The sequence below is a fragment of the Lampetra fluviatilis genome, chromosome 1 (genome assembly GCF_964198595.1).
Source record: "Lampetra fluviatilis chromosome 1, kcLamFluv1.1, whole genome shotgun sequence".
In the NCBI taxonomy this organism is placed as follows: domain Eukaryota; kingdom Metazoa; phylum Chordata; class Hyperoartia; order Petromyzontiformes; family Petromyzontidae; genus Lampetra; species Lampetra fluviatilis.
This window is the reverse complement of record NC_136275.1, coordinates 5,203,703-5,275,791: the sequence shown is the minus strand read 5'-3', so window position 1 is coordinate 5,275,791 and position 72,089 is coordinate 5,203,703. Positions and strand designations below refer to the sequence as shown.

Here is a 72,089-nt window from a genome sequence, read left to right as displayed (position 1 = left end):
CCGTTGGACCAACGTTGATCCCAATTAAGTTGCACGTTCCATGGGCAGTTGCGCAACTGCCCACAACTGGTTATAGGCATCAACATAAGGAGCGATTCAGTTGCATGCAACGGAAATACAGCAGCAGAACACTTAATTATAGCCCAGTCGCAGGTGGCTCTTCACGCAGCGCTATCGCAGGGTGACTCACACCTGCCCTTACTTTAAAACATAGCCAAACTCACGCGTAATGATTACACCGACCTTTCAGTTCATGTAGAACAACCTCGATATGCAGAATATACATCCGTCTGTTAATCAACCATTGTAGACTGCTTGCGAATGTGTTATCCGGAGCTTTGAGATGCTGATATACACTTATATATATTTTTTCGCCCAATGAAGGTAAATCTTATTTATTAACATTTTTTTACCCATTTGTAGACCAGTGTTGCGTAGGGATGGCTCCCACTGGGGGCTCGCCTTAGTTCAGACTGTCGCAGAGCAAAGCAATGGTTGACATGATATGCTGTAGAGGCATTTAAACGCCAACAAATACGAATCGTCATACTGTACTGTTCAATCGTTAAACTGTCTTAGTCCTCTCGGCTCTTCTGGGCAAACTCTGCTTCCTGGATTTTGATTGGTCACAATGCCTTTACCTCTGCGATTAAAAATGCAGTATATATTTGGTGCACCAGCACAAACAATAATAATAACACAAACTCAACACGGGCGTCAATAGCACTATGTCCTTCAAAGCAAAATATATAATATGCGACGTTTCGGGCAATTGGCCTTCTTCATAGCACGGCTTGCACCACGTGCTCAGGTACTCCATTTGGCACCGTCCAGCGCTGTGATAGCGCCAAACCGAAATCCAGAGAGCAAAAATGGCAAGGCTCCAAGTCGTACCACAAAGTACGACAAAGGGGCGGGGGGCCGCTCCCCACTCGCGCTCTCCCCCAACGCCCCCCCCCCACTCGGCCCTCTCGCGCATCACCACCCACGGGCCGGACTCCCAGAGCCCACTCCCTGCCCCTCCCTATGCGCTGGCTGGCACGTGGGCTGCGGCCAATCAAAACGCGCACTAGTCGATGGAGTGCGCGAGAGTGGGGGGCGGTTGTGAGTTTGGGGTGTGGCCGGGGGGGTCGCTTTGTGAGACTTTGCCATACGGTGCGTCCTCGCTTAACGCGTGTTCACACAACGTGCGTTCGCAATGACGCGGTTCTTCCATTAGGGAGCACTTTTCGCACAACACGAAACGCGTACCGTTACAACAAAGAATGCTTACCCCGTTATAATGTGGTTTCTAAACGATCGACGACAAACTACTTTTATGAGTTGCGTGGTTGAGCGCTACAGTATGCGTAATGATATAACGCGGCAGCGTTGCCTCTGTTATTTGTCCCACCATGTTACTGTGTGTGTACATCGTATCTCGCCAAACGTTATCGTTACATCGTTGATGGTGAAATTGTTTTTCGCTAAATGCATGTTTCACTTAACACGGCACTTTTCAGGAACACATCTACCATGTTAAACGAGGGCTTCCGGTACTTTGCGGTAATTAGTAGGACCAACAGGGCAACTCTAGTGGAAAACGAATTTCTTTGGAACTGCTTTTTGTATTCAGTTTGTTGTCCTTCCCGCACATCTCTGATTAGCACGGTTGGCTACGTACGGTGCAAAAGAAGTTCAACATACATAGTGAAAGCTGAGTGGCAGAGGACGATCGACGAATAGATGGGCCGATAGAGCAGAGCAGACCCGAAAATACGGGGAAATTACATGGTTGGACACTTCAGCAACAGATGAGTCTATGTTGATCGCCAACACGTGACCGCTGTCGGATGGTAGTGGATATATCGTCCTCGGTGAAGGGGCTAGATGGGAAATGCGAGACGGCTGTAGGCAGCAACATGACAAACATTGCGTATAGCAGCATCCTTATTGCAGCCCTCACGCACAAAGCCCACGTATTCTCACTTCACATGAATGTCCACGCGGAGAGGTAGAGGTAAATGAGTTACCGCTTTGCGTGACTCGCCCCCACCATGTGAACGCGGATTTTTCACCACTGGTCCAAGGCTGTACATGGGAGATGAGCACCGCCTCAATTACTACGTGAGCTGGAAACAGTGACTGTACACGTGCATAAAACGGCATCGTTTATCTGGCTTCAACTTCCATTCTAACATGCGCTGCAAGCAGACTTCTGGGAAATCAAGTGACCCGTATCTTTCGTGGTGAACAGGGTTGCTCGGGAAATCCTAATTCTCATTGCCACTCGTAAGAGCTGTTTAACTAAACGTCTATCAGAGTGATGGACATTTTGTCCGTTGTTGGTATATCGGATCATCTTCAGAGGATTGATAAAATATGGTACAGCCCTGTGGAAAATCGACATCGGTTCCCCTTGTGATAGAGCATCATAATAGGAATGTGGAGTTTCCACTACTGGCTCATGCATGGATTTTGAATAAAGAACCATTCTTGAGCCACTTTACTGCATACTACATAGCTATACATGCACACGCTTATGAAGATCGTTCATCTGATAATTCACCCAGGTGGTGAATCCCAAACAAAGACATGGCACTCTTCATTTAACGCAGGTACTTTGAATTGCTAATCTTTCAGGAGCTGCCGTTGCTGCCACTCGTGGGTTCCGTGGCAGTGAGAATGTCGCAGTCAAAACAACGTCGCTTTTAAGAGGCACAGATGGCTCATGGCCTACTAAGGATGCCAGCCCGCACCCGAGCTAAAACTCGTATATACACAAGGGAAAACCCATGCTTGGGTCATCCGTCCCCTGCTTATGTGAGTGCCAGAGCTGAAGTGTTCAAATAGCAGCTTACCCCCTTGCAGACGTGTGGCTATGATGATACAGCAATGCCTCTGCTGTGCAGCACAGACGGAACTGGGTGGCTCTCTCGGGGCTCAATCCCTGTTGGAGGCAACTAGCTGACTACGCTCAATTGCTTTGACCTGAATTTCTTGATTCGAATCCAGGTTTCAGCCATCTCCGATTAGACCATATTTTCACGTGTAATGAGTTGATGTTTCAGCACGCTCGCCAGTGACTGCACAAAATATAGGATGGACATTTGTTTTTAATTCAGCAGTGACACAGTGGCTGGTAAACTGAACCATGAAAGTGGCCACCTGAATTCGATTCCCAGCCACGGCTAATATCAGTGGTGAAACTAGTCCCCCCCCACCCACTTCACTAACCTGCACTGACCAGGTTGGTCAAGTATGGTGCAACGACTTATATGACCAACATGACCCTTGATCCAGGCCTGTAAACTATTACTCCAGCTTTGAGAATTACATTAAACAAACACAGGTTACAGATAATGTGTCGGCTGAGAGAAGACTGTTGAAGTGACCACGGTACAATACAATTCACGCTACATTTTCTATACTGCATCTGTATAGCAGCTGTGAGACACACGACGCTGTACAGAACATACTGTACAGACATATAGTGGGACATGCATCACTGAGAAAAATGAGGCACATTCACGCTGTATATAACTTTTTTTATTTACCAGGTAAGGCCCACTGAACTATTTCGCTCTTTTTCACAAGCGACCTGGCCACAAACGATAGCTCAATTGAGTGGCTTGTCACGTGGAAGTGTATTGTAGCCAAATACTCTAAACACATGTTTATAAATGTGGAGGGGAAGCATTCTCTTTCGAAGCTAAATCAGATTTTTTTTTGTAAAAAAAAAAACTGTCTCCGATCAACCATGGACAACAACGTTCGTCTTACCTTGCACTACTCTCAATCGAGGGAAAACACCATTTGAAGATGTTATTACTAATTCTGCAATTAAAAGATCTCGAAAAGTTAATCTCCGGTATTAATTTCTCTAAACTTAACACGTTCCTTCGGAGTGGGCAGGTAGGAACTTGGTTGGGCAGCGCATTCATGCGATCCGTGTCACGCGGTACAAGCTGCGTGGGGCGGCGCGTCACGTGGTGCTGAGCCGCCTGAAGCGCTCTATGAAATACAAATCGAGGGCGTGGCTATGCACGGCAGACAGACAAATAATCCCTGGTGGGCAGTGTGGAACTGTTGTTCCTACCTGTATTATGTGAACTCTTATCGACGACAACTTTGATTGCAGTGCTGTTCATTGCTGACCCTATGACATGTTGGTCTTCCGGATCTGTGCTCAGCAACCATAACGAATGAAAACAAGCCACGCATATTCCTTCGAGTAAAATTGTCCACTGGCAAAATATCACCTCGTGGAGATGCCGGGGATTGAACCCGGGACCTCACATGCTACGCGTGCGCTCTACCACTGAGCTACATCCCCATGGTGGTTCTATCTGGGCGCAGTTCCACCTCGGTACGGGGTGAAACTTCGTCATCAGCTTCCTCTCCCTCGTCACCCCACTCACTCTGCTGTTGGCCCTGGGCCCTGAACCCGTCGAGTCTGCACAGAGTCCAAGCAAAATTTATTTTTTTGAAACAAAAATAAATAACAAGAATACATGTGGATGGATCCTATAATGTTTTCCAAATATATTAATTCTTGGAAATATTGATTGGTCCACACCAGAGACAGCTTTCTTTTGAGCCTCGTCTCAAAACGGTGTTAGACCAGAGGACGCCAAAAGGCGTACAGCACAAAGACAAGCATTGATTGTGGACCAATCAGTTTCAAAGACAATGCATATATTATCAGTATTTGCATTCTGACCACAAGTATTGTGGTTAATACAGACATGATTCCTTGTAAAATGTTTAAGTTTGGTGTTTTAACATCTTTACACCTGTTTTGTTGCCAGAAAAAAGGGGAAAACCTATTCTCAGCACACATGGATTTTCAGATATTGAGGAATCAACTTTGGTAAAACAAAGTACGTGAAACTAAACAGGACATCCATTTAATATCCTAGTGTCAGGCAAAAAAGCACAATACATTTCTGTAGTATGCCCTAACATGTCAATCAACTCCAATATTTGAGAGGCATCAGTGTCACTTGTCTTTGCCTCACTCTGCTATATATCAAAGTCAAAAGTTCGTGTATCCTAGCTCAATAGAGCAGTGGGTTAATGGTCATCTCCATTTATGTCAGTGGTGGACATTTCCTTTTATGGCTCCCATCTCTTTATAGGACATCCACTGTAGAATTTTCACAAAGTGGCGCTCGTAATATTCAGTAACAATGCTTATGAAGGTAAAATAACAAGCCAAGCACTCTAACCACTGTGCTACCCTTTGGGAAGCTGTTATTGGCCCGAAAAACACTGCAGCAGAATGCTGTGTCGGCAGTAATTAAACCCACACATACTTGGTCAAAAGCCAGGATAGCAGCTCATAATCTTGACAGTCGCCTTCCATTCTCACCATGGGCAATGTGGATTAATAAAGCTTGTCACCAATACGCCATCAAACACAATGTACAATGCAGGCATGCATCATTAAGAGTTGTATTACGCTGTCATTCATAAATAAGAAAATACACTGAATTGACTTACGTGTGTGTAATGGAGTGAGCCAGCAATTTTCCTATTTGGTAATGGAGCTGAAACATTCTTTCCACCAAGCAAATATGTCTAGCATCCACTATTATTGATTTGAAGCTATGTGACTTTACCGAAAGAACCAAAGAGTATCCACTATTATTTAATGGTGCGTTCAAGGTGAATGCTGTAATTCGTATTTTTTGTTGACACCCACTGGGCATCATATGCTTGAACAATGTGTCCAGTAATTTTTTTACACAAAATAACACTTGGAGTTGATAGGGCCCCATAGGCCCGATACATAATTAATGTTCTCTAAACAGTTTACTTTGGGTATACATTGTATATCACCAGTGTATCAACACTGAACACCAGGACTGAAACGAATGTGTAGGTGTATTATTTATGGTCTGGCTTGGCAGATGAATCGGATGCTTGACTCACCAGTGGAAGGTTACAAGTTAAAATGCTGGCCAGGGGAAATCTCAGCCAAACATCCCTCCAGGGTTTTTAAAGATGATTACCACTTTATGGGAAATCACAAGTGATTGACCTTTGGAAAGACTGGTGCTGCACAGCGAATGAGAAATTTCTGCCAGTGATTGATGTTTACATTCAGAGGAGATGAACTCCATCCAATGCCCATTTGAACAGGGAGACATTTCAACTTTAATAAATACGTTTCCTCAGTTAAGTACTGGTTGCACCATCTTTGGCAATACAAATACACTCACAGTAACACACAGGCGGGCTATTAAAAAACGACACCCATTAACATTAATCGGGATGACTATCAAGCAATAAACTCACATCAGTTTTTAATCCTGTGGTAACAATATTCAGCAATGGCTATCAGTGGAAAAGAACATCAAAGCACTTAACTATGAAGCTATATAATTCGTTTCTCTGAAATGCATGAGTATGAATGCATCCAATTATACATTCAAATAATTTCTGTCAACAAATCTACATATTGATAATACGGTATGGTCGTCATCAAAGCTTTATGTATGTGTAATGACTCTCGGACACTATCCTACAGTACTTAGCTATGACTAGCATACAATACGGAGCTAGAATAACAACAGATACTTGGGCTAGGATAACTACAGATGCTTTGGCTAGGACAGCACCCAAGCAACTACCGCATGGAGACAGCGACGACACGGAGACAGCGACGGCCCGAAGACGACGGCGGCGTTGAACCAGTCCATCCCAATCCTAGGGCAGCCCCGAGCTCTCTCAGACTCTGCCTTTTATTCCCCCCTGGTGTGGCCTCGCCCCGCCCCCGGCCACGCCCCGCCCCCGGCCACGCCCCGCCCCCGGCCACGCCCCGCCCCCGGCCACGCCCTCATGGTTCCCTCCTGTAATTATCCCTCGTGACCACCTGGCCACGCACTGTCCCTATCCCTTCATTATCTCCACCCACGCACCGTCTCTCTCTTTCCGCACTGTCCCTACTTATGTAATAAAAACAATGCGAGAACATTTAGTATGCCATGAGAGAATATATTTTTTATATAGGTGACTCACATGACGTCGGAGCGGGTCAGTGACTCACGTAAAGGAGCGTGGAGGGCCTGGATGATTTGTGGGAAGCAAAGTGTTATAAATGAGCCAGAGGCGTACCTCGGTCTGAATTATGCTGAGCTGTGTCGAGTTGTGTCCCCATGAATCGTTAGTATGCGTGGCCTCATCCTCTCCGATTCAGTTTTTCCCACCTCTCGCTGCACACTCCTACCACCCCTGGCTCTCTAGCCACTATGGCCGAGTGAGTGACCAAGGGAGAACACAGCTTCATTATCACAGTGAGCCTACGCATCATACGGAGCACATAAAACAACATGTACATCACACCCAGAACCAATACTATTTTGGCTTCGCGGCATTTCTCCATAGCTGCACCAGCCATTTGAAACTCTCTCCCACTGTTACGGCTCTCATCTGGGTCACGTTGACATACAAGGGACTTTGAGCTCTGGTTCCACGCCTCTGATTTCTCGATGAAACATTGCGTCTGATTTGAGAAATATGCGTGTACGTGTTATAAATTGTTTATTGTTATTACACTATGTAACACAATTTTTGTTCCTGGGTAGTAAGTGTTATTTCCTAATTGCTTATGCTAAAAGGTATAGAAAATGGCTAGTATTCCCCACAATCTTTGTTATTGTGACCAGGACAGTGATATTTAGAAATTTACCTACTTTCAATGAGAAAACAGGTGAATTTGTGTCTTTTCGTTCACATAAAGTCAGAAAAAAACAAAATATGCATCAAAATTCACATGTATTTAAACTAAAGTAATACAAAAGTTACTACAAAAGATTTGGAAGTGAGTGTTTTTCGAAATTTATGATTATACTTTAAATCACTTTCATGAATCAGCCCCCAAATGTAGTCTCCCATCGTGTTCTCGCTATACTGTCCTTGGTAGCAGCGTTCAAAGTCCAGTATATCCTGGTGGAAGCGCTCGCATTGCTTCTCCGAGTACGCTCCCATGTTCTCCTTGAATGTATCAATATTTTATCAAGGATATGGACTTTGAGGGACATCCTACAGCCCATTTTGCGTAGTTCTTCACCAGTCTCAACCAGCTCTACATAGTTTTCGACCTTGTGATTGCCCAGGAAGCCACGAACCACTGCAACAAAGCTGTCCCAAGCTGCTTTCTCCTTAATAGTGAGCTTCTTGGGGAATGCATTGCACTCCAGGATCTTTTTTATTTGTAGTCTGACAAAAACTCCGGCTTTGACCTTTGCCTCAGACAGCTTAGGAAAGCTGTCTTGAAGGTACTTGAAGGCTGCCGACTCCTTATCTACAGCTCTGACAAATTGTTTCATAAGGCCCAATTTGATGTGCAGTGTTGGCATCAGCACCTTCCGGGGGTCCACCAGTGGCTACCACTTGATGTTGTTCCTCCCCACAGAGAACTCGGTCCGCTGTGGCCAGTCCCGCCTGTGGCAGTGCACCTTAGTGTCCCCGCTGTCCAAAAGGCAAAGATAGCAGGGAAACTTGGTAAAACCGCCTTGGAGACCCATCAGGAATGCCACCATTTTTAAGTTTCCGATGACCTCCCAACCGTACTCATCATACTTCAAGGCATCCAGCAAGGTCTTGATGCTGTTGTAATCCTCTTTGAGGTGCACTGAATGAGCCAGGGAAAGAGACGGGTACTTGTTACCATTATCGAGCAGCACGGCTTTGAGGCTCCTGGATGAGCTGTCAATGAAGAGGCGCTACTTATTCTGGATACAGGCGATTCCGATTGCCTCGAACAGACTGGTCACATTGTTGCAGAAGCAAAGCCCATCTTGACGGGTGAAAAAGCTGCAAAAAGGTTGGTGACGCTTCCTCTGATCTGCGACTTGTACACTTTCATCCAACAAGTTCGACTGTTTGAACCTAGACGTCAAAAGCTCGGAATTGGACTTGGTGAGACCAAGATCTCTGATCAAGTCGTTGAGGTATTTTTGGTTGGGGTAGTATGAGTTTCTCTGCTCAGCTCCACCTCTGAAATTGTCATCTGGATCTACAACGTCTTCCTCGCTCTCTGACTTGCTGCTCTCTTCTAAAGACAGCTGCTCTCTCTCCGGAGGAGTGGGTACGGGGATCTCATGGTAGTGTGGCACCGGGGCGATGGATGAAGGAAGGTCCGAATACGTGATAGCAGGTGCATTCTTGCCAGTCCGACGTTTGGAAGGGTCCACCATGCAGAAGTGGCAGTTGCTTGAGTGGTCAGTGGGTTCCCTCCAAATTCTTGGGCTAGCGAACCTTATGGCTCTCTTTCACCCTCTCTACCATCCTACAAAAATATATTTTTCAATAACATTGAACATTGTAAAACATTAAAAAAATTAAAACTTAAAAAATATATATTTTAACAAATTTCTTCCATAAAATTCCAAGCAACAATTGTCCATCTTACCTTCCTGAGTTTTTTTGCATTGATCGCAGGTAAAATGAGGTGCCCAGGGTTTGTCTTGATCCCCGAAAGACATGCCGAAATATGCCTTGTTGGCCTCACACATCGTAGCAGATGCTTCCACAGAATACTTTCTTGCTCTTGTCTTGATAAATTGGCCGCAGACATCGCAAAATGCGTCTGCCGGATGCTTGCAGCCTCATGATGCCATCTCAGAAAAATGCAGATATGTATCCACTTAGGAAGCTGGAACTAAACTCCTGTATTTATACTACTATTTATATTACTGGAAAGTTCTAGAATGTTCTAGAAGTTACTCCAAGTTTACTCAACACTGAATCAATCTGGAATGTTCTGGAAAATAGGTAAATTTCAAAATATCAATGTCCTGGTCACAAAAGCAAAGATTTTGGGGAATAATAGCCATTTTCTGTACTTTTGGGGCATAAGCAATTAGGAAATAACACTTACTACCCAGGAACCAAAAATAAATTTGTTACACAGTTATCAGCAGCAGCATTGCTCAACCCATTACTGGATGAAGGCCTCCCCAAGCTGTCGACACCGTTTACGATCCTGCAATGTAACAATCCACCCAGCACCTGCGCATGAACTGATTTCATCGCTCCATCTGCTCGTTGGACGTGCTCTTGGCAGCTGCCACTCCATTATTATTCTTGACCATCGGTCATCGCCCCCTCTCGCGATGGTGTACTGCTCAAACCCCCTTTACTTTTCTTAATGGTTTCAATAATGTAATTAACCTGCGTATGTTCTCTCATCCACATTTTTTACCTTCACTGGGCAGGAATCTGGTGAAGTGGAGGTGGTGAAGTGAAATGTAGGAAAAAAGGGACATTTCAAATGGTCAGCTGAGCTATATAGGAAATGCCCGTGATCTGTCCCAGCAGTGATGTCACTTCATTCTACGGCAGGATGTTAGGTTCTGTTGATGTAAGGAGTTCTGGATTGTGTTGAGCTCTGCATAATGGAATACATAACTTGTTAAAATGTAAGCGGTCCCAAATACTGTAGTAATGTAAGTATTTTAAATTAAAGAACAACGTTAATGTTTCCAGCCTTTTTGTGGACACACGATTCACTCAGCAATCAATAAATGCAAAAATATAATGCATTACGAAGATGGTGTGCATTTTTATTCAACGTTCACACCGTGGGATGTCGTTGAGGATTTATTTGAAACAGTATAGTGGCTAGTGTAATAACTAGCACAGATTAACACTTGAAATGAGCACAGAGCTTTATTTATGAGGGAAATATAAGGAATAAAAATACTATAAGTTTAGTTTACGAAGAATATACATGCAAATAATATTCCATATTGGGGCGCCGCGGTGGCGAGATGTTAACTACCTCCCCTGGTATACAGGAGGCTGTGGGTTTTCATCCCCACCCCGACGCCTGTATATGTGAAGTTTGTATGCGCTCCCTGTGGTCGTGTGGATTTTTCTTCGGGTCCTCCAGTTTTCCTCTCCACATTTATAAACATGCTTTTAGAGTATTTGGCTCCTATACATTTCCACATGATAAGCCAATTTGTTGAGCCATAATTTGTGGCCAGGTCGCTTCTGAAAGAGAGCCATATTGCTCAGTGGGAATTACCTGGTAATATAAAAAAAATGCTTTAAAGTTTAGTAAGTTGCCTGCGCAGCGTGGAGTAGTAGAGCTCCGTCTAGCGGAGCCCCTTCTGCTAGCAGTTGTGTGACCAATAAATATCATTATACGAAAACATATGGTTTCAGTTATGTAACCTTTTTGCAATATTGTATTATATGTGTAGGTTAATAAACGTTCTCACTAATACCCGCCATCTGCCACTAAGTGACGGTGACGTCACCACGGCGCATGTGTCAGGCTAGGTGCACTTTGAGGTTATCACGTGAAGTGTCTAAGGCTCACTGACAGGTTTCAGGACAGACCCAGGGGTGCCATGGGTTGGCTGACTGAGATGACTGGTAGAGGCACCACCTGTACCCCCTACTGTGCCAACTTGCTGTATTTTAGCCGCCCGGCACTCTGCTCGGTGTTGTGAGCGTCGCTCCTCTGCCCTACGTTGTTGCTGGAGGACGATTGCCTCCAACTGCCCAGTAGTGTCCTTCACGAGACTTCTCCATAGAGGCCGATCTTGACACCGCTGGTACTAGTCGTCGGCAAGTCCAATCAGCTCCACATCCTCCCGTACCCTATCAGTCCATCTCGTCTAGCCCGTGTCGTGCCCGATTAGCCCCCTCTATGCAGCCAAACAGAAGCTGTTTGGGCATGTGGTGGCTGGGCATGCGGGCTACATGACTCAGCCAACACAGCCTTGCCTGGAGCTCATTGATGGGAATGTGTCCATATCTTTGACAGATTTGTGAACTCCTCACACAATCCAGCCTGGTTAAACCCAGGATGCATCGGAGGCATGCCAGCCTGAATATTTCTAACCGGCGCAGATGTTCCAATAGAGGGGTCCATGTTTGACAAAAGCAATAGCTTCAAGCACACTAAAACTCTCTGCTTGGTTTAAATATGTGGATGACACATAGGTGGTCTGGTCACACGACAAAGATACACTTAACGAATTTCTAAATCATCTCAACTAGCAAAACCCATCCATCCAGTTCATCGTGGAAGTGGAATTTGACAGAACTCTCCCATTTCTGGATATTCTGCTCGAGCGTGGCCGAAATTGTAAAATAACACACGGCGTTTACCGAAAGAAAACGCACACTAATGCCCATCTGAATGCATAGTCACACAATTACCTCGCACAGAAATCCTCTCTCATCAAGATGCTCATACATCCGACTCAGAAAATGTCAGATGATAATAGTCTGAGAAGTGAAATTAAACACGTTAAAGCAGTGCTGCAATTGAATTGTTACAATGATGCACAAATCAACAGGGCACTGAATGCGAAAACCAAATCAAATAACACTAGAGTTGAAACTGACCAAGTAATTACAACGCTTAAAATACCGTAAATTGTGGGAGTAACTGATACACTAGCCAGATTTTTAGAAAAACAAAACATCCGAGTCAGATTTGGAATGGTACATAAAATACAAAAACTAATATCTGGTACTAAATATGTATTACCGAAGCTGTCAACAGAAGGTGTGTACCGGATTAATTGCACTTATGGAAAATGCTATGTTGGGCAGACAGGACAAATGATCAGCACGACACTAAAAGAACACCAAAGGAATATTAAATACTCCCAAATACAACTGTCAGCAGTGGCATAACACACGTGCTAATAAGGACACTCAATTGATTTTGATAAAGTTTTGTGCAAAACTAGTTCCTACTGACCAATACTAATTAGAGAGTATATCAAAAGTGAGAGAAATACATTTTAAATTAACCGTCCGGATAGCTACAGGCTTAGTGCTTCTTGGAAGCAAATCATCAAATGATACTTTGTATTAAATGCATGCCTATACAGGTCACCATACATCAATGGGGATTACCTCTACACAGAAAATAACAGGTACTGCTATTTTAGTGCACACAAGCGTCAGGAGGTACGAGACAATGTGCATGCATAATATGAATGCATAATCAGTTTAACAGCCCTGGCCTTATAATTGTATCATAGGCCTTGACCAGGTCAATAAAGCAGAGATCTAGGTCTTGTTGGATTCACTACACCTCTGCTTTAGCAAACTCAGACATACAAGTCCACATGTAATGAACAAATTGAGATATCTTGACTTAAAGCTTTCGTGACTGCAGGAATTCCTATTCATAGGTTCAAACCTATCTATGTGACTTTACGGAAAGACCCAAAGAAAATAGAAATGGAGATACTTAACGCAGGGCGTATGACTGCAGAAGTAACAGCTTTATCCTATTTTTCGTCACGCTGTCACCACGCATGTTGTTGATAAAAGAAAAATACATTTTATGACATTTCTTTGACAGCAAGATGCTGAATTACCCCTTGACACCTGCCTAGTCTGCCTGGAGGGGCATGCAACTCATCAGTAGAGGTCTGATATGTGGCAGTTCAAGGCAACTGAAATGTATCATTCTGTCAACAATTTCATTGGTGATGACAGTGTGATGGAGGTGTAACATTAACCGACAGGGAATTCCAAGTTGAAGGTGTTGATTTGAGATATAATCTTAATCATTGGGGAAATCACCATCTCCATCATGTCATAGGTAGCACAGTGAGACTTGGCACTGAAAAGGCACAGGGCGTACATTAAAGAATAACTGAATGGACGCATTGGGGAGGGAATTGCATCAAAGTGGAGAGAACATGTTTACATCTTGGCACACACCATTGTACAATGATTTTTTTTCCAAGAAGTACATCAACAATTAGTTTCATTCACTTTAAAACATTTATTTCGTTTAAAAAATAAATGAACATTCAGGACTAGTTTTGCTTGAGATGTTAAGCCATTTTCCTGGCAAAAATGTAAGAGGATACCAGAGAACCCAGAGAAAACATACATCTATGAGGGTATAAACATAAAACAAATATGTACAGATAAGTTAGATACAGTACTCTTTTCTGTTGGCTACGTACAGTGCGAAAAGAGTTCAACATACATATGTACCACTCTTACGAATACACTAAATAATTTTTTTATCATGATGATTACTGGATAGTCGAATGGTTGGCGCATGTGCTACTAAGCCAGTTTGCATATGGTTGACATTTTATTCCCTGAAGCTGCTCAGTAATTTGTATCAGATTGCCAATTCGTCTTATTATCTACACGGTGCACCACATTAAATGATTCACAAGACATTTCCATTGTTTTATTTATATCAATGTTTCACAATGATATAATCTCGTAATACGTGGTATGGGAAACCCATCATGTTGTGAATTTGCAAAAACAGCGCAAATAAGTGCTTTAAAAAAGCAAGTGTAAAAATCTAACTTTTTCACGTGGTTAACTCCATGACACCCTTCCTCGGCATGGCAATTGCAGTAATCTTGTACGAGCCAAAGACCACGAATAAATAAATCACTCAGTAAACACATATGAACACTGCATTTACTAATGATATGTAATTCACTTTTGAAAACTGTACACTTATCTGTATTTATATCAATGTAAACTTTGATAAGGATCAGGAGAAGGCAGTAAGCATTGTATGAAAAAACCACGAGCTTTCATCGGGGCAGACTAAGAAAAGTTGTTATTGGTTTTGACATGTTCATCGAGGCAATATTTGAAACCACATTTTAATTTGTCAAAAACCTTTACGTGTCTAACCTGGCTGTTTTTTCATGTAAATGTTTTAGTAATATTTAAACATGATCAGGATATGCCTACAATTTATACTTGCTCACTGTGAGCATATTTGCAATTAAGGCATGGTGTGAGAGTTTAAAATGAAGTGATGTTGTTATTCTTGCCAGAGCTGTCACCACTGTTTTACAGGGTGAGAAAATCCACCTGCTAAGCGATAATTACAAAGTTTGCCAGACGTGCACAGGTTTAACGACCTGGCCACTCCTATATAACTCTGCATAACAGGTCTGCAGATTTAACCGGGATGCCGTTGTAACCCGTGACGCCGTCCCTCCCTGTACGCAGCATTAAGTGAGTGAATGTCGTTGCCACTGCTCAAAGGTGACACAGGTTGACACCTTCAAACCAGTGGGAATGCTGCTTCACTACTCAGTGTAAGAGTGGCTCAATATATTTGGTTTGTAGAAATAATTATTGAAAGTTTCTGTGGTCGATCACATTGAATAAAAGGACGGGTCTAACGCCCAATCAACATTGCACGTTGGTAAACAAGCCAATATTAATGACTTAAAGCTGAAACTGATATAGGCACAAACATCCTAGAAAACCACAACCAATGCTTTGATTGAACAAACCCCTCTTTGTTAGAAAAGACAACCCAAAAGCAAGTGTACATCCTTGTGTTGGATATATTCACACTGAGCCATTTTCTCTCATGTGGAAGGTGACATTTACTTTCAAAGTTTTTTCTTCTTCCTATTTTCAAATCTGGCTCCTGACTTGATTGACAATAAATGGAACATTTTTGACGGTATATATATCGCATTAAGTGATCCCATAAAACACTGCACATCACAATTTCAATATTGAGTTGTAACTAAGACTTTTGCCTGAAAGTACAGTACATGAAAGGAGAGTCCAGTATCAGTGTCAAAATACGGTAACAGTTCGCAATTATAACGCTATGTCAATCCATTGCCAGATGACGACCTCCCCATGCCCTGTTGCTCATGCGGGTTGTTTGATCATACTTCACGGTGCTGGTCAGTGCGGGACCAATTTAGATATTCAGGTTGTCAGGTTTATAGTGTGGTATTCAGGTTGTCAGGTTTATAGTGTGGTGCGTGAACCACACGGCTCTGCGGTATCACGGGTTCAATATGATGTGCAAACTTTCTAAGTAGCAGTTCTTTTAGCACATTTTGGATGGCCTGACCAATGTACCTAACTATTTGTTAGTCTACAAAAGAATGGTTCACCCTTTCTTCAGCAATGATTTTTTTTTTACTCATTGGTTTGATGAAACAGCATTCGAGAAAGCTACGAAGAATAAAATTACATTTACACCAATCCCAGGTTGGATCAGTGACAAAGTGGTTCGCGAACGATATCATGAACCTAACTTTGATTTCTGAATACAGCTAAAATAATTGGAGAGAGATATTTGAACTGGTTCTGGTGTATCCCTTCAAACCACACTGAGCAGAGTGGTGTAGTGTGATCAAACAGAGGACCCAATTGTGAACTGTATAATGTGAGACGGTGTAGTGAGGCATTCTACCAGCAGTGGATTGGCAATGGACTGTATATTATTATATGTTGTGCGAGTGCACCAGGGGTTAGAGAGAAGTATTGTATCTGTCAATATTGTTTGTGCAGGCCCTGCCTTAGGCCCTGCCTTAGGCCCTGCCTTAGGCCCTGCCTTAGGCCCTGCCTTAGGCCCTGCCTTAGGCCCTGCCTTAGGCCCTGCCTTAGGCCCTGCCTTAGGCCCTGCCTTAGGCCCTGCCTTAGGCCCTGCCTTAGGCCCTGCCTTAGGCCCTGCCTTAGGCCCTGCCTTAGGCCCTACCTTAGGCCCTGCCTTAGGCCCTGCCTTAGGCCCTGCCTTAGGCCCTGCCTTAGGCCCTGCCTTAGGCCCTGCCTTAGGCCCTGCCTTAGGCCCTGCCTTAGGCCCTGCCTTAGGCCCTGCCTTAGGCCCTGCCTTAGGCCCTGCCTTAGGCCCTCGAACTTTGACGTGGGTTGTGTTCAATATGAGGGAGTAAAAAGTCAGTGTTGCTGAAATGAGCAATGTCGTAGTGATCGTCTCCATTGACAGTCCTTAGCTGATGGTGGAAATTCCATATTCACAAGATAAGAGCCAGTCTAAATTTAGGAGGACTATTGTTCATCTTCTTACAAAGTTGTACTCTGTTTATTCATATCAGAGAAATTGTATGCTGTCAACCTACAACCAAGATTTGTACTCGTAACCTAATTGAACGCTATTACCATATTTTCTTCTAATACTCTGGGACCCTGTAATCATATTTTTTTTGTCTGACCATTTGTGCGAATTAATCTCCAACAGTGGATGTGTACGATTTCATAATGTACTGAAGATTTAATACTTTGAATCAAGAAACCTCCATGCTCTCTTGTAGTGCATTGAGGTTACATTATAAACTAATCTGTCAATGTGCATCAGGGTCAAAATATATTTCTTTCCCACCAACATAAATTGCCCCCAAAGTAAATGTTTCCAAATGTTTCTACCATAACAGCTTTAAAATAAATTGTTGCCTTCCTACAAAATGCATGACTTTAATACCCAAATCCACAACTCACACCCTCTCCTAACATCATACCTAATATGTTTTCTTCGGTGCAAAAATTCTGAAAATGCAATTCGCTAAAATATCCCGAAAAGAAAACCACGTTTACTGTAAAACTGGACTTTTTAGAATCAGAGGAGGTATCTCTTGATAGGTAAAATATATGATTGGGTCTTCAAATCTGGCTTCTGTCATTAGAGGAGTAACATTTGTATCTGCACTACAATATTCACTTTATTTAGCATTGGAAATATAAGCGTATACATTACATTTAGGCTAATCCAAATGTAGAGCTGAATTAAGCATATTCCTCTCGTCAGGGCACATTATGAAGATTAACTTTTTTTTACATTCACAATCACATACGCTGCAAGTGAAAATGTACCTTTATATATTGCATGTTATTCGCTCCAGAGCATGCCCTTGTACTGTAGCCACCAGATGTATAGGCATTGATTGTGTGCTTACGTGGCCGGTCATGTGATGAGCATTCATTCCACCCCAGAGGCTATCTGTCCAGTGGTATCTCTCTGAGCGAAAGCACATACGCACTGAGATGAGCATGGCTGTGGTGGTAAGGCGGCAGTGACACATAGGTGGCCATGCACCGGATGATGCTGGATAAGCACGTTAGATTTACACGGCTGCAGGTGGATATGTAGGGGGCAAAGGGTCGCTTTAACAATGAGCACTGCGGTGAATAGTCTGAGCAGAAGCTCCGACGCAGAGGTCAAGTGCACATGGATGAAGTGCTTGAGGCTACATTAGGAAGAATTATTCCTGTTCAACGGGGGAACCTTAGTCACAGTGGTTAGAGGTATTTAGACAATGACCAAATGTATCCCTCCTATATTGAAAGTGTAAAGTTTTTTTGTAATGCGTGGTGGTCTGTTCGTCTGTTTTTATGTATCTGTAGTTTATATTTATACAAAAATGCATAAATGTTGACAACTTTCATTTAATTGGAACCTGTCTTACCCTCGGAAGTTTGACAGGACAATTTGAATTGGGTGGATTACTTTTTTACAGAAGCGCATACTATATCCTCAGGAAGGTTACAGAATTAAAGTGTGAATGACATTCTGTAATATGACATGGAACAGTCAGTTTATCTAAAAAAAAACTGCACAATATATGCACATGAACGCAATGAATAGCCCGATTTGTAGAAAACGTGATTCATCGTCAAGTGAACTTTTTTTATTTTTTATAAAGGGCAGACTTGCTGATAGCACAAATGATGCTAGGTGTAGTACTTGCAGTCTGGTAACATACTTTAACTATATATTTTTTCAGGTACCATAAACATATAATAACCACTAAAAGAAGAATTTGGGAGTAGTGACATAACGGTTTCTTTACCACACCATCAATCCAGGCAAGCCAAGATAGAATCCCGGCCATGGGGAAGAACAGTGATATTCAAATAAGCCCTGGGCTCCCCTTCATGACCCATATTGATGAGCATGCTGAGGATGTGACATAAATGTACCACCTTTGAGAGTCAGGGATATTGTTCAATCAGTACTTAATGAAGAAGATATGTTAATTTGCTCACTTATTAAAAGTGAAATATTGTACTCTGCAGCGTGGTGGGCTTCGTTATAATGTAGGTTTGTTAACTCCTTAAATTATCTTGAAATTATATTTCTCAGATGTCAAATGTCACCGACCCTATTTCAGATGTTGTTTTGTAAATCTTCAAACAAAATAAAATAAAACAATGGTAAATTCGACAATCGTTGGCAGTCCATCTCTGTGCATTATTCAGGAGATTCGTCAGCTGGAAAACAGCCCTTATTAAGAGCCACAAAGTTTAGCTGAGAGGCAGAGATTATTCTGGGTTCACAGAAATCCAAACTTGAGGTACGATCGTTCAGTGTAACACTGAGTTAGCACCGCCGCTTCTGCCAGACACATTGTTTTCTCAGATCTTTCAAAAGTTTAAAGCATGGAGAGTTCTGAAGCCAAAACGTTATAGAATACAGTAAATCTCCAGCCATCAAAACCTCAGCTACCGAACGACGATATTCTAGATAAATGATTTATCAATCCACTGTAAGGTGAGATTGATGATTGTTGCATTGCTAGACCATGAGATGGCGACAGCTTGAGGAGGCCTTCCTTCAGCAGCAGATATGCCATGGCTGAATGTGACGACATGTCACATCATGTGGAATATTAATGAATGTCGCAAATATCCTACATTCACGAGGGCACACGCGCATAGCCACAAATGGTATGACACACTCACATTCCCCAGGGCACGCATCCAGACAGAGGTAATTATCAGCCAATAACATAAGAGGTTTTGTAACAGTTTCTCATTGAGGATCATGCTATGACCTAAACAAATATTCTAACTGAAAGTAACGTGTTATTTATGTGCTAAAATATGCACTGTAAATATAGTGTCAGACACATATGAGCACAACTACAGGATAAACAGCATAACACATGTCCAAAACAGATACACAGACACACACACAAAGGCAGGGGGGACATCTCGTATAAGAAATACAGATAAAGGAATGCCACATATTTTTTTTATATCACTCACCTTTTTTTACTGATATAAGATTTGAGATTCATGGGGGTGTTGTAAACGTCTGCCAAAATGTACCACGTGGTCTCCATCCTTTTCGATGTGTTTATATCCATGTGGAACCAGGGGTCTGCATCGGCATCACATACCCTTTTGCAAAGAGCATCCCGTTTAGCAGTGTTACTTTCTAAATGTCGCTCGCATATGAAATTCTTCAAATCGTCAAACAGACGGAAATCTGATGGTGCTTTTTCTGCGCTGTGTGGTGGGTGGTGCGACACAGTCCAGCAGCCAAGCCGTGCAATAGCCTCTAATGTTCCCTTGCTCATGTATGGTCTAGCAATATAATTTAGAGGACTTCTGCCATATGACAAACGTTCATGATATTCATGGCATTGCCATGACTATAACAAAAAAAATCATATCAGTTTAATAAAAAAAAATTGGGATAAAAGAGATTAAACATTGCTTTTGAGATGTCCCTTATATGTATTTTTACAGAGTACTGCACCCCACGGGTGCACAGTCCTGAACCGAAAGGTTAGTGGTGTCTCTTAACAATATGAAATGGAAGTGTCAAGCTGACATGTGTCTGCCTTAATATTATTCACATTTTATTTAAAAACATGGTTATTCTACAGGTAGGAGGAGTTACAGTTTAGTCAGAGAATCCATGGTGCACATAGCTACGTTCATGATATTCATATATATAAACAGTTTGCATTCATGATCTTTTGTTTAAGAAACAGTAAAATTATGCAAATAAATATGGATGGCTCACACCGTGTTCATCTTTACCAAATGTATTTTATTCCAGAAATTATCAGAATTTTAATTGGCCAACCATCCCACGCAAGACCCTTCCGAAAGAGTCTCAAGGCTCAGTGATGCTTTCTTGGGCAAATTAATAATCAGCATGATTGTTGTTCATTGTCAGTACATCGTTGTTTGTGGTTTCATGATACCTACGCCATGGGTTATCTGTTTATCTGTCCCCGCTTGTGTATCCATTTGTGTACTGACTGCAGCCCTTTCTATCTAATCCACAAAGTTTCACTTGTTCACGTGTGTAATGCAATGTGCACAAATCCATACTTAGCACTCACTACAAAGTCAATGCTAAGGTGCTATTAATGCTGTGCACTGCAGTACAGAATATTTTTTATTAAGGTCATGGTCACAATTTTGAAGGTTAATATACTGTATAAAAAGTTCAGTATTGTATATTGTGCACATTTTGAAATGTTTAGTTGCAGGTAATGTTTTGTGCAGCACACGTCATCACAACACACAGACTCTTTATATAAACTGTCACGGCAAATGCTGTAAGCAAGTGCCTTTGAAGGCCAACATGGGAAATGAGGAGTTCTGTGGCCAGTACCATACCCATCTGCTTTCGTTTCCTCAATACTTACGCTCACACACTGCAAATAAATATATTATTTTCCATGCTGAGGCAACCTAGGAGAGTCCCAGGACAGGTTTAGATACTATTTGATGTCCCTGGCCAGGAGTTAAACCTGGAGCGCTAGGATGTAGTGCAGTCCACAATATCTATGACAGTACATCATAAGCATAATAAAAATGAAAATGTATTGGATGTAATACACGGACATTTATCACATACTAGCGGTAAGTACCCGGCGTTGCCCGGGTGAAAAAGACAGACACACACATCGACTTACACACACTTTCTATGTACAGGAGTTTAGTGGAAGAAGCAAGGAACATAAATGTTATTTGTCCGCACACAAACATTATGATTGTAATATTTGCAAGGTGATTATAAAAAAATTGTTTTCCATGAACATGATTAGACACCAAAAAAATGAATGCAGAGCAAATTAATAATACATTATTAGTTGTGAGCACACAAACGAAAATATGTGAATGTTTTCAAGGTGATTATAAAAATACCAGGTTTCTGTGTACAAGAGTTGAGCAAAAGAAGCAAGGAATATAAAAAAAATAGTTGTCTGCACGCAAACATTATTAATGTACATTCATTGTGTCTTTGGGTAAAGTCACGTAGATAGAAAAATAATGAAAAGTGTAAAAAATATCACACAATACCATACAACAAAAACCGCCATTCGGCACTAAGTCGTGGTGACGTCACCACGACGCTTGTGGCAGGCTATGTGCACCTTGAGGCCACGTGTAGTGTCTTACGCCCGCTGGCAGGAGGTGACGGGGCAGACAGATGCCACCGGTCGACTGACTGAGACGACTGGCTGATGCACCCCCTACTGTGCCAAATTGCTGTGCTTTAGCCACTTGGCGGTTCGCTCGTTGTTGTGAGCGTCGCTCCTCCGCCCTCCGTTGTTGTTGGAGGATGACTGCCTCCAACTGGCCAGTAGAGTCCTTCACGAGCCTCCTCCACAGAGGCCGATCTTGAGACCACTGGTACCAGTCATCGGCAAGTCCACTCAGCTCCACATCCTCCTGCAGCACATCAATCAATCTCTTCTCTAGCCCGTGCTACGCCCGTTAAGCCCCCACGATCCGGCCGAACAAAATTTGTTTAGGCATGCGGTGGCTGGGCATGCGGGCTACATGGGCCAGCCAACGCAGCCTTGCCTGCCGGAGGAGCTCACCGATGGGATTTTGTCCACATCTTTAAATGATTTGTGAGCTCCTCACACAATCCAGCCTGGTTAGACCCAGGATGGATCGTAGGCAGGCCAGCCTAAATGTTTGTAACCGGTGAAGATGTTCCATTAGGGGGGGGGGGGGGTCCACGTTTCGCATGCGTAGAGAAGGGAGGGAATGACTGGCCGAGAAGACCTGAAGTTTTGTGCGGAGCAACAGACCAGGTAGATTCCACACAGCGTTACGCAACCGATGAAAAAACAATGCCGCTCGACTGATTCGGAAAGAGACCTCTGCTGTTAAACCGGAGCCGGTCATGAGCACACTACCCAGGTATGGCAAACTCTCCACTCTCTCCACAACCGCCCGTCACCAATTGGGAGTTGTGGGGGTGGAGTGCCCGATGGTACAAAATACCCAGTACATGCATAAAAGACATCCTCTCAGATTGTAGGCAAACATTCTTTACACACATACAGTATACTCAATTGGGGCAAGTTTTTATTCGCGAGCACGTGCTAAGGTCAGCATTGAACGTGATTAGATGGCGGACCAGCACACATCCAACCTGCTTTTGTCTCCCTCGTATACCGAGTTCTTATTTACTGCTGAGTTGACCTAAGGCAAGACCGTGACCATTTAAGATTTCAATTTCTCATGATATGCATATCAAAGTCAAAGTGGTTTCCAACTCGATTGGCTCTGCGACAGCACTCCTGTCCTGCTTACAGGCCTGAGCTAGTAGTGAAATTTCGACATTCTTTTTGTTGGCAGGGGTGAGGGTCTTACATACGACAGCAACTGTTGACCTCCAAACAAAGTGAATGAGTGGCTGAACGGGATTTAAACTCAGAACCTTACAGTGTTAAACCATGCACAGTATCACTGTGCCACCCAGCCAATGTACATGGCTGAGTTTTAACCCAGGTTGCTGGGATTGTATTGCACTGTTACAATCAAACATACACAACACACATTTTATGGCAATCACAGAGGCATTCATTTATAACAAAATAATTGCGTTGTTGTGGAGAATATACGTATTTATTTTGCTGCTGATTTAGGTTTTTTTTCTCCACAACAGTCATGCTGATTGTTTTATATCATATATAATTTGTATTGAACGAGGACCAATATCTAGAAACTATGGCCGTGCACTAGTCTTGGTTCAGGTGGACCTGGCCCTGCTGGTGAGACATTGAATGCTGAAGCCAGTCCAGAATTTGCTTGCATTGAACCAGTGCTGCTGAGGTCCTGCAGTCCCGGACGGCCTAGTGGCTGAGGGGATGTGTAGAAAAAATATTTAAACTTTTTTACATGGAGAGATAACTATATGAGGGAGGACCATTGTATGGTTATATAATTATTTATCTTGTTACATATACTGTGAGGGAAAAAAGCATTTTATCCCCTGCTGATTTTGTACGTTTGCACACTGACAAAGAAATGATCAGTCTATAATTTTAATGGTAGGTTTATTTGAACAGTGAGAGACAGAATAACAACAACAAAATCCAGAAAACGCATGTGAAAAATGTTATAAATTGATTTCCATTTTAATGAGGAAAATAAGTATTTGACCCCCTCTCAATCAGAAAGATGTCTGGCTCCCAGGTGTCTTTTATACAGGTAATGAGCTGAGATTAGGAGCACACTCTTAAAGGGCGTGCTCCTAATCTCAGCTTGTTACCTGTATAAAAGACACCTGTTCACAGAAGCAATCAATCAGATTCCAAACTCTCCACCATGGCCAAGACCAAAGAGCTCTCCAAGGATGTCAGGGACAAGATTGTAGACCTACACAAGGCTGGAATGGGCTACAAGACCATCGCCAAGTAGCTTGGTGAGAAGGTGACAACAGTTGGTGCGATTATTCGCAAATGGAAGAAACACAAAATAACTGTCAATCTCCCTCGGCCTGGGGCTCCATGCAAGATCTCACCTTGTGGAGTTGCAATGATCATGAGAACGGTGAGGAATCAGCCCAGAACTACACGGGAGGATCTTGTCAATTATCTCAAGGCAGCTGGGACCATAGTCACCAAGAAAACAGTTGGTAACACACTACGCTGTGACGGACTGAAATCCTGCAGCGTCCGCAAGGTCCCCCTGCTCAAGAAAGCACATATACATGCCTGTCTGAAGTTTCCTAATGAACATCTGAATGATTCAGAGGACAACTGGGTGAAAGTGTTGTGGTCAAATGATACCTAAATGGAGCTCTTTGGCATCAACTTAACTCGCCGTGTTTGGAGGAGGAGGAATGCTGCCTATTATCCCAAGAACACCATCCCCACCGTCAAACATGGAGGTGGAAACATTATGCTTTGGGGGTGTTTTTCTGCTAAGGGGACAGGACAACTTCACCGCATCAAAGGGATGATGGACGGGGCCATATACCGTCAAATATTTAGTGAGAACCTCCTTCCCTCAGCCAGGGCATTGAAAATGGGTCGTGGATGGGTATTCCAGCATGACAATGACCCAAAACACAGGGCCAAGGCAACAAAGGAGTGGCTCAAGAAGAAGCACATTAATGTCCTGGAGTGGCCTAGCCAGTCTCCAGACCTTAATCCCATAGAAAATCTGTGGAGGGAGCTGAAGGTTCGAATTGCCAAACGTCAGCCTCGAAACCTTAATGACTTGGAGAAGATCTGCAAAGAGGAGTGGGACAAAATCCCTCCTGAGATGTGTGCAAACCTGGTGGCCAACTACAAGAAACGTTTTTATTCTTTGGTTCTTTTCGGTTAAGTCACGTCTAAAAATAAAATAATAACTCAAAATAAAATAACACATTACGACGTTTCGATTGTGTTGCAATCGAAACGTCGTAATGTGTTATTTTATTTTGAGTTATTATTTTATTTTTAGACGTGACTTAACCGAAAAGAACCAAAGAATAATTCCTGCAGTCACGAAAGCTCCTAAATTAAGATACAAGAAACGTCTGACCTCTGTGATTGCCAACAAGGGTTTTGCCACCAAGTACTAAGTCATGTTTTGCAGAGGGGTCAAATACTTATTTCCCTCATTAAAATGCAAATCAATTTATAACATTTTTGACATGCGTTTTTCTGGATTTTTTTGCTGTTATTCTGTCTCTCACTGTTCAAATATACCTACCATTAAAATGATCGACTGATCATTTCTTTGTCAGTGGGCAAACGTACAAAATCAGCAGGGGATCAAATACTTTTTTCCCTCACTGTATATGCAACTTACACACACGTGCATGTTTCAGCCTGAGACATGACGATTAATGACTTAATTGCAAAGCAATGACAACTTTAGCAGACGTTATTGTTAAAGCTCGCCTTGTATGAAAGGTCCCCCCGTTGTTTTACCAATGAGAAAATTATCCACCCGGGTACATGGGATGGGATGTACTTGAGTACGAGTTTGACCAGAACCTCCCTTCCTCCCACTTCTGCCCTCACCGCAAAATCCATGAATACATGTCTCATTTATGGACATGGCTTGTACTAAGGCTGAGTGTGCCATTGCACATACCACCCCTTTAAATCCAATGATCCTCCTGGTGTATATGAGGGACCTTGCCCTTGTCTGCCCCTCCATGTTTAATAACAGCTCGATAGACGCCCCCAGATGCATGGCTTCTCGTCCTAACGAATTCACTTTGCGGGGGGATGTTAGAGTTCAAATCAATGAGAGTCATTTTAATCGAGCGGCGAACGCGAGACCCAGCACGGATGTTTATTCCATATGCAATGACGTGATGTACTGCACGATAAATTTAAACCCCGCGCAAAAGAACATACCCATACTTTAAGGGCAAGGTCTTTTTGTCCATTGTGGTCATACTGTAGAGAGGTTCGCTGACCCCTTCCTTGGGAATGTACAATTTCCACTGGATAAAAAATGGCTAATGTATGAGCAGGGAGACAATGATTTTAGTCTTGTCTTGGTCAATTTGTTAAAAGTTTTCAAAATTGTGGGTATTAATATTATTATGTGTGCATAGGGTGCGGTAATACAGCGGTTTTAATTAATGTGATATGATCACGGTGACCTAGGTTAGATTCATAGCAATTAAGCACAGCTACCAGTAGAAAATATAACTTGAATATGGCCTGGGTCTCCTGGTTAGTGTAGTCAATTTGTGGCTGGGAGTGGTGCTCATCACACCACTTCCTTGTATGCTGTGCCACGTTAATAGGATCCTGTTGACAGCACTTTCCCCAAGAGTCTTTGAAGCTAAATTGATTAATCTCTGTCTTTGTGTCTGCATGTGTGAACGTGTCTTTGTGTGTATGAGCGTGCATTTGTCCAGATAACATTTTGCGAAATCGGGATGTATAGAAAACAGGATAGCCTAAGAGGACCTGGAACTGAGTGGAGTTGCCAGCATTTGCTACCATCAGTATCAGTATTGGCCTGTGTGTGTGCAGGAGCCAAATCATAGGAGATAATAAACATTTGACAGTCGCCACGCTGCAGCAACAATTGAAGGCAAGAGGTGGAGAGGTGACATTCACGACAATGAGCGGATTGTCAAGCAGATAAAACAGTTGGCGCACTGGAGACTGTCATTCACCCCGGAACGTGTATCCATAACACCTAGATCTGTTTTGTGACCTCCAACCAATTATTTGAACTCACAAACTTTACAATGGTAAGTTAGGGACTGCCCAGTGTCGGCTCGTGACATTTCCACTCGGTGGGGCTTTTGTGAGTGACCTCTGAAAAAGATGGTGTTCTAATTAAGAAAAACCTCGTCGTGTTATTGGCCTTCCCGTGAAAGTGATATAACCGTCTTATCTACCAACGGTAGGCATTTATAAACAACTAACGGAAAGTACCCATGCAGCATTGCGCGGGGGAAAAATATATTTCAAAACTTCTCTTAAAAACATAACATATACATACACAAATACTAAGCTATTGTGAAAGCCCAGCGTGCCGTTTGTCTGTCCATTTGTCCGTCAACAAAATTGTAAGAGGCTTGCAGAAGTCCAAAAAGTTATAGAAAGTGGGCATATATACCTCAACACCCTACATACAATAGAGTGAGTAGTATCTAGTGACCCTATAGTAGTATCTCACTATACAGTAGTATCTGACTATATAGTAGTATCTGCTGACTCTGTAGTTGTAGCTACTAACTGTACAGTAGTGTCTACTGAGCCCAGTAGTAGCTACTGACTCTATAGTAGTATCTATGGACTGTAGTAGTAACTACTGACCGTGGTAGTATCTACTGACCCTACAGTAGTATCTACCGACTCTATAGTAGTAACTACTAACTCTATAGTAGTATCTGCTGACTCTATAGTAGTATCCACTGACTATAGTAGTAACTACTAGCTCTATAGCAGTATCTACTGACTATAGTAGAATCTACCGACTCGATAGCAGTATCTACTATCACTACAGTAGTATATACTGACTTTTGTACTATCTACTATCACTACAGTAATATATACGGACTGTAATAGTAGCTGCTATCACTACAGTAGTATATACTGACTGTAATAGTAGCTGCTATCACTACAGTAGTATATACTGACTGTAATAGTAGCTGCTATCACTACAGTAGTAGATACTGACTGTAGCAGTAACTGGTATCACTACAATAGCAGATACTGACTGTAGCAGTAGCTGCTATCACTACAGTAGTATATACTGACTTTAGTAGTATCTACTATCACTACACTAGTATATACTGACTTTAGTAGTATATACTATCACTACAGTAGTAGATACTGACTGTAGTACTATCTGCTATCACTACAGTAGTAGATACAGACTGTAGCAATAGCTGCTATCACTACAGTAGTATATACTGACTGTAGTAGTATCTACTATCACCACAGTAGTAGATACTGACTGTAGCAGTAGCTGCTATCACTACTGTAGTATATACTGACTGCAGCAGTAGCTGCTATCACTACAGTTGTACCCACAGACTGTAGTAGTATCTACTATCACTACAGTGGTATGTACCGGCTGTAGTAGTATTTACTATCACTATAGTAGTATGTACTGGCTGTAGTAGTAGCTACTATCACTACAGTGGTGTGTACTGGCTGTAGAAGTATCTACCTACTCTACAGTAGTAACTACTTACTCTATAGTCGTATATACCGACTCTATAATAGTATATATTGACTCTATAGCAGTTAACTACGAACTTCACAGAGTGCCGTGGTGAGGCCTAGTCACGTGCAGAGCCCCCGGCCTCGCCTAGATTGTCCAGCCAGCCGAGATGGCCCTTTGCAGGCTGCGGCTGGGCTGCTACCCCCCCCCCACCATCCCCTCACCCGCTCTACAGTAATAGTATCTAAGGACTATAGTAGTAGTATCTACCAACCCTATAGTAGTACGTTCACACATTGTGGTGAGGGGGAAAGCACACTATGAAGAATGTACCTTCGCCAGTAATTACAACCTAGAGGCATAGATTGTACACTTCTATATAAGGAACGAAACAGGTGTACTTCTCCACAAATCCGGCTGTCGCCTGATGAAGCTAGTTGTAATTTCTGGCGAAACGTTGTACTCAGATTGTAAATGTTGTGGCTTGGCTCTCCAACAGACCCGTGTACTATACTAGTGACGAGTTGGCATGTTCTGTTTACGTGACAACCCTTACTAGTTGGCTGTGTCAGGTGGTGGCGGGTTTTAACGACACATTTATATATTTAAGCGATCGAACCCAAGAAAACATCTATCATGAAATCAGACTGTGTTGTTGCAGAGGTTTATAATATAAACTTAAAATACTCTCTTCATTAGGCAATTCACATTGAAATAATCATTATATTTCTTTAAAAATTACACAACAGACAATTAATATAAAAGTATTTTAATTAGAAAAAATATTTTCTCGTCTCCAACTGCTTGGTGGGGTGGTGCTCCAACGCCCCTAGTGGATGAACCGTGCCTGGGATTGCCATACTGCCACCCGACCAGCTTGGAAAATAGTAGTTATCCTGTTTTTATTTTTACATTAAAAATTCCAACAGGAGGAAAGGATGATATCATTCTTAATTTCAATTGCCAATATGCTGCCACATTTCAGCGTGATAACCCATTCTTGGAGGTGTCTTATTCAGTTTTGTTTGAAGCAATTATGTTAGTGCACACTACGGTTTTCTCTCACTGCAAGTCATCTGGTTGCTGTTAGCCACCATAATGTCGCTGCCATCTCATATAGCCTAAACTAATTAATGATGTGCTCATTCCCACTGAGCCTCGTCTGTGCAATTAAGTACATGCATATTTCTTCACGTGATGGCTAATTCCAGAGAGGGAGAGAGACCTGTGGCTGTCTTTATATGTGTAGAGGTGATCGCCACTCACCATTCAGTAACCTGCAGTACCACTGAGTGTCAATGGTAAATTCATAAAAGTGTCATGTCCTCCTCTCCCCCCCCACCCCAATGTGTGCACTTACTACTATAGGGTCGGTAGATACTATTATTAGAGCGCTTAGATACTATTATTGTAGCACGAACGGGGGGATGGTGGTGGGCGGGGGTTGCGGCCCAGCCCCCAGTCTGCCAAGGTGCCGCCTCGGCCGCGCAACCTAGGCGAGGCCGGAGGCTCCGCATGAGACTAGGCCTTACCACGCCACTTTGTCAGGTGAGCAGGGGCGGTTTCTTCATTAGGGCGATTGGGCGACGCACCACCAATCTCAGCCGTTACTGTGCCTCTGGATATAGTCCAATCAGCATCATGTCACGTTCTGTGGAGTACCGCCTCTATTTGGGCGATTTCACTCCGGCTGAGAATCGCCCCGTGTGGTCCCATAGACTTACATTCAAAGATGTTTTTTTTCGAAAGGCGGGCGCTGCAATGCATTCTCTATGGCTTCCGGGAGGGCTCGCACTAACGTGCTTACGTCATCATACGTAAGCACGTTTCAGTCAACAATGTTATTTGTCGCCACCTAGTGGAATCTTCAATAAAAGAAACTAAGTGGATTGTAATAATAGTGAGATAGACACAAACAAGATGTATTGTAAGAGTCACTTTATTTTTCATTAATATTAAAGAAGTGAAGTTGCCTTTACATGCTTAAGCTGTTAATTTATCCATTGCATGGGTGGACCTTATCCTTATCAATCATCCAGACATTTGCCCCCCTGAGAGATTTTGCAGGAGCCGCCACTGCAGGTGAGTACTTTGTGTCAAAGAGTCGATATATACTGCGATAGAGTCAGCATGTACTACTGTAGTGATAGAAGGTACCACCACAGTCAGTATGCAGTGCTGTAATCATTGCAGGTGCCACCACAGTATGCACTGCTGTAATCATAGCAGGTACCACCACAGTTAGTATGCACTGCTGTTATAGCAGGTATCACCACAGTCAATATACACTGCTGTAATCATAGCAGGTATCACCACAGTCAGTATGCAATGCTGTAATCATAGCAAGTTCCACCACAGTCAGTATGCACTGCTGTAGTCATAGCAGGTTACCACCACAGTAAGTATGCAATGCTGTAATCATAGCAGGATACCACCACAGTCAGTATGCACTGCTGTAGTGAAAGCAGGTTCCACCACAGTCGGTATGCACTGCTGTAGTTAAAGCAGGATGCCACCACAGTTAGTATGCAATGCTGTTGTGAAAGCAGGTACCACTACAGTCAGTATGCACTGCTGTAGTGAAAGCAGGTAACCACCACAGTCAGTATGTGTAAGTCAATGTGTGTGTGTGTACAACAACGAGCGGAGCGCCGGGTGGCTAAAGCACAGCAAGTCGGCACAGTAGGGGGCACAGCTGGTGCATCAGCCAGTCATCTCGGTCATCTCGGTCAGTCGACCCGTGGCACCTGGGTCTGCCCCGTGACCTCCTGCCAGCGGGCGTTCGACACTTCACGTGGCCTCAGGGTGCACATGGCCTGGCACAAGCGTCGTGGTGACGTCACCGCCACTTAGTGGCGAATGGCGGTTGTTGTTGAGGGTCAGTCCATGTGTGTGTGTCAGTCTATGTGTGTGTGTGTGAATCACTCTGTGTGTACATTAATATGTCTGCGTGTCAGTCGATATGTGTGTGTGTGGCTCTATGTGCGTGTGAGTCGATGTGTGTTTGTGTGTCTATGTGTGTCAGTCGACGTGTTTGTACGTCGATGTGTATATGTGTGTGAGTCCACGTGTGTGTGTGAGTTAGTCCACGTGTGTGCAAGTCCATATGTGTGTGTATATCTAAAGTCGATGTCTGTGTGTGTGAGTCCATGTGTATGTGTGTGTGCGTCGATGTTTGTCTGTTTAAGTCCATGTGTGTGCGTGGGTCCATGTGTGTCTGTAAGCCCATGTGTGTATGTCTTAGTCGATATGTGTGTAAGTCCATATGTGTCTAGGTCGATGTGTTTGTGAGTCTATGTATGTGTGTGTGTGAGTCGATGTGTGTGCGTCAGTCGCTGTACGTGTGTCCGTCGATATGTGTGTGTAACGCCATGTGTGTGTATCTAAAGTCGATGTCTGTGCGTGTCAGTCCGTGTGTGTGTGTAAGTCGATGTGTTTGTGTGTGTGGATCAATGTCTGTAAGTGTGTGTAAGTCGATGTGTGTGTCTGTCTTTTCCGCTAGACTATAAACCATTTTTGCATCTGGGAGCTCATTTACATACTGGGATGCTGGAAGCATTTGTTTTTAGTAGCAGGACACAAACGCAGCCCTTTCAAGAGGAGACTTAAATAAAATAAAACGGCTCGTAAATGTATCTGGCGCTGATGAAGTAAGTACCGGCGTCCCTCGCATAACTCGCGACATGCGTTCCTGAAAAAAATTAGCAAGTCGAATCGTGCTATATGAACCCTATTTTCCCACAGATATGCATGTTACCAAAGAAAAAAATAAGTATTTAATTTTTAGACCTGGATTACATAATACGTGAAAATGTAATACTTAATGATATTAACATAAAAAATCACTAAGGAGTTTAATAACAAATAATAATCGTGAATGCTTCCGTGGGCTGCTTCTACTCAGATCTCAGGTGGCTATGCCCAGCTCGTGACACTGGGTAGCAGCCATGACGCGGTGACGCCATGAGAAATATTTTCGTTATTTAAAATGTTTTTAGGGACATATGTCCCTAAAAAAGTAATCGCGTGACTGCGAATTTGCGCTCTTTAGGGGGGGGAACACGCTACGCGAGGGACGACTCAACTTCTTTGTTGGAAGTCAACAGTTGCATGGTCATCATACGGAGATGCTATTATGGCAATATGAAATGTTCACCATTTGCTTAGGGCCACCAATAGTGATAATTACTGCCCCACTGCTCACATGAGCAGAGAGATACTTTGAATTGAAATAAAAAAGAATACCCTAATATGACAATACAGCCTCAAGGTGTAATTGGAGTAACGTTAACAAGTAAACGCCAATGTATTCTTGCTCAAGCAAGTGTGCTCATCTCTATTGATTTCCCTAAAGCATTGGTGGACATTTCACATTGCTTTAATGGGGCTAAGATCTACATAACACACTCTCGCAAAAATGCATCCTTAAGCAAAAGCAATTCGAATCATGAAAAAGCTGTATAGAAATCCTAAAATCCAGCAGCTTACGGTAGGGTTAAATAATCATTCTGCGAAATAAAGGTCGTATGTATCAAGGTGTGTCGAGTCTTTCTGTTTGGAAAGGAGGTCCAGAGTAGAAGAGGTGTGATTTCAAAGGTTTAGGGGATTGGTGGTGTCTAAATGTGTAATGATTAAAGGAAGCAGAGATGACACATCCATCCCCTCCCTTGCCCTTTCACTGCTTTTATCACCCCCTACTATCTACACCACTGCCTCGCTGCCTGTTTCTACCCCCCCCCCATCTCGCTAACACTCTCTCCTGTACCCCTGGGTCATCAAAGCAGGCATCATGCAACAAGGAGGAACGAGGGAATACATTTACATGAGTCTTGTTAATTTGAAATTGAAGGATCGTAATTGCGTTGGGGGTTTGTGCGTGCGTCCCCACATCAGAGCATGTGCAAGTGTTTGTGTTCACTTGTTTAATTTAGCTTTTATGTTTTGAGCAGCCTACAGGCACACTCGTGTTCTTCTGGAGCATATTCTCAAGTATAATTTCAAGGTTGTGACGATCTTAAAATTCTTCATTGCACCTACCTCCTATTTCTTTGTGCACAGCTAGTTTTATGCACCTTCCAAAGTCATATTTTCGTCATTCTCCGATTATCACGGATTGGCTACGTTCGGTGCGAAAGAAGTTCAACATACATACAAAATAAGGGTGGTAAGCATCTCCCTTCATCACCGAGAGGCATTGTGGCAGAGACCAGTCTCCAGACACAGGGTGAGCACTATTGAGTTTCCATGAAGTTATATGGATTTGGTTGTGGTTCAGGGCCCTTTCCCAAATACAGAGACCAAGAGTGTAGAGAATATCCAGTGCCCACTTTAATCTGCTTTAAAGATCCAATGTCCTCTATGGCGCTTTTAACCATACCTGTTGGGATTCTGACAATGGCCCTAATAATGGTACATCTCTTGGACAGGGCATGATTTCCACTCAATATGACAGTGGCTTATAATGTATCCAGCCTCATAAGTAACATAATGCAGTCATAATAAATGTCCTTCGTTCATCTGCGAAAAGACTAGGCGGCAGGGTGCTCATCAGACCTTGTAGTAGAACGTGTAGTTCTCATCTCCATTGGTGGCCTTGAATCAGCAGTGGAAATTCCATTTCAACAGGATGGGTGCCGGTTAATGTGTGGGGTGACCACAATTGGTTTCCCAAAAAGCGATAATTATGTCATTGACTCTAATGGGATGGGCTGAGTTGACCCCAGACCAGGATTTGAACGTGAAGCCTTCTTGTGGGTTACACTATCACCACATCACCACCTGCTAGATCTTACACACTACGAGGCAGCATAACTCACATTTAATTTGGAGTATGTCAAGATCTAAACCGGTTAAGTTGCTTTGAAACATGTTCATTAATTCATAAAGGTGCTAACTCAAATGCCACAGTTCGGGCAAAATTTTTAATACATATCTATACATACAGTAATTATTAATTATATGCATTGCCATGTTTGTGCAATACTTGTATGTGTCGTACTATTTGCTTGTGATGTAAATAGATCCATTCGTTTGGCGCCATGAGCTTCGGTGCCCTCAGAAATCCTCCACCAACAAAGGAAATTATTAATTTAAAAAGGTTGGATCTTCTCACCTTAAATGCTGCTAAATAGATCGAGCCTCATTGATATACAGTCATGGCAATCTATAAGATTAACTAATTTCCAGAATACAAAATCAACATGCATTAAATTAAAATACCAATCCTTATGTGATTAATGTGGAAATGCCCTCTGCCCTTAGTTCTGACACCTCTTTATACATAAAAACCAAGCGAGACAAAACCACGACAAACTGTACATCCCACCAGAACACCCCTGTCTTCAGTACCTAAAAAACATCCGATTTGACATAAATCTGACTGCAACTACAAAAGTACCATAATGTAAATCAGTATCCACGTTTGCAAATTATTTTTAAGGATTTCCTGAGTGGAACTTATGATGAAATGACAGTGTATGCAAGTACTGAGAGATATATATGTAAGTTTCACCTGTTAGAATTTTGGCCAAACCATTACATTCTCGAAGAATTATGTGAAACAGAAAATGGGTGACAATCCAATAACCTTTTTCTGTGAATCACTCACATCCTTTCCAAATGCTTATTTCTTGCGTTTCATACATGCTTTAAAAAAAATTGTATATGCTATTTTCATATTTGTCTTGCTCTTGAAATAACATGTTCTTAACTATTCCGTAAAACGCAATTTTCAGGTAAAAAAAAAATCATCTTTTTATCTCAAATCTTCACAACTTGCACCGATATAAAAAGCTATTCAGGTTTCAATAATTAATCATCTTCCAAGTCTCATATTAGAGTAGAGACGTCAAAAAAGCATCTGCCCTAACAAATTTACACTACTTGGGAATAATTTACACTCAACAATTATTCTACCTTTTAATGATTACTGACATCACACAGCTTAAACCAGCGTGTGCTTGGCGCAATGTAGTCGAGTGGGAATGCATCTACAGCCATGAAATTTGAGATATGGGTATAATTCCCAGGGCAGTAACTGAAATTGTATCCTTGGTTTAATTTTACCAAATTTTACGTGTGATAGATGATGTGGCTAGATAATTATTTGTGATTACTCCTTGATGTTTTAATCTGTATATGGTGACAATTGTCTTGCATGTAATTGTTTCAACTGTGAAACTCACCAAATAGAGGTAATGGATGAGTTATTCACCACTACCGATGAACCAGTTGTGTCGGTATTAATAAAATTCGGCCAAATACATGATAAAAATGCACCATATGGGAAAAACACAGCTATGTCCAGCTGAGCTATAGTAATACATAGTACATAGTTGGCATTTATATATGCCTGTTGGAGGCCCACACTGCCCCTGGAACTGCTACAGCAGCTTATTAAACGTTACATGACCTATAAATAAAGTAATAAGATATCATCATACTAATTCTATGGAGAAAACGGATTTTAGTAATATTAATTACTTCTGTGATAGCCAAGGCAACGAGATGTTCTTTTCATTCCAGTGGAAAAAGCCCTTGTATGTGTGGTGGTCATGTTGACACACACGTGTGCCAGAACCAGGGTGCTTACCGGTACGGGGTGGTTGTGTACTCCTGGCCGGGATCCGCCGGGGAGGGGGGGCTGTGGGCAGTGTCTACGATCCCACAGAACCCTGCCCCTCGGTGGGGAGCGGTAGAAACCGGTACGGACCGGTTGAGCCAACGGTGGCCAGGACCCCTCTGAGGGGAGGGGGCTGGGGGAAAGTACGATCCCACAGAATCCCATCCCTCGGTGGGAAACGGTATATAAATCGGGTTCTTGAGAGCGCAGTTCAGTTCGCCTCAAGCCGAATCCAGAAGCCAGCCTGGAGACAAGACCCTGGACCCCAAGCCACGAACGTCATTTTAAGGGCCGGGGCTCAGTGCGGTTAGGACCCTGAGGTTCCCTCGGCCTGATGTCCTTCTGAGGGCCGGGTCCGGACGGGCCAGTGGTCAGGGACCCACCGGGACCAGCGGTGGGTCAGCCTCCCCTAGGTCTAGCCAGCCGGAGGGCTAGAGAAGTCAGAGTAGCTAAAGTGACTAAGTACGATAGCCCGGAGGCTTTACCTCCCCAGGTTGTGGGTGAAAGGGGCCACTACCCCTTTGTGTTAGGGATTGAGTGTATCCTGTTATATTTGTAAATAAACCGTGTTGCCTCTACGACGACTCCGTCTCCATACAAGAACACTACATATGTACACGTGCATGAATAGTGCATGCAGAAAATACTGTGCTCTACAACTAGTCGTATTAACAGCGGTGCAGTCAGTGCATATGCTGGATTCCCAAGACTGAAAGGGGCTCCCCTGCTAACACATGCCATACGAATACATGGGCGGATGGTACAGCCAAAATGAGCATTTGGCTTATGGTATTTTCATGCGACTCAGCGAGGGTCTTCGTAATGATATGTCTTGCTTGTTGTGCATCTCTTTCCAAAGAGGCTATAAAACTGAATCACGTTGCTTAATGGATTAATCGAATAGTGATTTTGACAGCACAAAGTCAAAATATCTGCCTGCTCAACAATGCATAGATCCACTCCTCATCTTCATTGTCAGCTCGGAAGAAGCGATGAGATATTAATGTTCTCATGGCAAAGACATCTCTCCGTAAAATGACTGCTGATGTTTTCCCACAAAAGTGATACTCATTTTACCAACGCAAAAGGTATAGTGGGCCAGGTTGACCTCCTAATTGGGTTTTAGCTCGCAACCTTCCAATTATAAATTGAGCACTTTAACCACCGATCCACATGGTTAGGTTGTGGTAACACAACTTCTATGAAAATCTACACCGGAAGCTTGTGTGTTTGTGCACTCTCGGCCTGTGTACCTGTGTGTACATATACGACGTGACTGGCTTTAGCGCTCCATACGTGCTGTCGTCTACCGGAATCATATTTACTGGTAGTAACCTCCTGGTTACACCAGCCCACAGGGGATTATTCTGTCCGTCCGTCCGTCGTGCATCCAAAAATGGGAGGGGTGGGGCTGGGTGGAGAGGGGAGGGTGGGGAGGGGCTGGGTGGGGAGGGAGGGGCTGAGTGGGGAGGGGAGGGGCTGGGTGAGGAGGGTGGGGCTCGGTGGGGGGTGGGAGGGGTGGGGCTGGGTGGGGAGGGGCTGGTCACCCCGTGGTGCCCTTATAAAACTCAACGTTTAACCTACTCACACCGGCTTGTGCCCACCCTTACAGTAGGGCATATTTGCGGAATACACCACGCCGCCGTTGACCCTGGCCATTGACCAAGCAATCCAACGTTACTACCAGCTCCGTCCGTAGGAATGTGTTATCTGACCAGAGCCAAGATGAAAAGATTTGACATTTTATCTGCACTTTCCCTTTGGCCACTTAACGTGGTGGGTATGCAGTGGCAAAATCTTGCAATTAGCTTATACTGTACGTGATATTTGCCTATGGATATGACTGTAGTAATACAAAATATAGAAACCAAGAGTGATTTACAGACATTAATTGCACGACATTCATATATATGGTCATGTTCAGTCCTACTCAAGCAAAGGTGTAACATCACAGGAGCCACTTTCATTACTGCAATATACTTAATGTCTTTGGCATCTTAATAGTAGCTACATGAATTACCATTGTGTGTAGCAACATATAGCTAAATTTATTTGACGGCAGTAAGACTTGATTTATATACGCATATCAGAAATGGTGCATGTAAATTAGTGGCCAATATAAGTGTGAATTCTAACTACTAATTATACATTACCTATGTGTGTATTTTCCATCTGGCCTGCAAGTATGCCCACTTAGGTCCAAACAACAGACAAGGTCATTGGTTCGATCCCGACCCTGACGCCTGTATATTTGGAGTTTGCATGTTCTCGCTGTGGTCATGTGGATTTTGCTCCGGGTCCTCCAGTTTTTGCCTCCACATTTATAAACATGCACTTAGAGTATTTGGCTGATATAAATGTCAACATGATACGCCACTTTGTTGAGCTATCATTTGTGGCCAGGTCACTTCTGAAAAAGAGCTATACAGTGAGGGAAAAAAGTATTTGATCCCCTGCTGATTTTGTACGTTTGCCCACTGACAAAGAAATGATCAGTTATAATTTTAATGGTAGGTGTATTTGAACAGTGAGAGACAGAATAACAACCACAACATCCAGAAAAACGCATGTCAAAATTGTTATAAATTGATTTGCATTTTAATGAGGGAAATAAGTATTTGACCCCTCTGCAAGACATGACTTAGTACTTGGTGGCAAAACCCTTGTTGGCAATCACAGAGGTCAGACGTTTCTTGTAGTTGGCCACCAGGTTTGCACACATCTCAGGAGGGATTTTGTCCCACTCCTCTTTGCAGATCTTCTCCAAGTCATTAAGGTTTCGAGGCTGACGTTTGGCAATTCGAACCTTCAGCTCCCTCCACAAATTTTCTATGGGATTAAGGTCTGGAGACTGGCTAGGCCACTCCAGGACCTTAATGTGCTTCTTCTTGAGCCACTCCTTTGTTGCCTTGGCCGTGTGGTTTCGGTCATTGTCATGCTGGAATACCCATCCACGTACCATTTTCAATGCCCTGGCTGAGGGAAGGAGGTTCTCACCCAAGATTTGGCGGTACATGGCCCCGTCCATCGTCCCTTTGAGGCGGTGACATTGTCCTGTCCCCTTAGCAGAAAAACACCCCCAAAGCATAATGTTTCCACCTCCATGTTTGACGGTGGGGATGGTGTTCTTGGGGTCATAGGCAGCATTCCTCCTCCTCCAAACACGGCGAGTTGAGTTGATGCCAAAGAGCTCCATTTTGGTCTCATCTGACCACAACACTTTCACCCAGTTGTCCTTTGAATCATTCAGATGTTCATTGGCAAACTTCAGACGGGCATGTATATTTGCTTTCTTGAGCAGAGGGACCTTGCGGGGGCTGCAGGATTTCAGTCCTTCACGGCGTAGTGTGTTACCAACTGTTTTCTTGGTGACTATGGTCCCAGCTGCCTTGAGATCATTGACAAGATCATCCCGTGCAGTGCTGGGCTGATTCTCACCGTTCTCATGATAATTACAACTCCACGAGGTGAGATCTTGCATGGAGCCCCAGGCCGAGGGAGATTGACAGTTTTTTTGTGTTTCTTCCATTTGCGAATAATCACACCAACTGTTGTCACCTTCTCACCAAGCTGCTTGGCGATGGTCTTGTAGCCCATTCCAGCCTTGTGCAGGTCTACAATATTGTCCCTGACATCCTTGGAGAGCTCTTTGATCTTGGCCATGGTGGAGAGTTTGGAATCTGATTGATTGATTGCTTCTGTGAACAGGTGTCTTTTATACAGGTAACAAGCTGAGATTAGGAGCACTCCCTTTAAGAGTGTGCTCCTAATCTCAGCTCGTTACCTGTATAAAAGACACCTCGGAGCCAGAAATCTTTCTGATTGAGAGGGGGTCAAATACTTATTTCTCTCATTAAAATGCAAATCAATTTATAACATTTTTGACATGCGTTTTTCTGGATTTTTTTGTTGTTATTCTGTCTCTCACTGTTCAAATAAACCTACCATTAAAATTATAGACTGATCATCTCTTTGTCAGTGGGCAAACGTACAAAATCAGCAGGGGATCAAATACTTTTTTTCCCTCACTGTATAACTCAGTAGACTTAGCTGGTAAAATAAAATATATAATTTATTCTAAAATTAAAAAATAGTTGAGTCTAAGTTATGTTTTTTATTGCACAAGGCAATACAGTGTAAATGTAAACCTCAAAAGAGGACTGTTTGACATCTTTTTGTCTCTGCATTACAGACTCCCCCTTTTCTCTACATATCCGTTTGCCCCTTGTGCATCTCCATCTTTCTCACTCTGCATCTCCGTTTGTCTCTCTCTGCATCTATTTCTTTGTAGGGATACGCTTTTGTTCGACTTGGACCTGTATAACATCATTCTATACAATTATTTAACCGTCGAAAGTATGAACTGGGTTTCCACTTTCATAAGCAATGATGGCTATTCATACCAAGAGCACTTATGAGCAAGGCCACACTTTTTCTGAAATTCACAGCTAAAGTGCAAACAAATGTCACGGAATATTGTGGGGCGTATATCTCCTTGTCTCTATCTCATTGTGTCTGTATCTCTTCTTTATGTGTATCTCAGTGCCTCTCTATATATCTGTTTATTTATGCGAGTATCTCCATGTCTCCCGATGTATAACTCCCCTGACATTCTGTGCGTCTCCGTGTTTTTGTATCTCTCTATTTCAATGTCTTCATCTCCATGTCCCTACGTGTGCATATTCGAGTTTATCTGTGTATCTCCGAGTGTGTGTGTGTATCTTTGTGACTCTGTATATCTCTCCAGACAGATTGTTCACGGCTGCTGAGGGACAGGTGTTTTTCATATACCCCAAGTTCAATCCTGGAGGCATCTCAAGTGTTTCACAGACTTTAATAAAATTCACAATTTCCGTGGCCATTGTTGACCTCCGTGACAAAACTGTAGCCTTACTCTTCATGAGTGTTAGATTGTGTGTGCTTCGCGTTCCGGCCTTCATAGGTGCTTGCTAACAGCACTTGCCCCTCTAGTCTGTTAAGGCTATAGGGGGATCTTTGTCTTCGCACGCACCTGTACAATGGCCTGTCCTGCAGCACCACCACGTGGTTTAACACATGCAGCAACCAGTTGCTGTTCTGAAGCAGTTGATGGAGCACCATAGTTTTCTTGGCAGATTAAAGCCATGCGGAGCAATTGTGGGGTCGTCGATGAGGCTTTTATTTGGAACCTCCGCAGAACTCCACAGTGTTTGCCAGCGGTCTTCAGTTGACCCCACGTCATCAAATTGTCTCGTGCGATCCCAGATTGGCTTCATAGAGGGTCGAGCTGGTCTTTGTGTAACGGTAGATGTACACCTCCTCGGATTTTTCCCAATTGGTTTGATGTCGCGGCATCCCGGTGGAGTTTTGCTGGTGTAATGTTGGCTAGAACCGGTAGCCACTCAGTGGAAGTGCATTTCAGTGTGCTCGTTATTGTTTGAAGGATGCTGTTGATCTGGACCTCCAATTAGAGGCCGACCGAAACTGAATTTCTGGTTTCGGCCGAAACTGAAAGTAAACCGAAAGTTAAAAATTTACTATCGGCTGAACCGGAAGTAAACCGAAAGTTAAAAATTAACTTTCGGCCGAAACCGAAAGTTAACTTTTTGGCTTCGGCCGAAACAGAAACTATGCCGATAGAGGCCATTTGCCAACTTTCGGCGCCGAAACCAAAACAGAATTTCCGTCGGCCTCTAATTGTCAGACTTCGAATCTTGGTATCAACACGCGTGTAGACTGAAGCGAACGCAACACATAAGCCAAGGCGGGCAGGCGGCTGGGAACAGAAAACAGAGGCACTTTGTTGTCGTCCCGCCAAAGAGACTCCACCCACGGATGGAGATGCAGACTGCCATCTGTTGACCGGTCGTATATACATTAGCAGACGATGGTTGTGGCCGTAACCTCGCTCCCAAGCTGCTGCTGCTGCTGACGTGTGTGTGTTTGCAGCCTATCGCATAGGATTGCCTAGCGCCGACTGACCGGCCGATAGGCAGAGTGATAGACGTAGCACTAGCGTTATATTCTAAAAATAGATCTTCGGTTGACGAATGACGACCGTCAATATCAGTTTGGCCAAAACCGAAATCAGACCAAAAGTTAAAAATTTACTTTCGGCTGAAACCGAAAGTAAAAAAATTACTTTTGGCTGAAACAGAAAGTATGCCGAAAGAGGCCATTCGCCAACTTTCAGTGCCGAAACCGAAACCGAATTTTGGTCGGCCTCTACCTCCAATTTCTTTGTATGGGCGCTTGGTGCCCAGACTGGTGCGCCATACTCAGCACTGGAGTACACGAGTGCGAGGGCGGCCGTGCAGAGAGTTTTGGTGGTGGCTCCCCACATTGTACCGGCCAGTTTGCGTTTCAGAGCCCCTCTGCTTGTTGTTTTTTTGCACACATTTTCGATGTGCTTTTTGAATGCGAGGCTTCTGTCTAATGTTATGCCCAAGTACTTGGGATACGACTCGTATTTAACAGGGTTACCACAGAAAGTCACTTATAACTGGGTGTTTATGTCACGGTTATTCAGATGGTGGATTGAGACTGGTTTTGGATGGATTCAGCCATAGTCTCAACCTTTGGAAGTAGTCTTCTAATACGGACACGTCTTTTGTTAGTGTGTAACTAATGGACTTCAGGTTTGTTCCCTAAGTAGTCATTGATAGGTCATCCACATTGACACATTTGCGGGATGATGTCTTTGGCAGGTCGCTGGTGAAGATGTTAAACAGGATCAGAGCCATTACTGATCCCTGAGATAAGCCATCTTTGACATTTTTTTGTACGGCTTGTTACCGGAAAGATGTACCCGGAAGTTTCGGTTGCTGAGCATCGAGTTCAGCAGATTCAGTGTTGAACGACACTTGATAATGCACGCTGCCTTGAGTAGGAGCCCATGTCCCCAGACGGTGTCATAGGCGGGTGAGAGGTATATCATGGCGGTACTGTTTTTTTTGCTTTCGCTGTAATCCAGCTTCGATGTAGCTGATGAGGGAAAGGACCTGCTCACAGCAGCATCTGGCAGGTCGAAAGCCGGCTTGTTCAACGGGCAGGTGTTGCACAACTGTGGGCGCAATGCGTGCAAGCAGCGTGTGGTCCATCAATTTGTATACCGTTGATAGCAGTGAGATGGGCCTGTAACTTGAGGCCTGATCTTATGGCTTTCCAGGTTTCAGCAGGGCGACGACTTTTGCTTCTTTCCAGGCTCTGGGGATTGTGCCACTTAAATGGACAGTGGTAAACAAGGCCGCGACCCAGCCTTGGCCGACAGATCCCAAGTTGAGGAATTCGGGATAGATGTTGTCGTTGCCTGTGGCTTTTTTGGCTTTGGTGGCCCGAAATGCGTGCGACAACGATCTCTTTCCTTGAGCACGGATGAGAGAATGTGGAGCTTGTTTTTAGGCTTATTAAGATTGCAGCGAGATCTTTGTGCACATCTTCTTTGTACTGCTTTTTTATTACGGCTTTTGTAAAGGCGAGGTGAGAGGCGATTTGGTTGGTGATGACTTGCGGTGTGTAGATGGTGAAGGAGATTCCATGCTTTGCGGGTGGAGTGTGCAAAGTTAATCTCCTCAACTGTTTCTGGCCATCGCTGTTGTCGGGCTGAATTTAGAGCCTCTAAGAGTGTTGACGCCTTTGTCTAACTCACAATCAGAAGGGTTGGACTAAACATTTCAAATGTTGTATATACTCTATAACCAGGTGAGACAGGAAGGATAATTATCACATTTGCAAGAATTACCTTTGCAAGGGGTAGGTCATAACGTGACAACAAATACAAAAATATGACAGGAGTGCAAAGTATAGGAAAGGTAAACAAATCACTTTAAAAATATATACAAATAAAACTAAACTATTTAATCTTACCAGCTAAGGTCCGCTGAGCTATTAGCTTATTTTTCAGAAGTGGCCTGGCCACAAAATATAACAAAGTGGCTTATCACGTGGATATTTATACCAGCAAAATTATCTAAATGCTTTGACAGCCGAGTCCACGGTTCTATTGCGTCATGCAATCACGTCATCCTGAAACCTTGTCTTCCCAAGTGTTCAAAAAATCATAGTGCTCTTTAGGCGAATAAGACGCGAAGGGGCAATGAATATGCTTCGCCAACTCCACTGAAGAAAAAGAACCCGTTCGTACGGGACTGTAAAGCTCTGCAATAATAATTGGAGCAAACCTACCCCTTATCGACAGTAATACGTAATTTCTGCGCGTCACAGAGAGTATACAGTACTTAGCGCAGGTATTACTATAGTCTAAAGTCAAAACAACAAACAACAAAAACCCTGCCTGCCACTGATAACCAACAATAGCAGCGTTATGTATTTAATAATGATCAACTAAAGGTGTGCATTCACTTCACTTATGTATCGATGCTCTCAATGTTATTGTGTAGTCATTGACTACACCCAACAGGTTATACTAGCATGCTCTCGGACGTCCAACAAACAAAAAATGTATGCATAATTATACAAATATAACGCCCTACTACTGTATAGTATGAAATCCTGAATCCCGCAGGCAACCCGAAGCATCGTCCACCCCCCACCCCCCCAGCTATCGCGACAGTCTACGCATGCGCAAGGGGGAGGGGCGGGTGGATCGTCTTGGGCGGGGGGTGGGGGGCCGCATTGCCACACTATAGGGGGATTTACCTCCAACCGTGTGCAGGTTTCCTGTGTTTTTGGCATTCATGTGGCATTTACGATTAGCTCGGTCACACGCATGACCTTTTCTTACCAAAGGATACTCTCGGAGGGTGTGTCAGGCAGGTTTTTTTTCCTATTTGCTAGAAAGTAATCTAAATGACGCGTATCCTTCTGTTTTTCAACTCTTAATGTCAAGAATTTTGCAACATCCAAAGTATTTTACTGTTCCAGAAACAAAAAGCGTTTGGCCACTTTTGTGCACGTTTTTATTATTCTGTTAGTGTTTCTCAAGGGACTTGAAGAAAATACAAAAGGATAAGCCCCTAAAGTTAGCCAACCTGTTTCTTCATGGTATGAGGAATGGATATGACTAAAGAGGCACAAGCACCTGTAGTGAACATAAATAACATCTGACCAGCCGGCCCCATGCAAGAATAGGAGCTTTGAGTTAGGACAGACACAAGGGTCAGCCAGCCTTGCAAACAAATCAACCGACCAAAAAAAATTCCAAGACTTATCAGAAAGACATCACTTCAAAATAATCCTTCCTTCGGAATCTAAGGTCTCAGCTAACTTGCGTACCTGTTTACCTGCCCACCACCCTAATTACATACCTGCAGATCATACCTACCAAACTACCTACCTACTGATCTACCAACATACTTGTCTATCTACATACTTACCTGTATTAATAAAAAAACATCTAAGGGGCCATTCATTTAGTATGTACGCATGGAGGGGGGGGGGTGAACCCAAATGTGTACGCTTGCGTAAGGAAGGTCTACTGACCAGTCCCTCCAGAAAAACGCGATTATGCGATCGCATGATTCCATGCAAAATCAGCCAAAGTCCGCATATTTATGCGGGGGGCGCGTTTTTTCAAATACGCCGCACTTTCGCCGCATAAATTGCAGATTTCCGCGCGCAAAATATGCGGGCTTGCATGATTTCATAATCCCCGCATTTTCGTTGCAAAAAGTCACATATATCTTAGCAGAAAGTTGAAAAATGTTGCGTTTACTTCACACAAGCGCAGCCATTTCCCCTGTTGCCATGGGAACGTTATGAAGTGACGTCACTCATTACGCGACATCATTGAAAAGCTGCAAACCCCGCGATGCCAATGAAACCATGATGAAGCCCGCAAATCTTTCTCATTTGCCAACAAACATAAGCGCAAAAGACCGCGCAAAGCAGTTTCCCAGTGTGTTACATGACAGTGGGGGCAAATTATTTTGCACTCCGTGCAACTGCGTGTTGGACCACAGGCGGAAGTCGACGCTGGACAGTCACTTTGCAACCGACAAACATTCGAGGATGGTTAAAGCAGCAGCGGAATCAGCCAAGATAAAGCAGCTCACCTACACCGAGGCGTCAACTTCCAAAACAGTTGCTAGGGCTGAAAGAATCAAGGTCAGTAGCCTATTAGATTAAAGCTTGTAAAATTATGAAAAGGCTGATAGTTAAATTGAAACAGAGAGAGGTGTGTGTGAATGAGATTTCCAAGTATGTTGTGTGTGGATGTAAGTTAACGTTAGGGTTAGATAGACTAACAGTAGTGTAATTTCCCATGCAAGATGATTGATTTTGGCATGAAAGAATTATGTTTTATTTGCAGAAACACTACTGTTCTGTGAAAGGCTTACTGTAAATGATTCAGTTTTAAACAGCAGTTTTCTGTAGGTTACACTGGACTTTGTGTGTGTGTGTAATACAGCCCAATGATACAAAAGTATTTTTCTGTTTGTAGATTTGTGAAACCTGGGTTGCCACCTGCACTGCCATCAACATCCCACTGTCTAAGACTGACCACCCTGCACTGAGGAAATTTCTGAATGAGAAAGTCATCAATGGCGGCGCCATTCCAGGGTTTCACCAGCTTCAAGATATGTACTTGGGAGCAGTATATGAGAAGGAAAAAGAGGAGCTGAAGACACTTCTTGCCAGAAAACCTCTTGCTGTGATATTTGATGAGACTCCAGATGTCGAGGGGAGATGTGTCCTGAATATCCTCCTTGCACCACTTGAGAAGGATCATTCTGGGAGGATCTTGGCCTACCTTGCAGATACTGTTTTCCTTGAGCAATGCAATCATTCCACTGTATCCATGTCTGTCGTAAGGTGCCTTCAAGAATACAGCATTAACAACGAGGATGTGATTGTGTTCGACACTGATAATGCAGCCTACATGAAGAAGGCATTCACAGCAGCTCTGCAGTCGTTGTTCCCCAACTCGATACACATCACATGCATGGCACACATAATGAATCTCATTGGCAATGCCTTCTGCAAACCTTTTGTTCAGTTGAACAGCTTCATGCTAAGTTTCTCCCAGATGTTCTTCAATGCTGGATCACGCAAGAGAAGATACCTCTGCTTCTTGTCAAACAAGCTGCCTAGAAAAAAGGCGGTCATGCCTCCAAACCCCTGTGCAACATGCTGGAACTCCTGGTTCTCTGCAGTGCAGTACCACGCACAGCACTTTGGACTGTACAAGGAGTTCATATAGATGGAAATCGAGGTAAAAACTTCCTTCACATAATTCCTCAATACAATTAACACTTCCTTTTCTTCATCAGTTAACCCCCTTTGCACATACAAACATGAATAGTTTAGTAAGATCAAAGTAAAAAAATAAATTGCATTGAACATATTGTATGTTTGACCTAATTCCTTTCTTTCTATTTGTGTTTTTATAGGTGTGTAGCAGAAGTGCTCCACAGTCTGTGGAGAGACTCCACGAGATGCTTCAAGACCAAGACCTAGCTCAGTCCCTGAATGTCCAGATCAACATCATGGCTGACAAGTGCAAACGCTTCCTAAGTCTTCTCGATATCTTCCAGAGCAGACGTCCTGTGACCACAAAGATCTTCACTTTTCTGGAGGATCTGCAGGTGGTCTTTGCTGCCAACAAAGAGCTGCAGTATGAGGCGTGTGCCGAATACTTTGAAGGGTTTAACTTACCTTACACCACAAAGACACAGATCCTCTGCACAGTTGGTCAGGCATATGAAAACGCTGAAGAAAAGCTCACCAAGTACATGTCACATGGGCAGCCGGCCATTGAGTTTCTCCAGGAGGTTAGGGTGTTTGACCCTCGCCACATTGCATTCCTAGATGACTCCGTAGCAAGCTACAAGGCCATTCCAGGTTTCACTGAAGTGCAGGGTGATGAATTTGATTCTTACTTCAAGACTCTTGGTCCAGCAGCACTCAGAGCTGCACCATTCGGCGTGGTGGATTTGGATGTGTTTTGGGATGGCCTACAGGAGAGACTTCCTGTGCTGAGTTCCTTGGCCAAGCGGTACAAAGATGCTGTCTCAAACTCAGCTGATGCTGAACGCAGCAACAGCATCTACAAACTAGTGTTGTCTAACCGAAGAAGATCAACTACCAACCAAAACCTCAAAGTCTTGGTCTTCCTTTACCATAACCAACGAGTCCGCAGTGGAGCATTTGAGAGGGAGGAGATGGTGGAGGGGGAGGAGATGGACACTGAGGGAGAGGGGATGGAGGATGAGGATGGTGAATGATTGGCCAGTGTTAGAGGCTACGTAGTTAGTTTTATTCAGGAGTTTATGTAACTTTACAGTTGTAAGATTGCACTTTTTTGTTAGTAGTATGTAAATTTACATTACTGTAAGACTGTACTGTTACTGTATTGCTTACGTTACTGTGCACTGAAAACACTTATTTTAACAGAAGATGTCTGTTTTGTATAGCTACCTCTGTAAAACAGGAAGCACACATTTTATTTTTTAATATTTTATTTATTCATTTTTACAGAAGTTGTAGCATATTCATTTTGTAAAGCTACAGAACTTGTTCGACTCAATGTTTTGTAAGTTTGAGCCATCTGTTTATTAAGGTCTGAAATAAAACAAGATGAGAACTTAAATATTCCCAGCACTTTCTGTGATGTAGTATGCTTGCTTATCATAGGAAGTAATAAGAAATGACTCTTTACATTAAAGTAGTAGCCTAGTGAATAGGGTGTTGGGGGAATCACTTTTTTTCTCTTTTTCATCAAACCGCAGTTTTTGCAAGTTCCCGCAATTTTGCAAGTTCCCGCAATTTAATCGCATAAAATTGCATAAATATCCCGCATATTCCATCGCATTTTTTAAGAAAACGTGCCGCATAATCAACGATTTTTGCCCGCAACAATCACCAAAAAACTCCGCGTTTTTCTGGAGGGACTGACTGACAATGTACGTGCACATAGGAAACAGGGGGGGGTTGGGGTGAAGCCTCGATCATAATTTGTCTACATTGGCCTTCAAATGAGTTAGATAGTCCGGCGGTGGACTATCTGTTTGCTTAAACACGTTAATATGATTAATCCTTGATCGTTTCTGCGTGGATTAAATATCGGCCGTTCTATAGGATTTGGGGGGGGGGTGCATCAAGCGTACTTACGCAGGTCGGATGGGTATAAAAGGTACGCGCGCGTACAGAGAGGGGGGGGGAGGGGTCAAGTTTTGACAGATTTTTGCGTACGTACTAAATGGATGGCCCCCAACCTGAGAGCCACAACCTCTAGTCTTGCACCACGGCATGGATAGTTAAGGAACTACTTTACTGGTGGAGTTAAGATCTCAGCCAACGAAGGGAAAATCCATAAGACGTCACATCCCAAATGGAGTTGATTATATAATGATGTATTTGAAGTTGTCAGAATATTCATACCTTGATAGATTATGAAGTTGCAAAAATGTAACTGCTTATGTCAGACGTATGTAGGGTGAATTACGTGGCTGTAACCATTATTTCCAATGGAAAACCAGCAGAGAACAAAAAAGCTCCAGGATACCGTACAATTGCATTGTGAAATTCGGTAATATTGCAACGTTATGGGAAAGTGATATCGCTTAATCGCCATCGCGTTAAATATGACATCGTATCGTGAATAAATACATTGTATTTCGGTAACCCTACTACACAGTTCATCGATTTTAAAAAAAGTATTTTTTATTACAGAAGTGTACTTTACAGTGATACTGTAGTTTAAACAAACACCCTATAATAATAATTATCCATGCGTCCTATAATAGATAGTTGGCAGTTCGCCAACGTGGCCTCACGCTAGCATTTTGATTGGGCATATGCACTATACTTATTATCCAGCTCACCTACCTACCCAATGATCTACCCAAACATTCCCTGTCTAGCCATAACAAACTGCTGGGCCAAGTGCTGTTAGCAAGTAGCATCTCTGAAGGTCAAAGGGGTGGGTAGATGGCCAGCACCAGCACCATGCCCAGCGAGCGACCTTTAGCGACGTTTACACACCGCACCAGGTACTCATTTAAAGGCTGAGTCGACCTAGGAGAGGGCCAGGATGGTTCAGATAATCGTCACTGGTATTGGGCGTGAGCGGGAATCGAATTCGTGTGGCTCAGTTCATACCACCACCCACTCACCTACATACAGTACCTCCGTTCCCACATCTCTATATACTTTCCTGGCTATAAGTGCATGTACTTACATTCTCACCCACTCACTTATCTACATATCCCTCCATTCACCTAAATACCTATACACTTACCAACCCAAATGCCAACTTCCCGTCCTACCCACTCACCTGTACACCTCACCTACCCACACCCTGTACACCTCACCTACCCACACCCCTGTACACCTCACCTACCCACTCACCCGTACACCTCACCTACCCACTCCCCTGTACACCTCACCTCACCTGTACACCTCACCTACCAAAATCACCTGTACAACTCTCCCGTACACCTCACCTGTACACCTCACCTACCCACTCCACTGTACACCTCACCTGTACACCTCACCTGTGCACCTCACCTGTACACCTCACCTACCCACTCCCCTGTACAACTCTCCCGTACACCTCCCCTGTACACCTCACCTGTACACCTCACCTACCCAATCACCTGTACAACTCTCCCGTACACCAGACCTGTACACCTCACCTACCCACTCCCCTGTACACCTCACCTGTACACCTCACCTGTGCACCTCACCTGTACACCTCACCTGTACACCTCACCTACCCACTCCCCTGTACACTTCACCTAAACACCCAACGCACGTATTCTTTGTTTCTTTCGGTAAAGTCACGTAGATAGAAAAATAAAGTGAATTAAAAAACATGAATGTAGACGGTAGCCTGGTTCTTAATCGATTAAGAACGGTCTACATTAATTTTTTAAAAATATATATTGTATTCACTTTATTTTACTATTATTTTTCTATCTACGTGACTTTACCAAAAGAACCAAATAATATGAATTCCTGCAGTTACGAAAGTTTTAAGTCCAAATTGACCCAACGCAAGCACACGGCCGGCCCTTACGAATGTGGCGTTAAATCCCCCCCTCCCTCTGATCTGGCGAGGCGGTCCCCGGCTGTATCGGGACAAGGGGGAGGGTGGCATCAGTGGCAGCAGAAGGTTGAGCGCGGCTGTTGTTGTTGCTGCCGCTGCCGCCCCGCCCCCTCCCTCTATCCACCCTCTTACCCACCCCGCCCCTCCCTCTCACCACCCTCTAAGCCCGCCCCCTCCCTCTCTCCACCCTCTAACCGACCCCGCCCCTCCCTCTCTCCACCCTCTAACCCCCCCCCTCCCTTTCTCCACCCTCTAAGCCCGCCCCCTCCCTCTCTCCACCCTCTAACCGACCCCGCCCCTCCCTCTCTCCACCCTCTAACCCCGCCCCCTCCCTCTCTCCACCCTCTAACCCCTCCCCCTCCCTCTCTGCACCTTCTAACCCCGCCCCCTCCCTCTCTCCACCCCTCTAACCCCGCCCCCTCCCTCTCTCCACCCTCTAACCCCTCCCCCTCCCTCTCTGCACCTTCTAACCCCGCCCCCTCCCTCTCTCCACCCCTCTAACCCCGCCCCCTCACTCTCTCCACCCTCTAACCCACCCCGCCCCTCTCTCTCTCCACCCTCTAACCCACCCCGCCCCTCGCTCTCTCCCCTCCCCGCGCCCTCGCTTCTCTGTCATCGCGGCGCCGTTGACGTCTGGGCTACGTATCGAGGCGACATCCAGTCGGCGCACACGGCAGCCTCTGACGAGCGCCCGTACGTAACGAAGCGGCGGGTAAGTCCCCGTCACACGACGAGACTCGCTTCGTTTTACTCGCGCGCCTCGTCGACGGGGGGCGGGAGGGCTCCGCCGACGCGCAACCAGCGTCGTTTTTATTTCTCTTTTTTTTCGCGTCGCACCAACGCGCGGCCCTTCAGCCCGGGGCCTCCCAGTTGTAATGGCTGCTGTTGTTGTTCTTCGCTTGCCGATCTCTGATGCAGCCCGCCCGCGCTTCGGTCCCCTCCGTCACGCTGTTTGCCGTAATCGAACGAGTTTAAAATCGTGAACTTTTGGGGGGGGTTAGTGGAGCGCGTTCGTTTGTCCGTCCGTCCGGGATGAGTACGACTGTGGCCTTTTGATCGGAGCGGTACGAGCGCCCCCCTACTTCCCTGGACTCCTCGATCCTCACGACGTGCGGCCTAGTGAGGCTCTGCCGCCGCCACCACGCCTCAGACCGGCAGGGTGGCTAGGCGAGGTCGGTGCGTGTTGGCGGGAACGCGCGGTGTGGCGCCCGGCCCAGCGGCGTGCGCGGGAGATCGCGGTGTTTGATCGTCGTGATGATGATTTTGTTGGCGATGGTGATAGTTTTGGTGATGTTGATTATGGTTAGTGGTGATTATTATGGTGGGGATCTTGGTGGTAATTGTGATAACTGCTGGAGATGGTCGTGAAGGTGCTTGTTGTTGGTAGTTTTATATTCGTGGTTGGTGATCGTGATTTTTAGTTGTGATTGATATTTAATGATCTTGAGGATAGCTGATTGTAATAGTGGCGATTACTCCGGTACAAGTTGGTGGTGGTGGCGTGCTAGTTTTTTTTATTTAGGTTTGTTTATATTGTTGGTTATTGCGATAGTTTTTTGTATTGACGGTTTTAGGTCTCCCTTAGAACGGGTGTCTTTTACGTTGTTATCGGCGTATAGTATTGGTCCTTTTATGGTGAAAACTACTTAGTCAAGACTGCTAGGATTTAGCCCTTCATTTGTGTATGTATACAATTATTTTACAGAATTATGATATGCATAATGCTGGACAATAATGGCGCTTTGTGACTGATTATCATGGCGTGAATGGTAATACTGTATCTAGTTTACATAAGAGTTAATGCTGTTTACAGGTAAAATAATGACCGCATGGTTACGGTAACTTAAATTGTGTTAATGGTAGTGATGAAGCTTCTTATATGCATTGGGTTGCCATGTGGTGGTGTTATTGTTATGTAGTGATTGATGCAAGGTTGTTGTGGTTAGTAAAGTCGTGACTTAGTGAGGTATTGTGAACCATGTATTCAGTTGGTCTCGTTAGTGGGTTGTGTTCATAGCGATTGACCTAAAAGATGCTAAAAAGATTGAGTAAGGTAAAATCAAGGTAAGAATATGCTGTAAATGTAGGGGTGAACATTTGATTCCCTTCAAGACTAACATCAGTGGCGAGCAATATCTTAGATAATCCAACCGCCTCCTTCCCAACACCATTAACTAGTGTTGTGTATGGTCAACAAGTGCATTAGCGATACTGAGAGGGTTGCATTTGTCCCTAAGTGGATTGACAGGTATATAAATGTAAATATTACATTTCGCATTGCCTTTATATTACAAGAGTTTGGAGTCAACGCTTTGGCAACCGCCGTTCGAAGATCTGCCCTCGAAATATGTCCTGTTCTCTGAAGCTGCAGTTTATTACCGTATGTATTTGTTTACTTTATTATTATCATGGTTTATTAAGTTTTATGCATAATGCTGTCGGTGAGGGTGATGTCCAGGGTTGTAATATGGGAGCTCTACTGATTTTGGTTGGTTATTGTTATTAGTATTGTGTAGAGGTTGATGGATTGTTGTTGATATTGTACAGTATTCTATTGCTTTTTATGTTGGTGGTTGTGGAGGGAGTTCGTTAATTTACCCATAAATGACCTGTCATACAAGAACATAGACAATGCTTTTTTAAGCAGTTGTCTCTTTTCTGAGTTTGAAAGAAGGCCTATTCCCATAAAATGTAAGCTTAACGATGTGTTAATTACTTTAAAGAAATTAGTTTTATTACGAATAATTCGCAGTATTCAAGTGATGTTACAGTTTGTTTATTGTGCTTGGTCGAGGTAATTGTAGCTTGCCATCTGTATCTTGATGTATTATGAACGGCACCTCATTTGGTTCCTAATTTTTGTTCAAGCTTCATCTTATTTATGATTGACTTGATTGAATCTTAAGTCTAACCCACTGTACCTTGAGTCAAATAACTTGTCATCTAACTTTATATTAAAGGCAAGGAACTGGCTCGGAGAAAAGATTGGTTGAAATCTTGTAACGTATAATGGTAAACATACTTTCCAAACATTGACTGCAATGTGTATGAGTAAATGGTACATTATTTTTAGTGTAGATATTGTTTTAAAAACTAATACACCTTAATCTTCATGTATTATGCCTTGTTAACTTTGTGGTTATTGCACTGCTGCGTTTGTCCCTCTTTACATCTCCCATCCAGTTTTCAACTCGGGTAGATGACATGCGACATCAAAATCCCAACGTAAAACTGTATTCGAAACAAGTGAACCTCTTGTGAATAAGTAAATTCTTATTTTGTAATGGTATTCTTAGTTTATTGCCACCATTTTTCACCAAATTGTCTGTCTGCATTGTTTTTCTATCCTTGTGTGTCTGGAAGCACCAAAAATAAAGTGATACAGTACTTCCTCATTTATGTATGCATTGGTGCATTGCATCGAGGATGTGGTGTTTGCAGAATGGGTGGGTAAATCCTTCCCACAGCCTATGAACTCATGGTGACGTAATACTTGCTCATTTATAAGGTTGGGCCATAAGTTACTCATTTAAGAATTCCAGCGTTTAATTTATTTCTGCCAACATTCATAAAAACTAACGTTCACCACAGCATAATGTGCTGCTGCATTGTCAGTGCCCCGACTGCATAATTTCGTGTGATCTACTGCATAGGAGACTCAAATTATTGATTTGGTGCGATATAATTGAAGATTGTCTATTATTTGGGAAGGTCATGTAAATGCATTATTTTTGCTGCAGTGGGTGAGGTGTTCAGGTCTCTGTTCACAAAACACATGTTCATAATGCACTAATTGAAATCAGTTTGAAAACTTGTACACATTTTCTAAAATTCCATTTTTGTGCCTTGAATGTGTCTAATTAAACAGCTTTAAATGTGTACAATATTTATGCGACTTATGAAATTGATAACCAGTTCCATACACTATAATTTTGGTAAAAATTTGTAAAAATAAAATGTTATGGACAATGCCAAATGCCATTTAATTTTACCTTTTAATGCAGTATATTATCAAGTAACCAGTGGTGATGTCACGGCACAATACGCTATGCACTGACTTGGAAAACTGCCTATTCCCACATGTAAAGCAAGGTAACCAGCTTGAAGTTTGGGTTTCGCATGCAGCTTGATAATCTAAAAATAAACCATGTTAAATAGAGCACAGGATTTACAGTAACCTTTATCCTCTTAACTCCAACACAACGTAAATAGTTCACTTTTTATGGTAAATACGTGCACAGCAATCATAAAGTAACTTGAAAAGCGTGCCTAGTACTATAATTATAATGTTTTAACTTGATTTTCTCCATTATAGATCACTACACGACTACTATATGGTTTGAGTGTGAAAATAATTTTGCTTGTATAACTATTGCAGGTATGTCAGCCAATGCAACTGATTGAAGAATTGGTGAATGAAACTGGTATTATATAGGAGGGCAATTGTCTTGTGGTGCTTATGTTATTTGGAGCCAGGTGTGCTTTACAAAAATGTCAACTAAGTTGTACTAAACATACTTGCAGCCTGGAATTACTCATGTCTTCAGTTGTGAAATTTGTAAATATTACACATATATGAACTATAATATGTTTGTAGAATACATCATGAATATATGATTGCAACTATGTCAGCAGGCTCACCTAATGCCTTCCACTGTGAGGTTACACGTCTTATTTTTATTGGGTGTTGTCTTAATGTATTTGCATCGAAGGGGTTGGGGCAATAAATGTAGCCAAAAGAGCTTTACAGCATTGCTTCACGGCATTGCTTTGCGAAGGAAAACCCATTTGATAGTTTTAAATTACGTGTCAGCTAATGTCCACAATTGCTTTTCTTGATGTAATTACTGTATACATCTTGCAATGTATTATAAGCTTGTTATTATATAGTCTCACATCTCAGTGCTTTTAAGCGTGTTAACATTAAAAATGGTAATTCACAAATGTCATGAATTCAAAATACTTTTAACATGTTATGAATTCGTCTTATAACTGAGATTTAGTTTTTTTCACAAGGAATTTTTTTTATCTCATTGGCTACTACAACCAAACAAATGTACAAAATAACTGCTGATGATAGGTTTTCCCATTTTTTTCTGGCAACAAAACAGGTGTTGAGATGTTAAAACACCAAACTGAAACCTTTTACAAGGAATCATGTCTGCATTAACCACAATGCTTGTGGTCAGAATGCAAACAAAACAATACTCTGATAATATATGCATTGTCCTTGAAAGGGATTGAGACGAGGCTCAAAAGAAAGTTGTCTGGTGTGGACCAATCAGTTTCAAGGACAATGCATATATTATCAGAGTGTGTTTTTGTTTGCATTCTGACCACAAGCATTGCGGTTAATGCAGACATGATTCCTTGTAAAAGGTTTCAGATTGGTGTTTTAACATCTTAACACCTGTTTTGTTGCCAAAAAAAGGGGAAAACCCTATTATCATATTTTGGTACTGGCAAAGAAGGTCCCATGATGTAAAATAACTGCTTTTGTGGTCTTCAACCAGTGACAAGTGAAGACCAAAAAGTGAGGAAGAAAAATCACTAATTGCATTCCCCAAAAAACAATCACAGACACTGATATGACAGCTGCTGAATAGATATGAATACGAAATTAACGAACTGAATAAACTAATTCAAATGACGGCCCACTGGTCATTTATGTAACACATCATGTGTAATTGAAAAATAAAGATTTTTTTTTGCATTTGCGACTGAGTGATGGTTTTAATATCTATTGGATGTTGTGCAACAACTGATTTGAACTATTTTGGAATGTGCAGCTGTAACGCACCTTAGCGGCAACAATTCCTCATTAAATTTCCAATGTATTATGAATGCTGCACTTTTAGTTTCGATTACTTGAAGTAAAAATCCTTCGAATTGTTATCAGATGTCTGGATTAAGCAAGTTTTACATTGAAGCACTTTTAAGTTAACTGATTGCGTTTTCACACAACTAGTGCAATAATTGATTCCCAATGAGCCAATCCTGATTATTGAGCTACATTCTAAAAAGTAGATTGCAATCAACATAGGTTAAATATGAGCCAATGCTCCTGTTATTGGTCATTGAAAATGCACAAGCTTTAGAAAAATACACATGCCACACCTATAATATGAGGTACCATATGGAGGTTGCATATGTGTGCGTTAACGGTGAACATAGCAAAGTAATTACAGTCTGCTCTTTAAATGCAACACTGATTGTTTTGTGATAGCATGAATTGGTGTGACAATGAACGTATTTGACCACTTTGGAAGTGGATTTACCCAGACATCACGTCTCCAGGACTACAATGTTTACATTACAGGATGTAGGTTGCCAACTGTCATAATTTTTAAAAATATATATTTAATGTATTCCAGATACACCAGTTCTCCCACACTTAAATACAATCAGAGTTTAGTCAACAATTTCAAGCGACATACTCCAGCAAGTATTGACACTTGCTTTCTCCAGTAAATGCCTCTCCCATATTTGCCAAAACTTGCGTGGTGCACCTGGAATAGGCAAGTGGAGCTGGAGATCCATGCAAATGCCAAGCGTGGCAACACAACTGACACTTTTTTTTGCATACATTATCAGAGTTGTGTTTTTTGTTTGCATTCTGACCGCAGGTATTGTGGTCAATGCAAACATGACTCCTTGTAAAAAAGGTGTCAGTTTTGTTGCCAGATAAAAGGGTAAAAAACCTCATATTTTGCGACTGGCAAACGAGGTTACAATGGTATAAATGCTTACCCTGAGCTCTCATACTCTGATGGTGCATTGTCTTTGAGTTGTGCGCCTTTTGGTGTCATCTGGTCGAACACCATGTGAGACTAGGCTCTAAGAAAAGCTGTCTTGGGTGTGGACCAATCAATTTCAAGGACGGTGCATACATTATCAGATTTGTGTTTTTTGTTTGCATTCCGACCGCAGGTATTGTGGTCAATGCAAACATGACTCCTTGTAAAAAAAGGTGTCAGTTTTGTTGCTAGATAAAAGGGTAAAAAAAACAATTATCATATGCCCCACACCTGTGCAGCAGGTCTCAATCACCAAAATCGAACAAACATCGTCATTAATGAACCCCTGTCCACCTGAAATGTTCTCCTTACTACCATATTCGCCCAGCAAATGTATGGTGAATGTGTGTTACATGCAGTTCCAAGTAGACATTTCAACAGAACTAAAGTACTTTATACTTCCAGATTGAAAACAAATCCCTCTTCTACACTTCTGCAGTTTGTGGCCTGGGTTGAGCACGCTTGCTAACAGTAACGTGCATACATGGTGGCTCGTTACCCATTGTTAGGTCATTAACTTGAACAAATGGCTCTGCCTCATCAACTCGAGCAATATTCTTGTTTCTACTCCCGGTTGTAAGCAGCACAAGAAGAAGAACTTTTACAAAATGGTGAATAAAAAAAAAGCTTTTAGACTGCATAATTCTTATTGAGTACAAGTGCATTCACTCTGTTACCTCCATAATACAGTTTTTTTGGTTAGATCGTGTAAATATATAAATGTGTCGTGAAACCCGCCACCACGCGACAGCCAAATAGTAAGGTTTGTTGCGTAAACAGAACATGTCAGTTAATTAGTACAGCACACCGGTGTGTTGGAGAGCAACGCCACAACACGTTTTCTCATTGAAAATAGGTACATTTAAAAATATGACTATCCTGGTCACAAAAGCAAAGTTTGTGGGGAAAAAATTAACCCGTAAAAACAAAGTTTTTCACTATAAATCCTTTATATGCGTGTTCAATGGGCCACAACCCAGCCCACATTGGTCTTTGAAACGGGCGGCTAGAGTCCTCTCGTCCTCTGGCTTGAGATGGCTGCCACCTATGGGTCAGATGATTGTCTGCCACCATTAAGCAATTGGTAATTAAATATAACAAAAAAAATTCCTAAAAGGTGTCAAATTTTGGGAATTTTTTTTCACGAAAATACATTGTTACACACAACGAGTCTGCAAAATGTCAGCTCGATTGGATCACGGGAAGTGGGTTAAAAAACGACCGAAATATTTGCACGGTCGTAAGCAAGCAAGCAAGTGAACTTAATATAAAGGATTTAATAATAGCCGTTTTCTGTACTTTTGAGTCACAAGCAATTAGGAAATAACACTACCCAGGAATAAAAAAAAAAATTGTATTATTAATATATTATCTTGGGCTTTTAAGTGAATCGTTCATTTACTTTAGCCTATTTAGTTAGCATTGGCTAAATATTTGTTAGTTTTGCTTAACGGCTAAATCATTTGTGTATATAATTTAGAAAAAATATTGGTGCTTCATGGAATCAATGCAGAGATAATGCTTTCATGAAAGGGGCAATACTTTAGTATCTGTTTGCAATGTAAGCAGCACGGACACCAATTTATGTAAATAAGTGACAGTTCAATGTGTTACAGCAACATTTGAATAAAACGTTGAATCTCTGCTGTGTATGCTATGATAGAAAAAAAAACAATAAGAGAAGGCATCTTTAAAAAAGCATTAAGGTTATTCCAAAACTAATTTAGGTTAAGTTAAGAGTAATATTTTCCACCATTATCAGATCCAGCCTCCTGCCCGTTCTTGCACTAGTGCAATAATCCACAGTTTTTATGGGCAGCAATTACACAGCAGCCAAATACATGATTGTCTTCCAAGGGTAATTACAACTAAGCAGCATGTGTTCTTTGTCAGTTATAAAGTGGTGCACCATTGAGGAAAACCGGCTAATTGACAATACTGATTGAACGGTCTATCGTGAGGCGTACGTTCACCTGTTCTAATTATAGTGAATTAATGATTATGAAAAAGAATGAATGCTGATGATTGAGTAAAATCGTGTGAATGTTTTTTATGCATTGTGGTCACGTCTTTTATGTGCACAAGACATACCACTTCTAGATGGCTGTGTAATGCCATGCAAATATTGCTGTTTATGAAGCAAATACACGAAAACATTTCTTTAAAAAATGTCTATTTCAGAGCTGCCTTATTTGCTGTTGGAGGAAAGAAACGATTTTGACTTTAAATCTATCCTGACAAGTGGTGCTATGGTCGGAGCATTCACAATCAAAGTTATATTAGTTCAAATCCTTGGTGGGGTTGACAAGCCCATCATGCCAATGGTACATTGATTACCACTTTGTGGGAAGTCATCAGTAATCCTGTTGAGAGACTTAAGCAACCCGATGGAGAAGAGCACCCTACCGATCCTAGTTTAAAAATGAAAGTACTTCGATGCTATAATGCAGTTCACACAGTACATATTTTGTTTAATCAATTGCTTTATCAATTATAATACGTCAAAAGCCATCTTCCATACTCAGTTGAGCAGTGGGTGGTGCCTATCTTGATTGGCAGACATGAACCAGTTGTGAAATGACACATACGATAGGACTAGTTGTATGTATGTTCACCTTTCTGCTTTACACAAAATGGTACGCACTGATTTTCGAGAGATAATGATGCATTTTGAGATAATTGGTGCATTTTGTTTGATGATGGCAGGGCTCGGAGGGTACAAAACAGCATGTCAGAGGGACAACAAGGTGTTGTGTCTGTGAGTGCCGGAGAGGGAGAAACACAACTTGTGACAGTGGAGCAGGTAATGCACTGCTTACATTACGTTGCTTGCTCGCTCGTTCGACAGCTGACCTAACTCACACTCGGTTACTGTGTACAATGATGCACTCGCATAGCTATTCACCCTTCACTTACTCGTTCGTCTACTTGCAAATTTTGTCACTCATGCATGCAGTTTTGCTCCCATTGACTCCCCTCCACTCTCGTACACACATTCGGATGCCTTCTATGTGCATTTAGAAATTCATTTCCATGAGGGTTATTCAGTAATGTTTCTCAGGGCATATATATGCCACAAAGCACTAAAGACTTTTAGTCTGGCAGCAATTTGTACAGAAACTGAACCAAAGCTGACCATAAGATGTACAGATGACTTCATAGGGGTAATTCGAAGCAGTGTTAGCTTGTTCAGTTTAAGTAGCAAGTGTGCTGAGGCATGAGCAGCTATGCTGTGCTACAGAACTATTTAATTTGATTACATTTGTGCTCCGATGTTTGTTTCTGTGGCTGTGCCTTTGTGTGTTTTCCTGTATGCCTCCATACTTTTGCGTACAGCTGCAAGTGTCTGCTGCAGGCCAGGTGGTGACAACCGGTGGCCCAACCATGGCGGTGGTGCAGCTTCCTGGGGGGCAGACAGTGCAAGTGCAGTCGGTTATCCAGGCAGCACAGCCTTCTGTTATCCAGTCTCCACAGATACAGACCATACAGGTGCGCAGGCCTTTTTTGAGCTTTAACAGGGTGCTTCAGAGGATATCAGCATTTTTTGTTGACGTTTGTGGATCTTCTTGGTTCTTTCGGTAAAGTCACGTAGAAGGGAAATGATCAAATAATAAAAAATAAAGTTGTATTTTTATTATTTTATTATTTCCCTTCTACGTGACTTTACCGAAAGAACCAAGAAGATGCATCCCTGCAGTCACGAAAGCTTTAAATCGAAAGTTTGTGGATCTAATTACTGCCAGCAATAGAGATGCTATGGTGGTATCAAAAAAAGTATTGCAGTTAGGAGAGGAGGGTAATAAGTTAAATAATCTCGTAGTACTAAGAATGGTCTACACTCCTTGGTGTTCTCTGCTGGCCCTCATTTATAGTTCACATGTAAAGCAATGTTATATACAGTACACATTTTATTGTAATTCGTTTCCACGATGTTGATGGGTCTAGCAGTCTGATAGTCTGTTTTTACATGTATGCACTGAGAGGTGAGTTTCTGTTGCATTCTATACACATTATGGAAGGGTACCTCTTAACAATTTCCCCACAGGTGGCTGCTATTTCTGAGGAGGCTGCAGATGGCTCTGCTATCTCACAGAAGCGGCGGGAGATCCTGTCCAGACGGCCCTCTTACAGGTCAGTGGAACATCGGAACCTCTTGCGTTTGTCACTTGAATGATTTATTCTCTTCTGGGTGGCACTAGTTAGAGCCCTTGCCTCACAATTCAAACTTTATCAGTTCAAATTCTGGTCAGGGGTCAATTTGGCTCATTGTTTTTATTGAGCCATTAAAGTGAGTAGCTCTCTGTGAGGAGTCAACAGGAAGTTGCTAAGTGGAGGGAATCATTCTGCAGGATGGAATGGTGCTTGTGTGGCTGACATTTGGTGACCCCTTTCACCACATAGGAAGATACTCAACGACCTGTCATCAGATGGACCTGTGGTGTCCAAGATTGATGAGGAGAAGAGCGAGGAGGAGGGCACAGCTACCATCAGCACCGTCACATTGCCCACACCCATCTACCAGACCAGCACTGGCCAGTACAGTAAGTGGATTCACGTTTGTGGGAGAGTTAAAACGTCAAGAAGAGTGTAAATTGTCCAGGCTCGGGAAATTGCTGTTTACTTCAAGTTTGTATTCACAAGAAGCCATCCCAGTGATAATGAGCGATAGTTGCAGCATACAATTATGTTGTGGAAAATATCTTTCAGATAAACTTTTTTTTTTATTATGTCACTGCAATTTCCTTCACTTTGCACTGCAGCTGTGTGCTTATTTTGTATACATTAACTTTAAATGACTTGGCAAGTATTGTTAAAGTCGTTCATTATACTACCTGTTTTTATATGAACAAAATGTATTTAATGGAAAATGAATATATTCAGATATTGGCTTATCTTGAATCTGTATACCTTAAAATGTAGTTTCCTTCCACCAAATTGGCTTTAAACATTCGTGTTTTCTTCATGGTTTTAGTGCAAAAGTATTTATTTCTCTTTTTGCCGTAATAGTGATTATTTTTTTTTATTACATCACTAATAAAAACACCTGCCATCAGTGTGCTGCTCAAATTTAAATATTTAATTTCAGGGATTTAGTTTTGCGTGTGATAAAATGTCAGGTCCGGGCATGTTTATTGATTCTTTGAGATGCAAGAAGGTTGTCAAATGACAGAATTGTTGTGGAAAATGTAAACCCGACAAACCACATGGCACTGAAAATGTTTAACACAAGATCAAGTGGTGCGTAACAATGGTAGATGACAAGATTACAAGTGCATATACATGTACATATATGAAGGTGTTTGTGTAGTTTTATAATACAGGTTTCCCTTGGTTTATGCGATAGATGCGTTTAAAAAAGAGGGCATGCAAAGCGAAAAAGAGTTGCTGAGTAGCACATACAGCACACACAATATTCCGCGTCCGACTTTATAGCCGCATGGAAGTGAATTCGAACCGCATATAGTGCATTTTGGGTTGAAATAGGTAGGCAGCATATACGCGAATTCGCATAAAGCGAGGGAAACCTGTATCAGAACTTTTATTGCCTTACTGTTGAGGCACATTTCTAAAACTTGGGTGGCCAGGAGACAATTGAACTCTTTGTAAATAGGAAATTACATAAACTTGCCATTTTGTGGGAAGTCAACATTTGTTGTTTAAAAAAAATTATAGCAAGTAATATAGGAGTGTGGAAATTCCACCACTGATTCATGGCTCTCAACATGAATGAGTGCAGCCTCCAATGCTCTCGGTCTTAAAAACCACATGTACTCGGACTATAAAGTATTGCGTGTCACCCATTTAGCTCGTTCTGGTGTATCTCCACAGTTGCAATCGCGCAAGGCGGCGCGATACAGATCGCCAATGGCGCGGAGGGTCTCCAGACGCTGACCATGACGAACGCAGGCAACCAGCAAGGGGGCGCCACCATCGTGCAGTACGCACAGACCAGCGACGGGCAGCAGTTCTTTGTACCGGGCAGCCAAGTCGTCGTGCAGTGTATGTATTGCCATCGCATGACCTAACATTCCATGTTCTATGTATACATTCTGCTGCCTTGTACACATAGCCAACTGTGTTTAGGAACAAATTAAATAAATAATGAGAGAACATGATACAAGGAGGAACTATGAACATGCGATGCCCTCTCAAAATTTAATGAAATGTAAAAATATGATGGCAACAACAAAATTATGGTTCACCACAATTGAACAAAACAGGGCAGATGTTTTTTGTTCGAATGCATGTTGATAAGCAGAGGCTTTCAGGTCTACAACGCAAAGCAGCAGCTATGCGACTACTCTTCACCAAATTAATCTGACCAAGACTTCCTTAAAAAACCCTTACAGTGTGGAAACTGAACTTAAATCAGACAGTGGTGGTACTTTCCCAGGTGGTATCGACACCCATTGACCTTCATTCACCGTGACTGTGTCCACAGCTTCATCAGGCGAGACGTACCAGATTCGTACTCCGACGAGCGGACTCTCTCAGAGCGTGGTGGTGTCCGCGTCCCCGGGGGGCTTGGCCAGCCCCCAGGGGGGTGCCGAGGAGTCCACGCGCAAGCGCGAGATCCGCCTCTACAAAAACAGGTGCTGCCGCTGCGACCGCCACCTCAACTCGTAAAACACAGGGGTGCTTCTCACACCGAGAGCAAAGCAGTGGAACATTTGCGGTCATCCATTGTTGAAAATGTCAGTTAAATTATATGTATGGCAGCGGATTGACAAAGTACTGTAGTTTTTTATATTTTTTATAAGTCGTTTATTTCCAATAAACTAGTTTTAGTTGGCGTCAGAACAGAGTTGCGTCATTGATGATGCATTTTTGTCCACCACCATGTCAAGTTCTGACCACATCACATTCTGATTTGTGAAAAGGTTAATGTGTGGGATAGTATTAAACAGTTTTGGGAGCTGGAACTCAATTTTTAGAACAGTATGGATACTTATACTCAGAAACATTTGTTTTTTTGTCAAAGCTTTAGCTTGGTTACTGCATGTCATGTGACTAGATCTACAGTATCTGCAATTCCATGTGATGGCAGAACTTGTGTAGTCGTGAGCTGAGCAGGTGGTGCATATTGTCTCCAAATATTGCACCACAGCCTTTGTTAAACGTAACTTTGGTAATTATTTTGCAACTGTGTTGCAAGCGATGCTGAATGTTCAACGATAATAAAAACTGTTAAGGAATTTTGAGCAAAGTCGCAAAGGAGTCTGACCCAAATGTAACTATTGTAGCCGTTGTTTAACGGAGACATTCAAACATTGATGCAGACAATAGAGTTGCAATATAATTGCAAAGAACATCCTAACTTTCTCGCCATGTCCACTTGATTGCTACATAATGTTCCCTACTTCTACAACATCTTGAGATGTCGTTGCTTTTTAAACGCTTTGTAAATCCAAATAGCTTTGTAGCTATTTTTCGCGCAAGACTGTGTGTGTGTGTGCCAAATCTCAGGGAGGCAGCACGTGAATGTCGGCGGAAGAAGAAGGAGTACGTGAAGTGCCTGGAGAACCGCGTAGCTGTGCTGGAGAATCAGAATAAGACCCTCATTGAGGAACTCAAGACGCTCAAGGACCTGTACTGCCACAAGAACGACTAGCACACTCACACCACCCACCAAACTCACTCAACCCGGGTCCTCATGGTAACCATGGTCCCCAGCCTTGCCCTTTACACGATCCAAAAGACTCCTTTTTCTGAATGCCCTTGCCAGCCTAGAAGAAGTCTCAGTAGGTTTCATCCAAAAAACAATGGTAGGGTGAGTTGCAAACGCTTGCTTCACTTTTTGGCATATCGGCAGTTTCCACCGGAATTTTCAGCAGAAAACTGCAGATATTTGGCAGTTGATATGGTGAATGTTGGCTGCAATTGCCTTTCTGCAAGCACAGAATGGATAAGAGATATTCCTGTAATTGTCGAGGTATACAAGGTAACTCTCCCATCGCCAAAAAGTTTAAAGAAAACCAACAAAATGTAAGTCTCTATGAGCAACTTAAGTTAGATTTTTGCTGGATGAAGCAAACTGCTGCGCTTGGCCCAGTAAAAGAAGATGGATTAAAACTTAGTCTTGGGCATAAATGGTAATGTAAAAATTATTTTTAAAATAATAATATTGATGTATTTGCATAAAACTGTTTTGGTTATATTATAGGATGTAATGAATATATATATAAAAAATGGTTCATAAGATTTATATTTTCTACTTTATCTGTTCTGTATTTTAATTGGATAGAAGATATTTGGATGCCTAGCATTTATTTATCCATTTTTAGTGACGCAATTATGACCAGAATAGAAAGCCTGTTAAATAGAAAGCACTGCAGTAATATTTGGCTTTTGATAACAAGTTGCAGTGTTTCCATTGACTGTTTAGGGCTCATTATGGGTGCCCTTTCGTGATTTGTATGTTTTGTAAATCTACAGTACATTTCGGCCATGAGCATTGGCATGCATTGCTTATTTAAAAACACTCATTTACAATGAAAACAATAAAAACATGCCTTTTGCAAAATGGGTATTTTTGTGTAGCTGTTAAATAGGCCCACATTTTGAGGTAAACTTTTACACGGAGATGTATCGACTTTTTTAAAGTCCTATGCATGCCATGGAGCCTCATGTACAAACTTGATGTTTTGATTTTTCAAAGAATAATTATCAATAGTTCTAAGGAGCATTCATGAACATTTAAACAAAAACACCATTTACGTACTAGGTCCGTTAATGTTGCCTTTGATTATTTGTGTCCCTGTGTTTGGTCCTCCGGCAGATTCTGATTGGACAAAGATAAATGTGCATATTTGTGACAATGGGGAAATAAGAAAAGATTGCCTTTACTAATGTTAAAAAAGTACATTCCATATGGTTCTTAAATTGAAGCTGCGTGTGCACCGTCGCGTGGTGCGGTCGCATATCTTAGGGTTGTATCGCTTTGTTAAAGTAACAACATTATACAACTCGCAACTGCGGGATTTGATTTTGGGGACTAGTTTTTTTATGCAGACGACCCAAGTTTACTCGTCGCCTATAGTACAGTGTAGGCTGTTGCAGAGGCCCACACACGGTTTTATTATCGATTATCTTCAATAAGATTGAACCACAGAGATGAGTGTATGCAGCTGCATTCCTTGAAATGGATTTGTAAGGCTAAATTAAATAATGGGACGTTCCATTTGTGCAAGAGAAATGCAATGAATTATTTTGCAGGGCATTGTATGACGATGATAATTTACCACATTTGATCCTCCATAAATGTATGTGTTCACTTTGACGAAGCATTCACAAATGCTCAACTTGCTAATGTAACCCAAAGGTTAGGGTTAAATGACATGTAAAATGTATTTCAATGGGATGTATGTGTAATATCGTTGAGGACTCTTGGACGCCGGGGTTGAGGCACACGTATTTATTCCGCAACAGTTGTCACAACCGCGGACATACAACACTGGAGGGGGTATCGGCCCCCTCACCCGGCTAGCTGGGAATACACTGCTAGCTATCTCTGACCTACCTCCTAGTCCTCCACTAACGGGCTAGGGGAGGCTGTCTGGCCCGACACTGGTAAGTCGGGCTACGGTACCCGGAGTCCCAGAGCACTAGCTCTGGTTCTCGGGACCACGCCGCTGGCTCGGTCCTGCGCGGCCCTGACAAGGGCGGCGACCCAGGGGAGTCCAGGGCTCTAGCTAGACGATCTTCGGTCTTCACTGGTTTAGCTTTAACATTGTCCCCCGAGCTCTCCGGCTCATCCCCTTTTATACCAAAACCCCCCGCTGAGGGGTGGGGCCAGCCCCCCCCAGGCTGCCCTGTGCGGACGTCGTTGAGAGCACCTCCTCGTGCACTCACGAAGCCCCGCCCACTGTGTTTGTTTCCCGTGTGATCCTATGTATACAGCCCCTCCGTAACACCCCTACATATGTATGTTGAACTACATAGCCAACCATCCTAAATCTGGAATGAATTACAGAAAAGGCTTAAAAGCTATCAACTTTAAAAACGTAATTCCATAGTCATAAATACAAATATGTTTAAAAGGGAGTATTGTAACAACAATGTATAATTAAATAACAAAATCCCAACAATATACAATGAAATTTGTATCATGAGTGCCTCTAAATACAACTGCATCTTAAGAAACATGCTTATATAGATTGGCCCAATGTATGAGTCCTAGTCTGGCATCACTTGATTCTATTCCCAGAATTCTAAGACAATTCCTAACAGGATTGACATAATCAGGGGGTTGAGGCTAGGCTGTTTGGAGCCCGCATGGCATTTTGACAAGGTGGATCCTGGTCGGCAATGTGGAATTGCCATTATAATGAATGGAGATTTTACTGGATAATCCATAGGATTTTAAAGAATCTCTATTCTGTTTGATGGCGATGCATTGAATTGCTTATTACATTCTTGGGGGTTCTGTTGATGTCTGCTGTCAGGGAATTCCATTCATTTATATGAACAGGATTCATATTGGACGATTCTTTATATGGCAAAATCACTCTTTAAATCCCATTTAATGTCGATGGATATTTTACCATGGGAATTGCTCAGATGAATCTCGATTCCTACTGGAATCGTCTACGGTGGATTCATGCAATTTACATATTCATCATGTGGCGGTGTGTGAAGACAATTAGCTGGCACTAACAATACTGCTTATGGCTACAGTGTTCTGGGTAGGAATCTGATAATGTCACATTTTCATTGTGCCTGTGCAGTATTTACCAAAGCTTTGCATTTGTGAATACTGATCATAACAATTGGTGTAAAAGGTCACAGTGAATGGATACGTTTTTTGAGGATCCAACTGTGGTATTTGCAAATACCTAATTACATTGCCATTTCATATAGGTAGATTCATTATTTTGATAGAAATCACTTCTGTTTAGACTTTTGGCTTCAAGAATGTTGTATTATCATTGTTTTCATTATTTTATTGTATATTACAAATATATTAAATGCTGTTTAGGGAAAAGTGGATATACCATATTGCAAAAATTGCTTTAATATTTGTAATCGATACTCATTTCTGTATTAAGTAAGAGGTTACACTTGTTCTGTGAATATGCGTAATTAACTTCTTAGATGGCAGGGGAATATATCAAATTGTATTTTTATTTCAGTAGCACAATCGGACAGTGTTCACCATAAGCCATAAAAATATTACTCCGTTTCATTAAGTTGTAGTTATTTGTTATCCACTCGTTTGTACATTTTGTAGTTGAATGGTAAATGTAAAAAAAATTAAAATTGTTGAGAGCTTGCTCATCGTGATAGAGCCGCGGTTCTCAAACTCACAAACCAATCTCATACACTCCTGTCTACCATTATATCAATATAGTACAAACGTATGCTATACAATAGAACATCAATGGAAATGGTCAGTGTATCATTTTGATATAAGAAGTTGGGGCCTCCCAAAATATAACTTTCTCGTGAAATAATGTTAACAGAAAGAAAATATTGGCCTTTTTATAATGTTTTTTTTTAGGGCTGATCATCTTTGAAAATTATCCAAGTGTATTGCGCTTCATAGCACTGGTGTAGTCAGTAGTCATTAATGTAATGCTTTAAAACATTGGTTTTATTGAAATACTAAACTTCAGCATAAAAAATACTTAAGTTGCCTGCGTCCTGAAACAAGGGCTGGATTAATACTGCTTAATAAAACAGTGATCTTCCACATTGCATATGCTGCATCAACATTGATGAAATGTACGATTGCACGATGAGAATACAGTATGTTTCAAAGTTTATTGCATGAAGTGTTAGTTATGTACTAATGCGACTGAAGGGGATGTGCTGTAATTTATTTGTGAAAATGTGATATGATTGTTAGTCGGTAGTGATTGCAAAAGCTTTAACTAACTCTTAAATTACCTCTTAAATGGAGTTCACAATTTTGTTAAGGTTATTTCGCCAGAAGCTGAGCTTTTCAGAAATTCCGCTTTTGATATGTTAATAATGAAATTAAAACTGCATACAGTACAGTGATACACGACTCGTCAGCACTGCTCTGAAAAGTCAACACTAACCATGCACATATCAGCTGACAGGTGATGTACAATATGCAATGGTGGTTGATTCAGGCTAGATTCATAAACAAGCAATTAAAAGTTTTTTTAATCTACAAATTAAGTTCATTGTATATTTCGATCTGCTCTAGTGTTATTGTGTTGCAACGATGAAAATTTACTTTCTCGAGTTACAACCATTTTCACTTTTAATCCATTTCTAGTTTGTACTGCTTTATCCAAGACATTCAAGTTAACATTAATCGCTCTTAAACGTTAAGTTATACCTGCATGGCAGGTCTTTTTAGTGTCGGCATATAAAGAGCAGCATTTGAATTCTGAAACAAACAAGCTTCGGAATTCACGTGCACAATTGATGAGTGTCATGTCATTACAATTTTACACGTAATTTTATCATCATTCAACAATATGCCGTGCTCATTGCAAGTACCTGTAGATAAAGATTTTCTACTGAAAAAGGAAATTGATTAAAGTTTGGTGAGGAATCGATTGGAAACTTGTGATGGTCAAATCCCATTGAGAACCGCTGCATTTTGAGTATGGTTACCCATTGTCTCTACGTGCTATGTTTATGTATTGATTATTGTATCCTCGTGTGTTCTTTTGTACTGCATATTACTTTTAATACAACCCTTTTGTCACAATATGTCTGTCAGTCACTGAAGTAGATATAGTGTATGTTCCTTGAAATTACAAGGTTGTGCACACTATGTATCTGCGAGGATGTGACTCATTGAATCCTGGATAGCCGAATAGAGTTCAAAATAACTTACAAACACCTTGTGAAAGACCCAAAGCAGAAGATCCCTTCCTGGGTTTGATCTTCCACGAAGCTCATGGTACACCTTCAATCGCGTTTGCACCAACCATGGCAGATGTGGGCATCCAGAATAGACTATACAACATATAACGACGCAATGCCCAATCCACAAATACAAAGGAGACATCACAGCGATACACTCCGCTGCTCCTGACACCTGAATGAGAAATTGTAGTTTTTGCTCTGCATCTACATCAGCCATACGAAAGTCACACTATGTTCCTGCTCAAATAAGCAATGATGCAAATCTCTCGTGGTCCTGAACCAGTGGATCAGGAAAATCGATATCGCAGAATCGCTGCTGACGTCTCCAAAAGCGATTAACCAGTGTATTAACCCTGGAGGGATGATGAGTGGTTAAACCCCGGCTAGGAGTTTAACGCGTAGGCTTTTGCGACCAATATTTATAATGAAGGGTTTTGGGTTGGGTCACGTAAGTAACAGGACCCTGCGGGGTGGGCTGGTAGGAACGAACAATTGAATGGCTATAATAAAATGAAATGGCAAAAAATGGCCGCCAATAAGTGGATGCCCTGTGGCCCCGCCCTCCACCCGCATAACCCCGCCCCAGCCACCCGTGGCCCCGCCCCATCTCGGTGTCCCCGGCCCCAGCTCGTTGCCCCGCCCCTTACCGCCGTAACCCCCCCAACCCCGCGTAGCCCCGCCCTCCACCTCGTGCCCACGCCCCCTGCCGCCGTTGCCCTGCCCAGCCCCGCGTAGCCCCGCCCCCTGCCGCTGTAGCCCCGCCCAATACACCCCTAGCGGGGGAGAGATTCCCAGGCCTGGCTCTAGGCTGGAAAGCCGCCAACGAGGAGGGGGTAGGGAGTTGTTTTTAACGTAAAAGCTTTAAATGTAAATGTTTCTATTAAAAAAAACATCAGGGAATGTAACATTGTTAAACATTAACTCCCTTTCACACACGCGGGGGTACGATACGAAGGGAGAGTTTGAGGCCTAGGTCTAGGCCAGGGGTCGGCAACCTGCGGCTCCGGAGCCGCATGCGGCTCTTTTGAACCTTGACCGTGGCTCCGGGGCGGATGCTAGCGAGGGGAGGAGGCGCACTGTGACACCTGCTCTGGCGTTGCCGCTGCTGACAGGTCGCCGCTCCGCTCCACACTGCCCGCCCGGTGACAGGCAATAACGTTGCCGTTGCTTTGTCACATGTTTGGAAGAAGTAAAAGCCTTCCTGGGCAGCAAAGAGCTCACCTTTGCTGAGCTGGAACAGCCAGAGTGGCTGGAAAAATTACATTTTATGGTAGACATGACAGCACATCTAAACACGCTAAATACAACCCTTCAGGGGAAAGGAGGCACAGCCCTGCACATGCTGGAGGAGGTTTTGGCATTCGAGCGCAAGTTGACAGTGTTTGTCAAAGATTTACAGAGAGGTACACTGTCTCACTTTCCCTCTTTG

At 42.7% G+C, this 72,089-nt stretch overlaps 1 protein-coding gene and 1 non-coding gene across 3 annotated transcripts; one reads left to right on the top strand and one right to left on the bottom strand.

Annotated features, from left to right (window-relative positions):
- Positions 1–4,245: 4,245 nt before the first annotated feature.
- On the bottom strand, positions 4,246–4,315 carry TRNAL-UAG (transfer RNA leucine (anticodon UAG)). The gene has a single exon. It is a non-coding gene; the product is annotated as a tRNA-Leu (tRNA).
- Positions 4,316–51,637: 47,322 nt separating this feature from the next.
- LOC144955811 (cAMP-responsive element modulator-like) lies at positions 51,638–70,487 on the top strand. Of its 2 annotated transcripts, XM_078886006.1 has the most exons (8): positions 51,638–51,726; positions 60,518–60,614; positions 61,148–61,300; positions 61,857–61,942; positions 62,213–62,352; positions 63,641–63,811; positions 64,254–64,404; positions 65,279–70,487. In XM_078886006.1, exons 2-8 carry the CDS (start codon positions 60,540–60,542, stop codon positions 65,421–65,423), a joined length of 921 nt encoding a protein of 306 aa, XP_078742132.1. In that variant the 5' UTR covers positions 51,638–51,726; positions 60,518–60,539; the 3' UTR covers positions 65,424–70,487. The 2 variants fall into 2 exon arrangements, with proteins under 2 accessions (XP_078742132.1, XP_078710915.1); XM_078854789.1 differs by lacking the exon at positions 51,638–51,726 and having other exon boundaries at positions 60,529–60,614; positions 61,167–61,300.
- Positions 70,488–72,089: the final 1,602 nt, after the last annotated feature.

Bases quoted from the DNA above. Each gene is read 5' to 3' on its own strand.
- LOC144955811 (XM_078886006.1), top strand. From the start codon at position 60,540: ATGTCAGAGGGACAACAAGGTGTTGTGTCTGTGAGTGCCGGAGAGGGA. The intron at 60,615-61,147 runs GTAATGCACTGC...TTTTGCGTACAG, and splicing joins AACTTGTGACAGTGGAGCAG to CTGCAAGTGTCTGCTGCAGG. The intron at 63,812-64,253 runs GTATGTATTGCC...CTGTGTCCACAG, and splicing joins CAGCCAAGTCGTCGTGCAGT to CTTCATCAGGCGAGACGTAC.